This window comes from Monodon monoceros, unplaced genomic scaffold (assembly GCF_005190385.1).
Source record: "Monodon monoceros isolate NGI ecotype Baffin Bay Population unplaced genomic scaffold, NGI_Narwhal_1 Super_Scaffold_22, whole genome shotgun sequence".
Lineage (NCBI taxonomy): Eukaryota > Metazoa > Chordata > Mammalia > Artiodactyla > Monodontidae > Monodon > Monodon monoceros.
The window spans coordinates 20,328,181-20,400,269 of record NW_021703779.1 but is presented as its reverse complement, the minus strand read 5'-3'; the positions used below and the strand labels follow the sequence as shown (position 1 = coordinate 20,400,269).

Sequence of the window (72,089 nt, the reverse complement as noted above, 5' to 3'; positions counted from 1 at the left end):
ATCCCTTTCTGAACCAAGATCCTACAGGTGAAGGTTTCAGTCTGAAAGCAGACTGAAGTGTTGTGTGTGTGTTTTTTTTTAAAATAATTCTTAGATGTATAACATCCTTTTTCATGAGTAGGCTCTTTCTGTATGCTATCTGTTTTGCTAGTGAACTTGCCTTGCTTATGTGAGTACCAGAACCCTGTGCCAATGGAAGAAGACCAGATGTCACCCAGGGACCAGATGGGGGTCTTTCAGGTCTCCTGGAGTCCTATGTGTTTCACTGTGGCTGCTATTGAGATGTTTGGTTAGTGCTTCTCATTCAAGTTGTGCATAAGTATCATCTGAAGGGCTTGTGGAACTTAACTCCAAGACCCCATCCTCAGATTGTGTGGATCTGGAGCAGAGTCTGAAAATTGGCGTTTCCAGCAAGCTCCCAGGTGATACTGTGTTGGTCTGTGGATGCAGTTTCAGTACTGTGGACCCAGTTTGAGTAACACAGCAGTAGGCTGCTTCCATTACATCATTTTCTGTAGTGTGATTATCCTCCCACATTTAGTGACACTCTGTCAGTCAAAATTGATCACCTTTCCTTTTCCCTTAACCTATCTTCCCTAATGTAAAGGAAGAAATGGCCAAGGTGACCCTCCTGTCAGCCTAGAGTGGATTTATCCCTTACTCCAAAGGCCTCATGGCTTGGATGCCTTTCTGGCTAAGGCAGTTTTGGAAAATAAAGAGGCTTCTTTATGCCCAAGCTTAGGAGTCTCTCCTTTTAACATCCTGGGGGCTGGGTGAAAGCTAGACAACCCAGCCACCAGATACTTGCTTGATTTGTTGCTCAAGTCTTGAATCCCTTTGTTGGAAACCAGAGTAGAAAACAAAAACGGAAGTGACAAATGTTAAGCTTGAGTCTCGTAGACTTTTTTTTCCCCTCCCAGCTGGCTTCTTCACCTTGTAGAGCCTGCTGTACACCAGTGACATGTCACTGGTGAGATGGGTTTAAAGGCTACAGAATATTCCATGGTGGGGCAAATATTCTCCCTAAATCTAAGCCATGAATCCTCACAGCAGCTGTTCTAATATCCTTCGGGAAGATTCCTCACTGCCTCTTGGTCCCGAGTAGAGTCCCAAAGCAAAAAACCTGGGTCCTAGACAAACACAGCTTTTTGAATAGCTGTGTGACCTTGGACTGGTTTCCTCACCTTTCTGGCCTCTTTTTTTTCTCCGTACATACTGGGTCTAATCCTAAGCCTGGGAGTTAGACTTCTTGTCTCAGCCAGACAGGTAGGAGATGGGGTGCAGGGTGATCTGTTTGCTGGTGGTTTGTAAATCTCAGGCTTAAGGTCTTGTTTAGCCTCACTGTCTTGGTTAGGGGCTGTTAAGGGCTAAGGGGCCCTTTGTATGGAAGAAGCAGGAAGCCTGAGGCCCAGTCTGCCTAGGACAGTGGGGAGCTAGTTCAAATACCTACAGTGGTGAGCAAGTGATACATAAATAAGGGAAGTGGGGAAGGACCGATGACTCTGGTCATTGGGAGAGCATGTGCTATGTCTAGACAGGACAGCAGTCAGGAGACTGGTGGCCTGTAAGAGTGTAGCCTGGAGCTGCCAGATTTTCAGAAGCCCAAACAGGGAGATTCCTCCCCCATGCCCTAGTGTGACATAAGTATTTTGAAAAGTTGTCAAATGTCTTAAATACCTCTTTAGGTTGAATTTGGCCTGTAAAGGCCCTATTTTGACTTCCAGACTATGGCAAATTGAGCAAGGAAGGAACAATTGAGTTTATTGGCTATTGATAACCATTTACCAGTATGGATTTCGATTGTTTCAGAGGCTTTTGATCCCATTCCCCAGCTTGGCTTTACTTACGTTTTAAGCAACAGATAGTGATTCAACAAGAGATATTTTAATGAACGTTAAAATAGAACTGAGGGTTCTGCTCCAAGCTTTGTGCAGAAATGGATCTAGATATGTATATTCTGTATTGGGTACTCTTTCACTCCGCTTTTTCTGCGAACAGTTATATTAAAATGAAATAGTTTAACCCATGGATACTGATGGCATATGGTATTAATACAAATCTATGACACTAATTTAAGCATAGGAAAGTGAAGAGTGAACACCAGCGGTTGAACAACAATGAGTAAATCTAGTGAATTGCTGTGAGTCTAAATTCTAGCCAGCTGCTACTTTTCTCCAGAGATCATGTTGACTCATTCTTCCAAAACACTTAAAAGGGAGGTAAGGGGTAAAGAGAAAACAAAATACAAACTTCAACTGGATGAAAGATACATTAAAAAGCAAAAGTTGCTCTCTTTACTCCTGTTGCATTGTCTGTGCTGCTCTGGGGCCCGGTAGCCTGAAAAGGGAAGAAGATTAAATATTTTCACATTTGTGTGTAAAGGCTGTTAAATAATATGGAAATCTCCAGAGTACGCAGCAGAGACACGTTAAAGCCCAGTAACTCTTCACAAGTTACTAGCTCAAGATTTGAATACTTCCTTACTTATCCTTAAGGACTCTAACACCCAAAACCCACAAATGTCAGCATAAGTGGGTCATATTATGCATTTATTAAATCAGTGGCCAAGCGATAATACTTTTTACAACTCTAAATGTTTTTAATGATCAGAATATGTTCTTATGGTCTGTATTTTTTTTTCTTTTTTTGTGGGTATAACTCAATTTACAAAGTGTAGAGAAGCTTTAAAAATAAAATCCCCATTAAAAAAAAAAAAAAAAGACTGAATACTTGAGACTGGGAGAGGCCAGGACTCTAAGTTTAGAAAAGTATGTACTTAAAACTCTTCTCTGCCAGGCAGAACCACTAGCTGGCTAAGGCCACCAGGATCTGTATGTTCTGACTGTCTTGATGCCACGTAACTGGGTGCTGGGGGATCTACAGGATTGCCTATCTGATCTTGAAAGACTTCCGTCGCCTTGAGCCAGCCTTGCTAGAGAATACTAGGTAACTACATGTGATAGCTATACCCTTCCCAAAGGCATCCTGAATCAACCCTACGGCATTTTGCAGCATTTACTGTCTTCCTTAGACTTCTGAGCTACTGTATCCCTGTGTTTTGGTATTGAAGTCCACTTATTCCAAAAGCTCAGACATCATCTAAGTAGTTGATACTACTTTCTGAAGAAGGTTTACTTTATCCTGTTCCAAGTCCTCCTCTGTTAGGACCTACGATTCATGTCTTAAAATTATTTTGGTTCTAAGGACTTTTTAAACAAGTCTTCACTAACTAAAATCACCTGTTCCTTGTCATTCTAGAAAGTTCTTTATCTTGCCCTTCAAACAAATCTACGTCTGTCTGTAGCTGGCTGGTCATATACAGTGAATTAGTTAGAGACTGAAATACACCTGCTGCTTGGCTCCTCAGACAAAACCCCCAAAATGCTCCACCTCAAGCTAGTTTCTTCTCCGACCAAACTATGGATTTTGACTCCTTTCATTTACTAAACCTCTTAGGCTTTAACCTCTCTGAGCTCCATGCTTCTTGTTTACCGTAGCCCATCCTCCAGTGGACAGAGCCCAGTGTGAATGGGCCATCTGGTGATAGATTCTTGGAGCTCCAGTATCTGAGCACATACTTGGCCTTACTCTCAGACTCCTGACTATATGTCTACTTTCGACTCCATAGAGTAAGTCCAGTAATAAGTGTTACGTAAGTTTTGTTTGTTCACAGAGCTCTATAGGCCACCAGATGATGGAGAGCAGACATTTGCCTCATACTTTTATTAAAGTCATAGTGGTCCCTCCTGTGGTTCCTCCTCTCAGCTCGTCTGTGAAGACCAAGACTATTCTGGGGCCGGGTGTAAAGAGAAATCCATTATCTTATGGTTTCAAAATAACCATAAACGATTTTCCCCTTAAAATTTGAAGAAGTCTTATGGCTGGGAGATGGAGGACGTGGAAAAGTAGGCCTCCTATGTATCCTGAGTACTAATGGGAATATAACTTAGTAAAACTTACCTAGAAAGAAATCTGGCAGTTATCCTATCTACTCCCTTTCCAGGAGCTTGTCATAAGGAAAATTATGTTAATGCCAGTAAAAGTAGTACATAACTAATTTTATTATAGATAATAAGAAATGAGCAACGAACAAATAGAACAGTTACTCTAGTATTCTATGGAATACTGGGTACTCATTAAGAATCATATTTTGAAAATATTTGGGGAAAATAATGTTATTGCAAAAAAGGAAGATAGAAAAGTAGAGTATGATCCTAGCTTTATAAAAACACATGAGTGGGCTTCCCTGGTAGCGCAGTGGTTGAGAGTCCACCTGCCGATGCAGGGGACACGGGTTCATGCCCCGGTCCGGGAAGATCCCCCATGCCGCAGAGCAGCTGGGCTCGTGAGCCATGGCCGCTGAGCCTGCGCGTCCGGAGCTTGTGCTCCGCAACGGGAGAGGCCACAACAGTGAGAGGCCCGCGTACCGCAAAAGAAAAAAAAAAAACAAAAAACACATGGAGCATTTTTTTCTTTTTCTCACAGGTTGTTATTGGGTAATAGGCTTGGGGTCCTCTGTCTTGTCATCTATGTTGACTACACTTTTTGTTGCTCTTAGAATCAGAAAGTTAAAAAATGTATTGAATGATCTGATGCCTTGAGTGAAGCTGTTACTGTCAGGGCAGGTGAATGAATATAGCCTTGCATTGTTGCTACTCCACAGCCTGGGAGCGATGGTTCAATTATAGCGTCTAAAACCTGGCACATGTGGGTTTGACTTGGCCTGATGTCACCATGAAGGGAAGTGATTACAGAACAGTGGAAGCATAAATGGGAGGTGGCATCGAAGACTCCAGGGGGAGTGTTCTGGTTTTAGAGCTGTACTCAGTATCTAAAGACTGCTTCCTTCATTTCTCTATGCTGTGATCCTTGTGTTTACCTGCTTAATTCATGTTCCATGTTTCTAAGTACTTTTCCGCCCCCATACCAGACTAGATCCTCTGTCTTGACAGGAACTACCTGTTGTGAAATGCCTAGGACTTAGTCTATCATGAATGACTAGCTGTTGTATACCGGTGGTTTGTGGTAGGGTTACAGGACTTCATGTATTAGGAGATGAGGTTACCAAGACTTGAATGATTGGTTTACACCCCATCAAAGCCAGCTGTTGTTCAGGATGAGCCTCCACACTCAGAGGATGATTGAACATCTAAAGAGGTAGTGAAGCAGAAGCACCATTATATGACAAGCTCATTCTTGGAGGTCACTTGCTAATGTATTTAACCTCACATTCCTATAATTTGCTTTATTAATAATCTCGTATTACTAAGGGGATATGTAAATTTCAGTGTTGCTAGATAAAATACAGGATACCTGGTTATATTTACATTTCAGATAAACAACAAACAACTTCAATAAATTTTCGGTAAGAATGTATCAAGTGTGTGCCAGTATAAGTATGCCTCAAATACTGCGTGTGACAGATATATACAAATTATTTATCTGAAATTCAAATGTAACTTATTCACTAGGTAAATCTGCCCTAAACTTTGGGTAACTTATTTTGCTTAAAAAGTAGCAAATGCAAAACTTGAAAGTAGTTCTGATAGTTCAAAGCTTGTTCTCTTCACCTTGTATGCTGTTGCCCTTTTACTCCAGTTGTGTGGATTTGGCCAATGTGGGAGAGGCTGAAGCTTGGCATGTGAGTGTCCAGAGCTCAGCAGATACTGGGTTTATGCCAGCAAGATTACCCTTCAACTAATTAACTCCTAACGGACTCATTCAGGATTGTCTGTGGGCCTTGGAGGGGGGTGTCTGTTCAGGTTGACATCTTGAACCTTATTTAGGTTTCTGTACCCTAGGTTTGTCATTTGCTGTCCCTAACCTTGATTTTTAATTTCATCAAGGTCATTTATATACCATAAAATTTACCCATTTTAAGTGCACAATTCAATGCCTTTTGGTAAAATTGAGTTGCGTGATCGTAACCAGAGCTTTAGAGGTTAGAGAAATGCCTTAAATGACCCTGTTCATAGTTGATTATGAAAAACCAAGGTGATAGTCATATTATGGCCTTTCTGGTCCTTAAAATCTGGCTTTGTTATACCCCATTGGACTGGGGGGTGAGGAGGGTCACAGATAGCAGAGGGAGCTGAGGCATCAGATCTGACGTCCTACAGGCATACTCAGCTGTGTAGGAAGTTGGAGTTTTAGAGACGACATAGAATGTGAACCATATGCTACCAAACTGCAGTAAAAATGGGTTGTGAAATAGTGGAAGCAACGCAAGTGTTGACCCACTGGTGATTAGTTAAATGAGGTAAATTGAGACAATGGCATACTATTCAGCAATGAACTGGAACACGCTACTGATGCGTGCTGAAACATGGATAAACCTCAAACATTATTCTAAGTGAACGAAGCTAGACACAAGAGGCAACATATTATATAATTCTATTTATATGAAATGTCCAGAAAAGGTAAATCTGTAGACAGAAAGTAGACTAGTAGTTGCTTAGGCAAGGAGGTGAGGGAAGTGAAGGGAATAAATGTAAATGGCCAAGAGATTTTATTGAAAGGATGGAAATCTTCTAGAACTGAGTTGTGATTGTTGCTGATACCTCAACGAAGTTATCTCATTGGGGTGGAATATCTCTTAAATCTTGCTCCAAAGTTTGTCTGTTCAAATACAGGTTAGATATGCTTGTAATAAAATCTAGATTTTTTGTGGTAGTGAAATCTTGTAGTAAACTGTAAACTAAGGAGTCATGAAGTGAATCTTACAGGTCTTGTTTGCTACAGTGATTTTTTTTCTCACTGAGGTGACTTAGGGAGCTGGACTTAGGTGGCAAAAACCTAGGGCTGAGTGGCATAAATGGGAGTCTTGGTACAGCCACTGACTGGTTGTGTGGCTGCACAGGTCACTTAACCTCACTTAGTCTCAGCAAAGCAATACAGGCTTTTTGGGGGAGGCTACATGCTTTAATATATATGAAAGCACACTGCAAACTATAAACTTTTACAAGACTGAGCCATCTTTTCTTTTTCTTTGCGGTACGCGGGCCTCTCACTGTTGTGGCCTCTCCCGTTGCGGAGCACAGGCTCGGGACGCGCAGGCTCAGCGGCCATGGTTCATGGGCCCAGCCGCTCCACGGCATGTGGGATCTTCCCGGACCGGGGCACGAACCCGTGTTCCCTGCATCGGCAGGTGGACTCTCAACCACTGCGCCACCAGGGAAGCCCTGACCCATCTTAATATGGCCAAGAGTGAGTTAACCTCATCCAACTGTGGTTAGAACCTTCTTTTTTTATTAAAAGAACTAAATTTGAAGAAAAACATGAGCTGTTGTAACCATTAGAACTCTGATGTTGTAAAGTTAATCCCTCTAAGACTCCATTTTGTTTGGCTCAAGAAAGCAAGTCAACTTGGTTTCAAGGCTTTTGCTGTATTCAGGTGACTGTGATTGTGTTAAGTCTCGCTCTCTTAAAGTGTGACAAACACATCACACACAAAGCACTTACAACTATTTTATGAGATGGGTGTTTTCAGGACATGATTTCATTGACATTTGGCAAGTGTTAATTCTCATGTTCAAGGAGATTGCCTTTAAGATAAGGACATGCATGATGACAGATTGGAAGGATATTGGCCCCAAAGGAATGGATGAGGATTAGCAAAATGCATTTTTCATAAAATAATTTGTATTCATGTAATGACTGCCTTTATAATTTGAAGCATTTATAGGTGAACTTTTTTCTATGACGGAGACAGGTGGAGAGATTTTATAAGTTTTGATAAATGAGAATTTCCTGTTCTCTGCCTGCATCTAAGATTGTTCCTTAGTTTTTGCTAGTTGAATAAAACATGCCTTCTTTAACCATGAAAATCCTCAAGTATTTGACAAAATGTTTTTGCAATTCTGAAACTAATTTTATGTATGGGCCAAAAAACCTGGAATTAGGCCAAATATAAGCCCCAAACTGAGTCACCCAGAGGAGGCCACTGTAAGAACTATCTCGTGTGACTTGTGTAACCAGTGTGGAGGTAATCATAGATCAAATACAGCATAGTTACAAAGAGATGGAAAATAGGTTCTAACCTATCACAGGCTTTTCAAAGCAGAACTGGTATAGGGACTAATAGTTGAAGAAATAGCTGAAGGTCCCTCCAAGTTTTGAGCAGGACTTTAAAAAATATCTACACCCACTGGAATAAAACTTCAAAACGTCTCAGATGAGAAAAGCACAAAAGCTACCAGAGGGGGGAAAGACATTATCTACAAAGAGATAATTGACAACAAACAACAGTAAATCTTTGTATTCCAGTGGAATTTGGAGGAAAAGTATGGTCAGATTTCTTGCCTTGTGGTACAGAGATAGGTAATGTTTAACTTAATATTCGGTAGAAAAACCAATTCAAGTATGTACCTTTTAAAACTTTGTCACCACTTAAAGAGACTATGGCTATTAGCTAGTAACAGGGAGAAAAACATGAAGAAAAAATGGTGTCAGTTAAAGTGAAGGCAGGAAAATAGAAATAAAGGGAAAGCACAGTAAATTAAAATGTGGTAGAATTGAGTTCAAATGTAGTAATCACAAAAATGCAAGTGGACTAAGATCTTCAGTTAAGAGTCTCAGGCTAGAATATAAAAGCCAACTATATGCAGCTTACAAGAGAAGATGTAAAAATAAGGGTAAGCTTTGGGGTTAAGATAAACCAAGAAGGGCTTCCCTGGTGGCGCAGTGGTTGAGAGTCCACCTGCCGATGCAGGGGACGCGGGCTCGTGCCCCGGTCCGGGAGGATCCACATGCCGCGGAGCGGCTGGGCCCGTGAACCATGGCTGCTGAGCCTGCGCATCCGGAGCCTGTGCTCCGCAACGGGAGAGGCCACAGCGGTGAGAGGCCCGCGTACCACACACACACACAAAAAAGATAAACCAGGAAAATATTAACCCGAAGAAAACTGTCTTAGATTAATCAGAAAATACGATTACAGGAACAAAACCACTGAAAGGCACAAAGGAGGACATTTAGAAATGATAGGACTAATTCATGAAATGCAGCAGTCACAAACGTAAGTAGACTTTACAACAGAGCCTCAAAACATGACAGAATTTTGTACCTAACAATATGCATTCTTCACAGTGTACATAGGATGCTTTAAGAAACAGACCATAGACAAGGCTAAAATCTTAAGTCTGAACAAATTCCTAAAACTAATATCCAATAGGCCATTTTTCAGCTCAAAATAAATAAAATAGCAGTTTAACTTCACACATCTGAAAACAGTTAGAAGTGAGGATGGTTTTAACTCCAATAAACATTACTCCTCTAAACGCAAGTATTTAGAAGGGTAGTAAAAGCCCTGTATTTCGTAACTTAAAGAATACAGCCAAAGAAATTTTAAGAGGGAAGTTCAGGGTCTTTATTTTTTTATATAACCTTTTATTTTTTATAAATTTTATTTTTGTCTGCATCGGGTCTTAGTTGCAGCACGTGGGCTCAGCAGTTGTGGCATGCAGGCTTAGTTGCCTCGCGGCATGTGGGATCTTAGTTCCCTGACCAGGGATGGAACCACCATCCCCTGCATTGGAAGGTGGATTCTTAACCGTTGGACCATCAGGGAAGTCTCAGTTCATGGTCTTCTCTTAAATAAGTTTTAAGATACAACTCTAGAAAACTGGTAAAACAAAAACAGTAAAGCCAAAGTGAGGAAGTAAATACAGGAAAAGAATGGAATTTAAAAAATCATTTTAGATGTATACAACCAAAAGCTAAATCTTCAGAAAAAATGATACAGGCAAATCTCAGGCAAGAGTGATCTAGAAAATTAGAAAAAAAATACTTGGAATGAAAAACCGTGGCATAACTCATAGCAACAACAGAAATCTAAATTACTTAGAGAAATTGGTCAATGAACTTAAACCTGGACAATTAGAGATTTCCTAGAAATAGGCATATATACCCTGTGTATGTACATACATGTACACACGTACACACTCTTGACTCAAAAGTAGCAAGCTTCGATAACAAGTCATTAAAACAGATTTAAAATACTTAACTCCCTGAAAACTCAAAGACTAGAGAGTTAAGAGTGAAGTTTTACCAAAATTTAAGAGAACAGACAACTCGTTTCTTCAGGATTTGCTGTAGAATATATTTAAAGGAAAATACATAAAACTCACTTTATATGATTGTAACTAAAGCCAATGGGTCAACCAGAAACCATAGGCCAATATCACTTAGGAACACTGATTTAAAAAAAACTCCAATAGGGGCTTCCCTGGTGGCGCAGTGGTTGAGAATCTGCCTGCTAATGCAGGGGACACGGGTTCGAGCCCTGGTCTGGGAGGATCCCACATGCCGTGGAGCGACGAGGCCCGTGAGCCACAACTACTGAGCCTGCACGTCTGGAGCCTGTGCTCCGCAATGAGAGGCCACGATAGTGAGAGGCCCACGCACCGTGATGAAGAGTGGCCCCCGCTTGCCACAACTAGAGAAAGCCCTCGCACAGAAACGAAGACCCAACACAGCAAAAATAAATAAATAAATAAATAAACTCCTACCCCCAACATCTTAAAAAAAAAAAATTGGATAAATAGCAAAGCTGTAAAATCAAGTGGGAATTTATACCAGGAATGCTAGAATCTTCAACATAGAAGCTATCAGTGAACTCACTACTTAGCAAATTAAAAGAAAACAGGTGTATATATTTATCCCAGTCAATGGCAAAAAAGGATACAAAGTTGAAAAGTCATTAGTGACAAAAATCTCGTAAATAGAAACAAAATGAGCAAACATCATAATTAATGCTGACATTTAAGAAGTATTCCCATTGAGGCTGGGATTGGGACATGATGAGAATGTCTCCATTTTTCCTACTTAATATTGTACTGGAGGTCTTACAATTTAATAAAACAGGGAAAAAAGAAGTATAAGGACTTAAGAGAAGCCCGAACTTTGATTACAGATATTTCTTGGTTTACAGTGGGGTTACATTGTGATAAGTTTATCTTAGGTTGAAAATACTGTTAAGTCAAAAATGCAGTGAATATACCTAACCTACTGAACATCGAAAGTTAGCCTAGCCTACCTCAAACATGCTGAGAACACTTGGATTAACCTACAGTTGAACCATTATAAGTCGGGGACCCTCTGTATTTGCAGGCTGTTAATAAAAAAAAAAAAAACCAAGAGGATAAACCCATACTATAAAACTAATAATAGCTAAGGTAAGTTTCTTGAGATAAGAACAGTATAAAAAATAATAGTGTACTCATATACCAGCAGTAAGCAATGAAAGAAAAAAGATCCTTTTTGGTATAACAAATACAAACCTGGTAGAACTACAAATGCAATAAAATATATAGAAGATCTTTAAGGAAAAATAAACTTTATTGAAGGAGTTAAAAATGTAAATAAATGCAGGTACAAGCAACATTACTCAATTGGAACACTCACTGTTGTTAAAGATGTCAGTTCTCCACAGATTAATCTATGAATTCATTGTAATACCCAAAATCCCACTGAGCTTTTTAATTGAACTCAACCAAACATTCTGAAATCCTTGTAGGATAGTAAATGAACAGAAAAGATGTTTGTGAAAGGAACTTAATAAACATTAGGACATATTGTGTAGCTGTAGTAATTAGCATAGCATACTGTTGGTGCAGGAGGAGACAAATAGATAATAGAATCTAGAAAGAAATGGAAAATTCTATGAGGGAGGTGACGTGGTAAATCAAAGGAGAAGTGATGGGTCATTCAATAGATCACACTGGGAAAATTACTTTCATATGAAAAAATAGATTGCCTCATAAAAATTCATAAAATTCATAAAAATCCAGATGAATTAAATGTTTAAGTTAACCCTTAGAATATTCACAAGCAATTGTAGAATCATATCTTTATGACCACAGAGAGTGGAAGACTTTTAATAGTACAATTTACTAAAAGCACAAAGCATGGAAGAAGAATAATTTCAACTACATCAACGTAAACTTTTGTAAGTCGAGGGACGCTATTACACACAAAATTCACAGGCAGCAGATGGGGAGAAGATACTTTTTAACTTATGTAACAAAGGATTAGTATCCAAAATGCATTAAGAACCACTGTACCTCAATAAAAGGAAGAAAATGTAATAGAAACATGAGCAAACACTGTACAGAGGGAATTCAGAGAAATTCAAGTGTTTAATCCAATATGTAAAAAAAAATTCATCTTCACTATTAACTAAGCAACTGTCCTTTCTTCATCAGAATGACCAAACTATTAAGTGTAAAAATACTGAGGCTATGAGGAAAAGGGTCCTCTGAGGTACACTGCTGGTGAGAGTGTGAATTGGTAGAGCTACCTTGGAAAGGTTTTTGCCAGCATGAGTTACAAGTATAAAATACTTGTACCCTAACGACGTAGAAGTTCCACTTCGAAGTGTATGCTCTATGCCTTCAAACCGGTGCACAAGGAGGGACCAAAGAAGGATGTTAATCTCAGGCCCATTTATACGAATAAAATAGGAAACTCCATAAATCTCTCTGGAGAGAAAAAAAAAATGCACTGTCTTTACAAAATGGAGTAACAAACTGCGGTTAAAGGGTAAAGTAGTAGATCTCTCTGTACAATCAATGTGGTCAGATGCCCAAAAAACATGCTTCACAGTGAACTCATGGTAATAGTTGCTCAGTGAAAGGGAAGTTAATGGATGTGACTGAGGCTGGAGGGCCAAGAGGATTTTGCATTTGTGTGTTTAAACGAGGGTATGTATGAGTATAATTTTGGCATGGTGAAAATACATATGCTTAGGAGAAAATGCAAAGTGAAAACTAGATTGAATTTATAAATTGCTTTTCCTTGCATTGTGTCATTTGAGCTCTACACTGCCCTTTAGAAATAAACATTAATTACCAACTTATATGGGAAGTTAATGTATAACAAAGGAAAGAATATACAATGGGGAAAAAACAGCCTCTTCAGTAAATGGTGTTGAGAAAATTGGACAGCTACATGCAAAAGAATCAAACTGGACTACTTTCTCATATGATAGACAGAAATAAACTCAAAAGAAAGGATGAAGCTTCTAGAAGAAAACATAGGCAGTATGCTATTTGACATTGGTCTTAGCAATATTTTGGGGGGTATGTGGCCTCTGGCAAGGGAAACAAAAGCAAAAATAAACAAGTGGAACTATACCAAACTGAAAAGCTTAAAAAAATTTTTTTAAATTGAAATATAGTTGATTTATTACAATGTGTTAGTTTCCAGTGTACGTCAAAGTGATTTGGTTATACATAGATGTAAAATATATATTTATGTATCTATGTATAATCAAATAAAGAATTCCTTAAAATTATAATGCATTTAAAACAATTTTGACTAGGAAGAAGTTCTCTATAATTGTACATTGAACAAAGAACTTTGAACTGAAAGAAAAAGGGCAGAATTAAGTGAACCTAGAGTTTGGTAATGTTGCATTGGACCATATACCTACATATAATCTCACTTCTTTTGTAAATAAGGGAAATATTTTGACTCCAGAGTTTTCCATAGTCTATTAACATAGCAATTTTTAGACTCAAGAAAATATTTTAAGAGAAAAAAAATATTGGTACATGAGTTTGTTATAAGTGTCCTAATGAAAGATTTTTCATCTATAATATTTGACAGAGACAAGTGGCCAGAAAATGTTTGGAATGAGAAAATAATTCACCAGCTATGAGTTCAATTAAATATAATTTTTATTTCCATTTAAATGACCACTTATGATACATGGAAAAAGTTATATATAATCAGTAACACAAGCCAAGACTTGTCAATGAGTAATACATGACACCTTATACATTTGACAGAAGTATATTTAATGAAAAGAATATGAAATTCATTTGAGTAGAGGTAAGTACTGTATTAGTATCCTGCACAAAGTAATTTAAAAAAAAGTGCTGTCTCATGAATAACGTCACGGAAAATGAGAGAGAAATTGTAAGATATAACCTGGGGTGATAAGTGAAGAATTGAGATGTTTTTGAACAAATGATATGTCTTAGTTATTTACAGGGGATATTTTGAGACCTATAATACATATGGATTATCTGAGAGGGGAAGTTAGTTTTTGCTGAGTAACTCATTTGCTAAGATGTATTAATGAGTTCAAGTAGCTTTTTTGAGTGGCAGCTCTGTTCATGGAGTGGAATTGGAGGGCAAAGGTGAACGATATAGGGTCCCTCAGTCCCACAAAAACCTCAAACCTAGCAGGGGAAATTCTTATAGATGCAAATGGTCATAATTCAATGTGTTAAACATAAATCCCCTGACTTCCTCACTTCAAAGCAAAACAAATAAGTGAAAGCCAACTTGGGAGCATCCATTTTAATTAAAGCCCCAATTCCTTAGTTTGGCATTTCAGACCTTTCTCATATCTCTGTTCCGTTTCTTGCCCAGCACCCCACTCTTTCTCCCACGGCCCCTCCTCCTTTTTGGCCTCCCCCTCAACATGCAGCCTATTCTTTAGCCACGGTAATCCTATCATTCCCTGAACTTAACACTCTTTTCATACATGAATGACTTTGCCTGTTCTCTCCACCCAATTGCCATCCAGTGAGTGCCTATGGTTCTTTGAAGCCTCAACGCAAACCTCATCTTCTCTGAAGCCTTCCCTGACTATGCATCTTGGTTACAGCAATAATCTCCTTAAATTATAATTTTTAGTTTGCTTGTCAAATATCTCCACTAGGTTGTGAATCCACTAGGTTGTGAATCCAGGAGGGTAGAAGTTATATTCATTTTCTATCACTGTTCAGTAGTGTTTGGAATACATTTAGAGTTTACTAAATGCTTGCTGGAAGAATAAATGGCATGAAATAATGGAGTATACAGAGGGGTTAGGATAAATTCTGTCAAGCTTCTTGCCCAAGAGCGTTCAGCCGGTGCTTGTACTCCCTAAAAGTTCTCTCTTGGCTGAGGATCAAGATAATGGATTTGGTGTCACTCTGTGGGAATAGGTGTCAAAAACTGAAGGGTTTAAGATTTTTCCCTGCTTGCAACCTAAGAAGTGAGCCTGCCATAGTTTCATGGATGCCAAAGCAAATATCAGGCTCCGTGGCCAGAGACAAAGGACTTCATTACTCATGGTACAGTTGTCAGTATGAGCTTCATGTTTGTACCAGTTCCCCCAAGTCCAATAGAAGTGACACAGAAGTGGGCCCGGGTAGATGTTGCACACACAGTGGGTTTGCATCCCAGGTTAGGAGCCCTGAACAAACAAAGCACAATTTTTTGAAAGGGAGCTGTTAGCAAACTTGCCCAGCCTTTGCCCCAAAGGGAGATAATACCTTTATTATCCTAGAGAGCAAGGAGGTAGTCGCTATCTCTTACCTTCTAAGGCTGTCTGCTAAATAGTTCTAGGGCTAGGGTGAGGCAAGTGAGGTGCCTATGGCATAACATTAAGGAGATACTCGCTCAAGTGCTGACCCTACACTTGCGCAACCCTGAGAGCGAGTGTTTCTTTGAACTTGGCATCCTAGGTGCTGTGTTAGCCTCACTGGAGTCCTGGTTCTGTGATAGACAAACATGCCTGAAAAGATAGTGTGGAACAAAAGCTGTTAGTGCCTTTGCTCAGAGGACATGCCGGAATGCGAGATCCTCGTGAATTGTTTCCCAGCCATAAGAAATTCCCTAGTTACAAACACATGATGTTTAAATGCCTCTCACCCATGAATCTGTTAACAGGTCCTCTGATGCTAATATATTAGAAATTGAGAAAGTCTTCAGTTTTCAAAGGTATTTTAAGTTCCCATATAACTCAGCCATTCCACTCCCAGACATTTAAGAAAAATGAAAGTATATGTCCACACAAAGACTTGTACATGAATATCCATAGCAATTTTCTTTGCTGCTACTAAAAACTGGTAAAAACCCAAACATCCATCAACAGGTGAATGGATAAGAACATATAATAGTACTCAGCAATATACAGGAATGAGCTATTGATACATTTAAGAACATGGTGAATGAATGTCAAAATGACTGCTGAAGGAAAGAAGTCAAAAAAATCTATCTCCATCTATCTATACTATTTGATTCCAATTATGTAAAAACACAAATGGAAACTAATTTCTAGTGGCTGAAAGCAGATCAGTTAATTACATAAGAAACAGGACACTTTTCGAGGTGATGGAAATGTTCATAGTCTTGATGATTTTATGAGTATTTACACATCAGACATTATCTTTGTACACTTTAAATGTGGGCAGGTTATTGTATGTCAACCATACCTAACGCAAACCCTTTAAAAAATTTATTTATTTATTCTTGGTTACATTGGGTCTTCGTTGCTGTGCGCGGGCTTTCTCTAGTTGCGGCCAGTGGGGGCTACTCTTCGTTGTAGTGTGTGGGCTTCTCATTGTGGTGGCTTCTTTTGTTGCGGAGCACGGGCTCTAGGCACACAGGCTCAGTAGTTGTGGCTCGTGGGCTCTTGCGCGCAGGCTCAGTAGTTGTGGCGCACTGGCTTTGTTGCTCCGAGGCATGTGGAGTCTTCCCGGATCAGGACACGAACTCGTGTCCCCTGCATTGGCAGGCAGATTCTTAACCACTGTGCCGCCAGGGAAGTCTAAGAAAACCCTTTTTAAAAGGATATCTTAGGTTCAGAAGTGGAGGGATAATAGATGTTTGACTTGCCCCTGGGTTCAGAGTAGAGGTATTTTACCTGCTTCCTGATGACTTCTTCCACATTGTCTGAACTTTCTTGATTTGCACCTGGAGTGAAATTCTTCAGAATTGAAAGATTATTTTATGTGAACAAGAGAGGCCAGAGCACAGGGGACCCATAAGGGGCTCTCAGTGGTTCATAGCTGGTGTGAATGAGCAGTTAGAGTGCTTTTCTCCTAATGTGTAACCAAGATCACTGTATGGAAAAAAAGGCTCTGTAGGGTAGGAGATGTAGATCACTTTGGCAATGTAGGAGCATTGAAGACAGAAGTCGGAGTTGCAGTTTAGGATGGCAGTAAAAAGCTGGTGTTCTAGAAAGCAGTAGAGAGGGAGATAGATGCGTTAAGATAGCTCATCAAAATAAGTTGCTGCACGATGTAGGTACCTGACAATTATTTAATTGGTGGATGAATGGACAAACAGGTGAATATTGCTTAGGGCTGGCCTAGGGCAAAGGAAAGATGAGGAGATGCTCTTTGCATATCTAGGTAAGTAGATTGGATATTTTATGGAAAATATATCCTAACTTACAACTGACCAACCAAAACCTACTTGGACACCAGTCTGTTTGTAATTTGGAGACTATGTCCTATATGTAATAATAAATGTACATTGTGCCATGCTATAGGACCTGTACCATTTGAAACCATGGGCATCCATCCATAAGAAATGCTCCCTCTTTTTTTTTTTTAATATTTAATTTATTTGGTTGCACCGGGTCTTGGTTGCGTCTTGCTGGCTCCTTTAGTTGCAGCACGTGGGCTGCCCAGCTGCGGCAGGCAGGCTCCTTAGTTGTGGCATGCATGTGGGATCCAGCTCCCTGACCAGGGATTTAACCCGGGCCCCCTGCTTTGGGAGTGTGGAGTCTAAACCACTGTGCCACAAGGGAAGTCCCCCACTCTACTTATGTGTTAAGAAACAGTCACCTAAGTAATATTGAGAACACAAAAGCTAAGTTGGGTTCTTGCTAGAAAATCAGTGCATAGTGGGTTTCAGAAAAGGGAGGAGTTCACTGTGAGTTGAACTTCATGGAGGAAGTTGAATATGGAATTGGTGTTGAAGGATGGATTGTAATTGGCAAATGTGAAGTGAGATGTATGAGGAGAACAGTCTGGCTTGAGTTGAGGGAGCACATGTGCAAAGGGTGGGTAGGCAGGTGTGGACCAAGTTAGTGAGGCTATAGAAAGTCAGGCAGAAGTTTGGATTTTATCTAGTAGAGAATTGGGAGCCGGTGTAGGATGAATTCACTTGAAAGTAATACAAAAGTGACTTACACAAATAAAGGTTTACTTTGCTTACATGATGACATGCCCATTGATGCTGTCAGGGAACCAGACCTGAACATGTTGGCTTTCTCTTCTCATGCTTGCTACGTCATAGTCATGAGATGGCTGCTATAGGTCCAGGCATCACTTCTACATTCATGTTGGGAAAATGGAAATGGTGATGGCAGCCAGCTCTCATCTCATACCTGTCCCTTTTTAAAGGGATCAAAGGCTTTTCCAAAAGTCTATGTCAGACTTTGTTTTGTTTCACTGGACAGAACTGGGCCTCATGCCTACACTTGGGGGTAAAGGAAGCTGTGGAAGGAAGTATTGGGCTTTTCAGCTTCTCTAATGGAGATGTCAAGCTAGAAAGGAGTTAGTAATGTCTGCTGGGTTAGTTAATAAACACATGCTGCAGAGAAATTGTGGTTCTTGACCAGGAAAATGGAATGTTGAAAGCATACATCCTACTCAAGCTTGTTCTCAGAAAAGTCTTAACTAGAGAAAAGAAAAATTGGAATGATTTAGATTATTCAGAAAATATTTATTCCCTTTTCCCTGCCACCGTGGACATATATTTCTCCATCTCACTGATGTTGGGTTTGGCCGCACGATTGTCTTTGACCAATGGAATGTGAGTGTAAATGACAGTGCACTAGTTCTGAGTGTAAGCCTTAAGAAGCATCTTATGTTTTCACCTTATCTTTATTATGCTTCTGCCACTGCCCTGAAAACAGCATGCCATCCTAGTAGCCCACTGGCCACAGTACAATAAGAGATACATGGAACAGAATCATTCTGGTGAACCTGCAGCTTGAAGTAGAGCTAATCTAGCTGACCCTAGTCCTATGAGAATAAAGATGAATGGCCATGTTCTGTTCCACTGAGATTTTGTGGTCTTCTGTTACACGGAAATGGTGATGGATATTACATCAAAGTCCTTAAATTAGAGTGATCTCTCTACGGCGTTCTGTTGTTCAAAATTCAAAATAATATTTATATAAGGCATTTGTTCTGTGCTCGCACATAAATGACAACTGATACAGTTTTCCCTGGTAGGAAGGGAGACTAAATATCATTATCTCTATTTTATACACTAGAAAGTAGAGTATCAGAGAGCTAAAATGATGTCCTTAAGCTCTCTTGGCCAGTATTTGAGAGACCATTGCTCTTTTTGTCTCGAAGTCCTTCCCCCCCCCCCCTTCTATACCAATTAGTTTGGTCCTACGGCTACAGAGCTGTTTGTCTGGGGTCATAATAGAATTTTTAGGTCTTAGCCTGGGACTACCATGCCTGGAACATTGTAGACATTTAATTAGTATGTTGAATGACTGAATAAGGACTCAAGAAATATATCTGTAGTTAGAGGGTCAAAGCTTTCCTAATCTTTTCAAGTATAAAATGAATAGATGCTTACATGGTCAGACCTTCCCAGTTTTGCTCTGCCAATCAAAATGCATTCTGTTTTATGAGGGTTAAACTCAGCAAGTTGATTTTCACCCATGTCCTTATCACAACTTTAGGGAAGCAAAGAGACTACATTTGTCAGGGTATCAGGAGAAGACAGAGGGAGTATTACTGGCATAGAGAGTATGACATATGTGCCTGGTATACAATTCTTTATATTTTCTATCACACGTATCGCTGTAGCATTCAGGTAGATAGGAACAGTGGGATGCTTGGTAGTTGGGCCCTGGAGAACCTTCTGAGTCATGTACATCGGCCTGTTTATATAACAGGCAGTAGTGAGATGAGAAAGGGAATGAAGACAGGCAAAGTTGGAACAGATAAAAGGAGGGAAAAAAAAGACAAAGTAAAAATCCTCTGAGGCAAGATCTCAGTAGAAATAGGGCAGACACCGTTCAAAACATCATTTTCCCTCAGTTCTACCACTCAACTTCTAATTAAAATAAATCATAGAAAATCATTCACATTAATTAAAATACAAATAACAAAATAATTTTTCTTCAATTTTATTATTTTAATTCTAATTAAAATAAACCAGCAAAATTGGCTGTGTAACTACTATCTTCCCAGTGTACTGAAAGACCCACCAGGTCCAGGTATGGGCAAGGAGGATGAAACAAACGTGGTTGGGATGTATTCCTGGGGCAGTATTGTTACGGGATATAGGAGGTGGTGTGTTTTGAGATTTCTGAGTACAAAGTACAGGTAGCTTCAGTGGCTTCCCATTATCCTTGGGGCGAAGGCTCAATTTTTTGGCATGATACTCAAGATCTTTCACAATCTGACACTTAACTTTTCTAACCTCACTTCTGGGTACTTCCCTTACACTACAACACTCGAACAACAAATTTTGAAATAGTATTTTTGGAAACGAAGTTACTTAATAAGGAAACAGTTATTTAATAACTGTAGTTATTGCAGCTTTGACATAAAAATTTCCCATTTGTAGATACAATTAAGTTTCCCAGCTCATCACTCCTTTCTTGTAATAGAATTATAAAGCAATGCGCCTACTTTGTGGTACTTCCCAATAGAGGAAACAGAGTTTATTTCCCACTGCATTGATGTCAGGCCATGTGTCTTGCTTTGGACAGTGGAATATCAGCTATCAGCTGGTAGATGAGCAAAAGGTTTCAGTGTGCTCAGATAGGTTGGTTTGGTCTCTTGCAATTTTGCTGGAGAGAGAACATGAGAAGAACATTTCACAAGTAGTGTCTGGCCCCAGAATGTTGAAGACACGTGTTACACACATGAACTTGATATGAAGCCTGGAGTCTAAATTGGCTCAGCCAAGCCTGGTAAAGAAATGCACCCTACTCACAAACCCATAGGCAAGAAAAATAGATTTTTGTTACTGTAAGCTCCTGAAATTGAGGTTTGATCATGGTATTATACAATTCTGAACCATAGGAATTTTGCCTAATAATATAGATGGCACATCCAAGCTTGCCTAAATATAATAATAAAATTCTTATGCAGGCCTTTTTAGGGCCTCATTCTCAAGGGACACATTAAGTATCTCCTGTATGTTTAGTACTTTCTTAAATCTAACATCAAGCAATGGGGAAACAGAAAATGGATTTTAGAGAAAAGTATTCATCATATTCTGAGATGCAATGAAGTACTTTTTCTCAGTTAATTATTAACTCCAAATCCTTTATTTATTTATTTTTAACATGTTTATTGGAGTATAATTGCTTTACAGTGGTGTGTTAGTTTCTGCTTTATAACAAAGTGAATCAGCTATACATATATCCCCATATCTCTTCCCTCTTGCGACTCCCACCCTCCCTATCCCACCTCTCCAGGTGGTCACAAAGCCCCGAGCTGATCTCCCTGTGCTATGCGGCTGCTTCCCACTAGCTATCTATTTTACGTTTAGGTAGCGTATATATGTCCATGCCACTCTCTCACTTTGTCCCAGCTTACCCTTCCTCCTCCCCATATCCTCAAGTCCATTCTCTAGTAGGTCTGCGTCTTTATTCCCATCTTGCCCCTAGGTTCTTCTGACCATTTTCTTTTTTAGATTCCATATATATGTGTTAGCATATGCTATTTGTTTGTCTCTTTCTGACTTTACTCTGTATGACAGTCTATCCACCTAACTACAAATACCTCAGTTTTGTTCCTACCTCATGGCTGAGTAATATTCCATTGTGTGTGTGTGTGTGTGTCTATATATATGGTACATCTTTTTTGAATTTTGAGTATTTGTTTTATTTAAAATTTATTTAATAATACATTTACAAAATTTAATTTTTAATGATGTCTGTAACAACTGGCTTAGGAAATTCCTGAAAGTTTAGCAATAAGCACTTGTGAACTCTACCACATCTCTACCCAGGCCCTGCTATTCACTGATTGTATGACTTTGACTAGTAATTTCACTGCTAGAATTTAGGCTAAGGAGATTATCTGTGAATTGGAAAAAACACAAAGATATTTATCTTGGCATAATTAGCATAACAAAAGGCAAGCTAATTGTTTAAAGTGAAATGTGGTTAAGAAAATTTACTGGAATGTTTCCTAGAATTAAAAGCAACGTATGTTGTTGCTTTGATAACAACAGAGAAAAATGCCATATGTTGAAGTGAAAAAAGAAAAAAATGCTGAATATCTAATCTATGTAGAATTACCAAAAATTTTAAAAAGTATAAAAATATGTTAACTAGAAGGAACTATTAGTGGTGAGGACATGGCTGTGTTCTTTATTTTATTTTATTTTTTATTTTTATTATTTTTCTTTTTGTGGTACAGGGGCCTCTCACTGTTGTGGCCTCTCCTGTGGCGGAGCACAGGCTCCGGACGTGCAGGCTCAGTGGCCATGGCTCACAGGCCTAGCCGCTCCGCGGCATGTGGGATCTTCCCGGACCGGGGCACAACCCCGTGTCCCCTGCATCGGCAGGCGGACTATAAACCACTGCGCCACCAGGGAAGCCCTATTTTTATTTTTTATCTATTTTTTTAAACATCTTTATCGGAGTATAATTGCTTTACAATGGTGTTAGTTTCTTCTTTATAACAAAGTGAATCAGTTATACATATGCTCCCATATCTCTTCCCTCTTGCGTCTTGCTCGCTCCCACCCTCCCTATTCCACCCCTCTAGGTGGTTACAAAGCACTGAGCTGATCTCCCTGTGCTATGTGGCTGCTTCCCACTAGCTATCTATTTTACATTTGGTAGTGTATATATGTCCATGCCACACTCTCACTTTGTCACAGCTTGCCATTCCTCCTCCCCACGTGCTCAAGTCCATTCTCTAGTAAGTCTATGCCCGTCTTGCCCCTAGGTTCTTCATGACCTTTTTTTTTTCTTTCTTAGATTCCATATATATATATGTGTTAGCATACGGTATTTGTTTTTCTCTTTCTGACTTACTTCACTCTGTATGACAGACTCCAGGTCCATCCACCTCACTACAAATAACTCAATATGTAGGCTTTTTAAACTAGCTCCTTTTGCTAATCAGTATACATTTAAGTTTCTCTATATCTGTTTGTGGTTTGAAATGTCATTTCTTTTCATGGCTGAATAGCATTCCATCATGTGGACTACCACAGTTTGTGTACCCATTCATCTGCTGAAGGTCATCTTGGTTGATTTCAGTTTCTGGCAGCTATGAATTAGTGTACTATTAACATTTGTTTGAAGGCTTTTGGGTGGACATAAGTTTTCAACTCTTTTGAGTAAATACCTAGGCGTTTAATTGCTAGATCATATGATAAGATTATGTTTAGCTTAAAAGAAACTTCCAGTTTCCAGTGTGTCTCTATCACTTTGCATTCCCTTTAGCACTGAATGAGAGTTCCTGTTCGTCCCCATCCTTGCCAGCATTTGGTATTGTCAGGTGTTTGTTTTTGTTTTAGCCATATTAATAGGTATCTCATTGTTGTTTTAATCCCAAAGTCCCTGAAGACATGTGATGTTGATCATCTTTTCATATGCTTTTTGCCGTCTGTGTATATTTTTGGTGAGACGTCTGTTCAGCTCTTTTAACCACTGTTAAATTGACTTTCATGTTTTCTTATTCTGGAGTTTTTTAAGAGTTCATCGTATATTTTTGATTCACGTTTATTAGCAGATATGTGTCTTACAATTATTTTTTCCCAGTCTGCGGCTTGTCTTTTCATTCTCTTAATAGTACCTTTTACAGAGTAGAAGTTTTTAATTTTAATGAAGTTCAGCTTATCATTTTTCTTTCATGGATTGTGCTTTTGGAGTTGTGTCTAAAATCTCGTTCCCAAACCCAAGATTTTCTCCTATATTACCTTCTGGTTTTTTCGCCACTCTGCATGGCAGGCAGGATCTTAGTTCCCTGACCAGGGATCAAACCCATGCCCCCTGCAGTGGAAGTGCAGTCTTAACCACTGGACTGCGAGGGGAGTCCCTAGATTTTTTTAATTTTGAGTTTTCCATTTAGGTCTGTGATCCATTTTGAGTTAATTATTTTGCAACATGTAAAGTCTGTATCAACATTCTTTTTTGTCGTATGTGGATGTCTAGTTGTCCCAGCAGTGTGAGTTAAAAGACTCCTTTCTCTATTGAATTGCCTTTGCTCCTTTGTTAAAGATCAGTTGACTGTATGAGGGGTCTGTTTCTAGGTTTTCTATTCTGTGCCTTGGTCTATTTGTCTCTTCTTTTGCTAATAGTATGTGGTCTTGATTATTGTAGCTTTAAAGTCCGTTTTGAAATCCAGTAATATCAGTTCTCTGACTTTGATCTTCTTCGGTATTGATTTGAATTGGTTATTATGGATCTTTTCATTTTTAATATAAACTTCAGATTGTTTGTTGCTATCTACAAAATAACTTGCTGCAGTTTTGAGCAGAATTGTACTGAGTATATAAATCAAGTTGGGAGTAACTGACATCTCAACAATCTTGCATCCTCCTATCCATGAACATGGAGTGTTTCTCTATTTATTTAAATCTTCTTTAATTTTTTTCAGTGACATTTGTATTTCTCATATGAATCTTATATTTTTCTAAGAATTATTTATAATCAATCTTTTTTTGGTGGTAATGTAAATGGCATTAGGTTTTTCAATTGCAAGTTCCATTTGTTTATTGGGAAACAATTGACTGTTGAATATTAACCTTTGCTTATTGATACCAGGAGTTTTTTTGTGGTTGATGATTTGAGATTTCCTACATAGACAATTAGGTCATCTGTGAGCAAAAACAGTTTTATTTTTTCCTTTCAAATCTGTATATCTTTTTCTTCCTTCTCTTATCTTATTGCATTGGCTAGGACTTGCAGTCCAGTGTTGAATAGGCATGGTGAGAAGGGATATCTTAGCCTCGTTCCTGATCTTAGCCTCGTTCCTGATCTTAGTGTGAGAGCATCTATCGTCTCAGCATGAAGTAGGATGTTTTACCTGTTGTTGTTTTTATTTTTAGATGTTCTATTCAGTATATGAAGCTGAGCCAATGCCTCTCTACTTCTAGTTTGCTGGGAAATTTTATGATGAATGGGTATTAGATTTTATCAAAATTTTTTTCTTCTATTGATATGGTCATGTGATTATTTTCTTTAGCCTAGTGATATGATGAGTTATCATTACTGATTTTCAAATGTTGCACACCTGAAATAAAGTCCACTGAGTTGTGGTATATAATTCCTTTTATACATTGTTAGATTTGTTTTGCTTATATTTTGTTGGGGAATTTGCATCTATGTTCATGAGAGATATTGGTGGTCAATTCTCCTTTCTTTTAATTTCTTTTTCTGGTTTTGACATTAGAGTGATGCTGGCCTCATAGAATGAATTAGGAAGTGTCCCCTCTGCTTCTGTTTTCTGGAAGAGATTGTAGAGAATTGTTTTCATGTCTTCCTTAAATTTTTGTTAGAATTCATCAGTGGATTCATCTGGGCCTGGTGCTGTCTTTATTGGAAGCTTATTAATTATAGATTAAATTTCTTTCATAGATACAGACCTATTCTGATTATCTGTTTATCCTTGTATAGTTTTGGGAAATTGTATCTTCAAGTAATTTGTCGATTTAACTTTTCAAATTTATACGCATAGAGTTGTTTATAACATTTATTTATTATCCTTTTAATATCCGTGGAATCAGTAGTGATGGCCCTTCCTTCATTTCTGCTATTAGCGATTTAATTGGTGTGTTCTCTCTTTTTATTTTCCTTGAGTAGCCTGGTTAGACTGTTATCTTGTTTTTTCTTTTTTTTCTTTTGGATATGTTCAGACAGCTTCTGGTTTTGTTGTTCTTCTCTATTTTTTTTCCCTTTCTTCAGTGTCATTGATATCTACTTTGATTTATTATTTCTTTTGCCTCTGCTTTTTTTCTCTTCTTTCACCAGTTTACTAAGATAGAAGCTTAAATTATTGATTTTAGATTTTTCTAGTATAGACATTCAATGCTATACATGTCCCTTTAAGTACTGGTTTTGCTATATTGCACAACTTTTGATAAGTTGTAATTTTCTTTTCACTTATTTAAACATATTTTAAAATTTCTGATTAGATTTTCTCTTTGGCCCGTGTGTTATTTAGAAGTATATTGTTTAATCTCCAAATACCCTTGATTTTCTTGCTATTTTTTATCAATTTCTAGTTTATTTCCATTGCAGAAGGAGATTATTCTTTGTATCATTTATATTCTTTTAAATTTGATGATGTGTGTTTTATGGCATAGAATGTGATCTATCTTGGTGTATGTTCCATGTGGACTTGAAAACAATGTGCTTTATGCTTCTGTTAAATATTCTATGAATGTCATTTATATCTAGTTAATTGATGTTGCTTTTCAGTTCAACTGCACCTTACTGATTTTCTGCCTAGTGGAATTGTCAATTATGAAAAGAGATGTGTTGACATCTCCTTCTATAAGAGTAGATTTGTCTCATCAGTGTTTGCCTCGTGTATCTTAACAGAATTTTTTGGTGCATACACATTAAGGGTTGCCATGATTTCTTTGAGAATTGGCCACTTAATCATTAAGTAATGCCCATCTTTATTCCTGACTTTCTCGTTCTGAATACTGCTTTGTCTGAAATAAATATAGCTAGAGCAGGTGTTTTTTTTTTCCCCACTCATATTAGCATGATAGTCTTCTCCATCCGTTTACTTTTTTTTTGAATTTTATTTTTTTTATACAGCAGGTTCTTATTAGGTAACTCTTGTACATATTGGTGTATATCTGTCTATCCCAATCTCCCCATTCATGCCACCCCCACTTTGCCCCCCTTGGTGTCCGTACATTTGTTCTCTACATCTGTGTCTCTATTTTTGCCTTGCAGACTGGTTTCATCTGTACCATTTTTCTAGATTCCACATGTATGCATTAATATACGATATTTGTTTTTCTCTTTCTTACTTACTTCACTCTGCATGATAGACTCTAGGTCCATCCACGTCTCTACAAATGACCCAGTTTCGTTCCTTTTTATGGCTAATACTCCATTGTATATATGTACCACATCTGGTTTATCCATTCATCTGTTGATGGGTGCTTAGGTTGCTTCCATGACAAGCTATTGTATCCATCTCTCTACTTTTAATCATTTCATGTCTTTATATTTAAAGTGGGTTTCTTATAAACAGCATAGGGTTAGGTCTTCTTTGTTTTCATTCTTATCAATCTCTACCTTTTAATTGTTATATTTAGACCATTCACATTAAAAGTGATTATTGATACAGTTGGATTAACATTGACCATATTTGTAGCTGTTTTCTACTCCTTGAGGTTACTCTTTGTTTCCTTTTTAATCCCCTGATCTTTTTCTGCCTTCTCTAGTTTTAATTCAAGATTTAATGTTATTCCATTTTCTCTCCTCTTTAGCATGTCAGTTATACTTTTAAAAAATTTCCAGTGGTTTCTGTAGCGTTTGCGTTATACATTTCCAACGTATTCCAATCCTCTTTCAAATAACCCTATCCTGCTTCACGGTTAGTGCAAGTATCTCGTAACAGTGCAAATATACCATTTCTGCCATTTATTTCTCTTATCCATAATGTATAATCACTGGATGCATTGCTGTCATATTATTATTTTGAAGAAATAGTTATCGTTTTTGATGAGTTGAAAATAATAAAAATAAAAGGCTTTAGTTTATCTTCATTTACTCCTTGTGTTACTCCCTTTCTTTATGTCGGCCAAAGCTTCTGACCTATATCATTTTCCTTTTCCCAGAAGAACTTCTTTTAACATTCCTTGCAAAGTGGATCTGTGTGACAAATTTCCATCAGTTTTTGTCTGTCAGAGAAAGTCTTTATTTCTCATTACCGTTGAAGGATTTTCTCCCCCTGGCCACAGAATTCTAGGTTGGTGGTAGTGTTTTTGTTGTTGTTGTTGGGTTTTTTCATTTCAATGCTTAAATTTAACTGTACCCTGTTCTTGATAGCATCGTTTGTGAAGAGAAATCTTGGTAATTGTTACCCTTGTTCCTCTATAGTAAGTTCTTTTTTTCTCTAGCTCGTCTCAAGAATTCTCTTTTTGTTTGGTTTTCTGCAGTTTGAGTATGATATGCCTAGGTGTAGATTTTTTTTTCCTATTTATCCTGCTTGGTGTTCTCCGAGCTTCCTAGGTCTGTGGTTTAGTGTCTGTCATTAATTTGGGGAAATTCTCAGTCATTATTACTTTGAAAATTCTGCTGCTTTCTCTCTTTCTTCTCAGATTATTCCCACTATGCATATGTTACACCTCTTGTCATTGTTCCACAATCCTTGGTTAGTCATTTCTTTTTTAAAAATTATTTTGTTTTCTCTTTGCTTTTTAGTTTGAGGGTTTTCTATCAATGTATATCTTTAATTTCACTGAGTCTTTCCTTGGCCATGTGCAGTCTACTGGTGAGCCTGTCAGTGGTATTCTGCATGTCAGTTACGATGTTTTTGATTTCTCACATTTCCTTTTGATGCTTTCCTACAGTTTCCGTCTCTCTACGTACATTACCTACTATGCTTGCACGTTGTTCACTTTTTCCATTAGAGGCCTAGCGCATGAATCATAAGTATTCTAAAATCCTAGTCTGATATTCCAGATTATCTCCTATACCTGAGTGTGGTTAATTTACTTGCGTTGTTTAATCAGACTCTGCTTTGCTGCCTTTTAGCATATCTTATAATTTTTCGTTGAAGGCTGGACTTAATGTATTGGAAAATAGGAATCGATTTAAAGGGCCTTTAGCATGAGAGTTTGTGTTTATCTGCATAAGAGTTATGTCGTGTTTACTGTTTGCTCTTACTCTAGGCGCCTGAGATTTCAGTTTCCTTGAGTGTTCTTGTTGTCTTTGGTTTTCCCTAGGAACACCTTCATAAGTAGTCTAAGCCTTGCAGTTTTCAGCAGTAATCCTCTGGTATTATATTGGAACCTTGTTGATGCAGTGATAAGTTGTCTGGGAAGTGTTCTATAATCCTGTGATTAGCTGTCCATGTTTTAGTGGCTCTGTGCCCCTGGGCTATTGCCTTTACAAATGCTACTCAGCTTTTATCTCCCCTGTTATGTGACATAGGAGGTCTGGAGGGGGCTGGAGTTAGGATCTTCCCTTCATCCAAGGTAGTTGGTGTAGGAAAGTACACAGAACAGAAACATCTGGGCCTGTGTTTCAAAATGGTTACTTTTTCCTAGGTGTATATCAAAAGGGTTTATGTCCCCCTCATGCCAGAAGCATGAGGACATTTTTCTTGGATCTTCACCGTGAGAACCTGTTAGGACCCCAGAAGGTAAAACTCACAGAAGTGTGCGGGCTCCCCTAAGACTAGGCTCCTAGGAGTTTTGGGCTCTGAAGCTTGTCACACATAGCTTCCAGTGTTGCATCAAGTACAATGCATATTTTTCTACTCCTTCCTGGATCCAGGACTTTCTGCTTCCAGTGAGTTGTGATTCCGTGTATTTGCCTGCTTCTTCAGTTTTGAAGCATTGGTTTTCCCTGTAACTTCAATTCTCTGATGGATCTAAGAAGAGTTGTTGATTTCCAGTTTGTTCAGCTTTTTGTCATTGTGAGGATGGGAGTGATGACTTCCAAGATGTTCACGGGGCAGAGCAGGAAAATTCTTGTCAAATAGTAGAGATGGTACCATATATCCGTCTGTTGTTTCTTATTTTACTGGGAATTCTGGTAACATTCCACGTTTAAGTATGCTTAATACGTATAGATTTTACAGAAGAGAAATTCCCTACTAATGTGAGTTTGCGAAAAGTTATTACCATGGACTGGTGGAAAATTTTTATCAAAGGCCCTTTCTTTACCCCTGCATATAATTAAATTGTGATTTATACTAAGAAATATATATTTGGTCTTTGTCCCCAGAGCTGCTAAAACTGTTGGGGTTTCCTAAGTGAAAAGAGCAAGAAAGGTGAAAGGAGTGTTTCATGTTGCTGGTAACAAGCCCCTTTCAACCACACCTGAGTTGATGTTAATGAGGTGACTTTTGGAAAGCCCCTAAGGGTGGGGGGCTGCCTTGGGGACCCACCATGTGATCAGGGGCTAGGAACTTTCAGTCCTGCCCTGTGACCTCTGAGGGAAGAAGGGCTGGAGATTGACTTAATTACCAGTGGCCAATGATTTAATTAGTTATGCCTGTGTAATGAAGCCTGCATACAAATCCTAACCAAAATGGTCTGGAGAGCTTCCAGTTTGCGAACGCACGTAGGTGCTACGAGGGTGATGCAGCTGGAGAGGGCATGAGGGCTCCACACCCCTTCCCCACACCTCACTTCTAAGTATCTCTTCCATTTGGCTGTTAGGGAGTCACATCCTTTTATAATAATCCAGTAATCTAGTAAGTACACTGTTTCCTTGAGTTCTTTGAGCCATTTTAGAAAATTACCAAACCCAGGGAGGGGGTTGTGGGAGCCCCCCAGTCAGTCAGTCAGAATTATGGGAGACCTGGGTTTGGATTAAGTGTGGGGCAATCCTGTGGGAATGAGCCCTTACCTTGTGGGATCTGATGGTAACTGCAGGTACATATTGTCAGAATTGAATTGAACTGTAGGATACTCAGCTGGTGGTAGAGAATTGGTTTGTGTGAGCAAAACAAAATAAAAAACCCATACATTTGGTGTCAACAGCCTTGAGAATAGAAGTGTAGAGACAAATATTCTTTCCCTTTCAGGTAATTATCGATATGTATGTTCCTATTACCATTTTCTTAATTGTTTTGGGTTTGTTATTGTAGGTATTTTTCTTGTCTTGTGTCTCTTGCCTAGAGAAGTTCCTTTAGCAGTTGTTGTAAAGCTGGTTTGGTGGTGCTGAACTCTCTCAGCTTTTGCTCGTCTGTAAAGCTTTTAATTTTTCCATCAAATCTGAATGAGATCCTTGCTGGGCAGAGTAATCTTGGTTGCATGTTTTTCTCCTTCATCACTTTAAATATGTCCTGCAAGTCCCTTCTGGCTTGCAGAGTTTCTGCTGAAAGATCAGCTGTTAACCTTATGGGGATTCCCTTGTGTGTTATTTGTTGTTTTTCCCTTGCTGCTTTTAGTATGTTTTCTTTGTATTTAATTTTTGACAGTTTGATTAATATGTGTCTTGGCGTATTTATCCTTGGATTTATCCTGTATGGGACTCTCTGTGCTTCCTGGACTTGATTGACTATTTCCTTTCACATATTAGGGAAGTTTTCAACTATAATCTCTTCAAATATTTTCTCAGTCCCTTTCTTTTTCTCTTCTTCTTCTGGAACCCCTATAATTCGAATGTTGGTGCGTTTAATGTTGTCCCAGAGGTCTCTGAGACTGTCCTCAGTTCTTCTCATTCTTTTTTCTTTATTCTGCTCTGCAGTTGTTATTTCCACTATTTTATCTTCCAGGTCACTTATCCATTCTTCTGCCTCAGTTATTCTGCTATTGATCCCATCTAGAGTATTTTAAATTTCATTTATTGTGTTGTTCATCGTTGTTTGTTTTATCTTTAGTTCTTCTAGGTCCTTGTTAAATGTTTCTTGCATTTTGTCTTTTCTATTTCCAAGATTTTGGATCATCTTTACTATCATTCTGAATTCGTTTTCAGGTAGACTGCCTATTTCCTCTTTGTTAGGTCTGGTGGGTTTTTATCTTGCTCCTTCATCTGCTGTGTGTTTTTCTGTCTTCTCATTTTGCTTATCTTACTGTGTTTGGGGTCTCCTTTTTGCAGGCTGCAGGTTCGTAGTTCCCATTGTTTTTTGGTGTGTGTCCACAGTGGCTAAGGTTGGTTCAGTGGGTTGTATAGGCTTCCTGGTGGAGGGGACTAGTGCCTGTGTTCTGGTGGATGAGGCTGGATCTTGTCTTTCTGGTGGGCAGGTCCACGTCTGGTGGTGTGATTTGGGGTGTGTATGGACTTATATGATTTTAGGCAGCCTCCCTGCTCATGGGTGGGGTTGTGTTCCTTCCTTGCTAGTTGTTTGGCATAGGGTGTCCAGCACTGTAACTTGCTGGTCATTGACTGAAGCTGGGTCTTGGTGTTGAGATGGAGATCTCTGGGAGATTTTCACCGTTTGATATTACATAGAGCTGGGAGGTCTCTGGTGGATAAAGTAAAATATAATAAAGTTATTAAAATAAAAAATATTAAGAAAAAAATTTAAACAACAAAAAACCAAAACGGATAGCACCCTCAGACAAATGGTGGGAGCAAAGCTATGCAGACAAAATCTCACACAGAAGCATACACATAACACACTCACAAAAAGAGGAAAAGGGGAAAAAAATCATAAATCTTGCTCTCAAAGTCCACCTCCTCAATTTGGATTGATTCGTTGTCTCTTCAGGTATTCCACAGATGCAGGGTACATCAAGTTGATTGTGGAGATTTAATCCGCTGCTCCTGAGGCTGCTGGGAGAGATCTCCCTCTCTCTTCTTTGTTCTCACAGCTCCCGGGGCTCTGCTTTGGATTTGGCCCCGCCTCTGCATGTAGGTCGCCAGAGGGCGTCTGTTCTTCGCTCAGAGAGGACGGGTTTAAAGGAGCAGCTGCTTCGGGGGCTCTGGCTCACTCAGGCCGGGGGGTGGGGAGGGAGGGGCATGGAGTGTGGGGCGAGCCTGCGGCGGTAGAGGCCGGCGTGACGTTGCACCAGCGTGTGGCGCACCGTGCATTCTCCCGGGGGAGTTGTCCATGGATCTCGGGACCCTGGCAGTGGCGGGCTGCACAGGCTCCCCGGAAGGGGGGTGTGGATAGGACCTGTGCTCGCACACAGGCTACTTGGTGGCGGCAGCAGCAGCCTTAGCGTCTCATGCCTGTCTCTGGGGTCCGCGCTTTAGCCGCGGCTCGCGCCCGTCTCTGGAGCTCCTTTAAGCAGCGCTCTTAATCCCCTCTCCTCGCGCACCAGAAAACAAAGAGGGAAGAAAAAGTGTCTTGCCTCTTCGGCAGGTCCAGACTTTTCCCCGGACTCCCTGCCGGCTAGCTGTGGCGCACTAACCCCTTGCAGGCTGTGTTCACGCCACCAGCCCCAGTTCTCTCCCTGCGCTCTGACTGAAGCCCGAGCCTCAGCTCCCAGCCCTGCCCGCCCTGGCGGGTGAGCACACGAGCTTCTTGGGCTGGTGAGTGCCGGTCAGCACCGATCCTCTGTGCGGGAATCTCTCCGCTTTGCCCTCCGCACCCCTGTTGCTGGGCTCTCCCCCGCGGCTCCGAAGCTTCCCCCTCCGCCACCCACAGTCTCTGCCCGCAAAGGGGCTTCTAGTGTGTGGAAACCTTGCCTCCTTCACAGCTCCCTCCCACTGGTGCAGGTCCCATCCCTATCCTTTTGTCTCTCTTTATTCTTTTTTTTTTACCCTACCCAGATACGTGGGGAGTTTCTTGCCTTTTGGGAGGTCTGAGGTCTTCTGCCAGCGTTCAGTAGGTGTTCTGTAGGAGTTGTTCCACGTGTAGATGTATTTCTGGTGTATCTGCGGGGAGGAAGGTGATCTCCGCGTCTTACTCCTCCGCCATCTTCCCAATCCCTTATCTCTGCTTACAAAACCTCTTACCCTTCAAATAGTTACTTCTCATTCATACCTCTCCATAGCCCCAGGCAACCGTCAGTCTGATTTCTGTCTCTATGAATTTGCTTATCCAGGACAATTGATATAAATGGTGTCATATAATATGTGACCTTTTGTTTCTGACTCCTTTCATTTATCATTTATCATAATGTCTCCAAGGTTCATCCATGGTCTCTCAGTTATCTGTACTTCATTCCTTTTTATGACTGAATACTATTCCATTGTAAGAATATACCACATTTTGTTTGTCCGTTCATTCAGTGATGGGAATTTTGGGTTCGCATTTTTTGACTTTTATGAATAATGCTTCTTTGAATAGTTGGGTACAAAGATTTGTTTGAATACAGTTTTTAAGTTATTTTGGTTATATACCTAGGAATGGAATTGCTGGGTCATACGGTAATTCTTTGTTTAAATTTGAGGAACTACCAAACTGTTTTCCAAAGAGACTGAACCACTTGCCATCCTTACCAGCAATGTATGAGGGATCCAATTTCTTCATATCCTCGCAGACACTTGTTATCTTCCATTTTTATAACCATAGTGAAATGGTATCCCACTGTGTCTTTTTTGTATACATTTCCCTAGTGAGTAATGATATTGAGCATCTTTTCATGTACAGTTTGGCCACTGGTGTATCCTCTTTGTAGAAATGTCTATTCAGGTCCTCATCTCCAACTTATGAGGGAGGCTTTGGATATTGACCTCCTAGGTAAGCTCACTCATTGGTGTATTTATTCAGAGGCCAGTCTCAACACACCATTAACAGATTCCAGAGTTGGACTTGAGGGCACACTGGGGAAGTCTCAGGAGAAAGGAACTCTAACGTGGGAAAGTGCTGGAGCTGGACACACGTGCTGGGACCAGGGCAGTGAGCTTTCAGGGAACCCTGGCGCGGGGGGCAGGAGGACTCTAGATAAATGAAGCCCACAGACAATCCCCAAATTACGGTTTATTCTTGTGTTAACCTTCCTTCATCAGGACTGTTTATAGTCCTTTGGCTACAGGGTTTTTTGTTTGCTTGCTTGCTTTTTATTTTTTAAATTGCCTGAAATACAGTTTGAAGTAGTGAGGAGACAAGTGAATTAAAGGATACTAGGTCTGCCTCCGGCCGGGAAGAGTGGAACAGTGTGGCCTCTGGACGAATTCAGACCAAGGGTCTATTCCCAGCTCTGTCACAAGTCTTGTGAACTTGAGAAAATTGCAAGTTCATCATGTGCAAAGTGAGTCTGATAAGCCCTACCTTGTAGAGCTGTCGTAATATACGTGGTGTTTGTAAAGCACTTGCAACGATGGTCTTTCAAGAATGGCATCTATTACTGCGATAACTATGACCCCAGACCGTAATACCAACTCTTTGGGATTTTTTTCTTTAATCTCATGAGATGTCAGAAAATACGATACGCAGCACCTTTGGAACGAACAAAACTGCTTAGACAGTAAAACTATGTAAATCTTCCCCATTTGTAAATATGTCATTTGAGTGTAGAGGGATCTCTCCCAGCTGGATGCTACTCAGAGGTTCTAGAATTTGCGTCAAGGACCAACAGCTTCCCTCCCAGGTGTCTTTTCATCCAAACCACCCCTATTTTCATTATAATTTCACCACCACCAAAACTGTAGCCTTCATTTGGAGTTCCCCAGATTACACTTAAGGTAAGTAGTAGAACATCCCTTTAATGGAGTGGCCTCTGGCCCTTTGACCCCAGTGCAAAGAGTGCTATCACAGTGGCTTCTTGACATCTCACTTCAAGGAAGTATCATCCTTGTTTCTCAGAAACTCCCTGGAGGCGATGGGACTAAAACACCTAGTTTGTGCACTGTGTTCACCTGCACTGGGACAGGAACACGGAAGCCGTTTTATTCCTGCCCCGGGTGGAGATTCTCTCTGTTTTACCCACAGTCCCAAAGTAAAAATTCAGGGTAAGCTTCCATTCCAGTCTTGAGTCTGTCAACTCTGAGGCCCACCATCTAAGGATCCCACCCTCCCCCACCACAATTCACTCAGCCTCATTTAGCCCACCATCCCGCCTAACTTAAAATCACCTCCTCAAGGGAACTGCAGTGTCCCAAAGCTCCAGACTTCCTTGCTTCAGAGCATTTACACTTGACTGCTGTCATCTGGAACCTCCTCTCTTTCTCACCCCTTGTTTTAACTTGCCATTTATTTAGGTCTCAGAGTGTGTCTCACCATCTTCTTGATATGGCAGCAGCTCCTAGGCTCTGAAGTTCTCTGGACAGTGGCTCAGTCTTCTTTTTCTTACCATCCCCAGTTCTGCCACAGAGCCTTATTACAAAGAGTAGATGCTCAATCAATGGTTGGGAATAAGAGTGGCAACGATAAGGATGTCTGCTTTACTGTTGTTTAATTTCTCTCACAATCTTGAATAATCTAAGAAAACATCTCTCAGTTTTACAAAAAGAAGCACTTAAAGTATAAAACAAACCAAAAATGTACCACCGTTTACGCTTTTTCTTTTCTTTTTTTTTACTTGATCCACATGATTTTACTGCCGAGTCTATTCACAGTTCCATGGAAATCCCTCTTCCATTGCTGTGTTTTCTTGCTCTAGGTCATAAAAAGGAATGGAAGGTTTCTAAATTGGTTTTACGAAATATCAAAACTTTAATTTGTACCTGGTAAAAGTAATGAATATGCGATCCATACTGTCACCAGCAGAATGGCGATTTCCTGGACTCTTGCCCTCCCAAAGAGGAAGAATTCAGTCGAGAGGCGTAGAGCATTTTTAAGTAGCAAGAGTTCAGTTAAGCAGAGCAAAGGTACGCTCCCGAGAAAGCAGGAGAGCGGGCTGTCTGGAAACCAGAAGCAGCCCCGCAATGGGGTAGGGCTGTGTTTTGTAGAGTGGTGGTCCCTCCCTGTGTCCTGTGTTATTTGACTGACAAGTCTATTGACAGCTTTAGGCTATATAACTTTCCTGCTAGTATGCAGGCACTTACCCATAAGCACCCAAGCAGAACCCATGGGGTGGGGCGGGGAAGCAAAAGCCGCAATGCTAAGTTATTACAAATGAGGCGTAATGAACCCTGGGTTACCTTGAGTCACCTTGTAGGTCTTGGTGCGCCTGCGTCAACCTGTGCTGGCGGTTTTGTCTTGCTTGGTCCTGGTATGGCTGGAAACCTAGCAGTGGTCCTTGACCACGAGAGGCAGGATCTCTGGGCATGCTGCAACCACCAGTGTCCAGGTAGGGGAGGGAAAGGCGAACCGTCCAGGATGGGGCAGGCCCGCTCGTGTGTGACTCGCTATCTTCATCTTGGCTCTGGGCACCCTCTTCAGATCCTGGGCATGAAACCCCTGCAACACGAGAGCTCGTGGCTGGGGCTCCCTGAGGCTCCTGGTGAGTGCCAGCAGCAGGGGAGCTCGGGGGAGTACCCCGAGAAACAGAAGCGGGGGAGGAGGGCGACTCTTGTATCTCTTTTGCCGCCGCCACCGCCGCCTCAGTGGCCTGGGCACCCTTGAGACTCCGAGTCTCCCCCCGGGCCTGGTGGCGTTTCTCGCGGGCACGGCGCTTGCTCTTCCGGCCCCGAGGCATGATGACACAGGTCAGGGCCAGCAGGCGGGAGTGTGGGCAGGAAGGCAGGCAACGAGGGCACCTGGGGGAGGGACAAGGAGATGCTGTGAGCACCTTCAGCGGGGAGATTCCTCCCTGGCTTTAACCAAGGCCGCCTCTGCGGGGTCCTTGAGGGCACTGTCCGAGGACCCACAGGGCTCCTGTTCGCCTGCTCAGCCTGTCCCCTGAGACCCCTGTGGCGGACGGTAGAGTGAGCCTTGGGCTACAGGCTGCCAGCCTACCTGAGTGTCACTGGGGTGACAGAAGGGGCTGCCAGTGGGACCTTCCGTGTTCTAGGGCGGGGAGTCTGCTCGGTTCATCTTCAGGATCTTTAGGTGGACGGCAGCCAGGACCTGGGCTTCCTCCCCTCTGTTGCTCTGCCGTTGACACCTCAGTGGTCCCGGGGACCCATGAGGAGGAAGTGAGTGGTGGCCCAGCTCACCGGCCTGACGGGGGGAACACAGTACTGACAGCTGTGTGGAGTCCTTTCTATCCTGGGATCACTGGGTCCTCAGTCCCTATTCAGTGCTCTCAGCTGGCTTCACGTAGGGCCTGGGACCCACCCTTCTGCCCTCTGATGGCTTTACGTTCAGGCTAAGGGTCTCACCTCCCTTAGAGCTGATGTAAAGGAGCCTCGGCCCGACTGCCCTGTCCTGAGCCTTCAAGTGCTGAAAGCACGGTCAAGTCTAGACTCTTTGTCGTCCCCACAGCTCAGCGGGTGGGGCATGTTCCCCTTAGTCGTCACTCAGGGTTCTCAGTTTGACTCCTGGGAAGGCCTGTGGCTCCTGTCTCTTTACCTGAGGACATGTGCTCATAGGAAGGCCCACCGCTCTCTGAGAGCCAACAGAAGAAAGCGAGGGTAGCCTGATGTCCCACGTCTACCTGTGGTCTCTGAAGGCAGGAAGCTGGGGCCGGCAGATCCAGGCCTTATTATGCTTGGCCGCGCGGGTCTTCACTCAGGCCCTTCCTCAGTTTGACTCCTGGGAAGACCTATAATTTCTCCCCCTCTTCACCTATTACTGTCCCCACTTCTCTGTCACCCTGGGAGGAGTTAAGGGTTGCCTCTGCTCGGCCTGACATATCTCCAGGCGTCTCCCAGGACTGACAGCAGGGGAGAGATGATGTGCTGCCCCCATTGTTATGGTTTTCATGCTCCAGCCTTAGGTCCTCACCCCAACTCCTAGCACAACCTGGAAATGTCCCCTGTGCTGAGTCAGCCAGCCTCGGAGCAAAGTCCTCACCACCCTGAGTCCCCAGAAGTAGAAGTCAGAGTAGGCCACGTGCAGCCACAGCTATTTCTGAGGGGCTTCTGAGGACTAACACAGAGGGCAAGATTCCCCGGGCTCCGCTCTTCTGGGGTTTGTGACCTCAATAGTCCTCACTCTGTCAGGATCTGGGACTCTTCCCTCTACCGACCTGAGTCCTCCAGAGCCGGAGGCAAGTGGGTGACACATCGAACTACCCCTGCCTGGGGCTTCCCCGGGCCTAAAGGGTGGTGGGGCTATGCGTTTGTTCCTGTCTCTTTTCGGTTGGGCGTTCCCCTTGGTCCTCACTCAGAGTCCTTACGCTGGCTCTTCCCGTGACCTAGAGAGGCCTGTGCTCTCATACTATAGCCTTTACTTCCCTGAGACCACCTAGGAGGATGTGAGGGTTGCCTCACGTGGGCATGACTGCCTGTGGTCACTCATGGCCGACAGTAAGTGAGGGATTCTGTGGCATCCCCGCTTTTATGATTTGGGTGGTTCCCTCAGTCCTCATGGTCCTCTGCTCGACTCTTGGCATGACCTGGAATTCCTCCCTGTGCTCCCCTGAGGCTGGCCCCTGGGACCAAGTGCCTCCTCTACCTGAGACGCTCTAAAAGGAAAGGCGTGGGGCGCATCATGCCAACATTCCTGGATTTGCCAAGGGGAGGTATCCAGTGGCAGGGCTCTGCTCTAGGTGGAGTCCCTTTATCCTCATTTAGAGTCACTAGATTTCCAGTCTCTACTGAGTGAGGCTGTTCCCCACAGACCAAGGCCCTCGCCTCCCCGAGACCACCCCCAGCGGAAAGAGGGGGCAGGTCAGCCAGAAAGCTTTGTCCTGGGCCTCCTGGGGCTGACCTCAGGGGCGGGACTCTGCATTCTCCTCTGTTCTGGAGTGAGTGGTCCTCTTGCTCCTCATTCAGGGTCCTCATCGTGATGCCTGACCAGACCCAGGACTCCACCCTCCACTCCCCTGAAGCTGTGCTCCTCAGAACAAAGGCATTACCTTCTTGGGAATTCTGAATTGGAAGTCAGGATGAACCAGATCTGTCCAAAGCTGTTGGGGTCTTCTGAGGAGCAGGACTTTACAAGGCCCCACTCTTCTGGAGTCAGTGGCCCCTCAGTCCTAACTCAGGTTTCTTACCTTGACTTCAGGTAGCATATGGGACTCCACCCTCCCTACTGTCTGCCAGCCTCAGGCCAAGGCTTTCACCTTCCTGAGACACCAGAAGGGGAGATAAGAGAACTATTCCCCGGCTACCCCCGCCGGGGGCCTCTGTGTGGTCCCCTTTGTTATGGGGAGTCCACTCATCGGCACCCAGTGTCCTCACCCTGAAGCAAATTAAGGCCTGTTAGGATCTCCTGCTTGGGCAGAATTGGAGATGCTGCCACAAGACCAAGGAACTCACCTCCCTGAGAACCTCTCCACCCTTGCCCCGGAGGAAAAGAAGGGGTACCTTCAGACAGACAGCTCTGCGCATGGCCACACAAGGGAGAAAGCAGGGTAGACTTTGTGGGGCCCCCTTCTGTTCTAAGGTCCTCACCTTGAGTAACTATCAGAGGCTGGGACTCCTCCCTCCACTGACCTGAGGACACAGCTCTTAAACCAAGGCTTTTATGTCCCTGAGAAACTTGAAGAGTAAGTGAGGAGATGCTGATCTTTTCAGGGTATCTGACATTGCATATGTAGAAGACCCCATTGTCACCGAAAATTTTTCTTTTTATTCATACCATTCACTTATTCAGCGTTACTGTTACTGTATTCCAAAACAGTGCTTTGGGAACAGGGCCCCTTTTATCCCATGAGATACATTTTGGAGTGGTGAGAAGAAAAATGAATTAAAAGACATAAGGTCTGGCTTAGGCTGGGAGGAGTGGAAGAGTGTAGGCTCTAGACTATTCCAGACCAGGGGACTAGACCCAGCAAGGTCACTTAATCAGTCTTGTGAACTTGAGACATTTGCAAGTTAGTCACCTGTAAAGGGAGTCTGCTAAATCCTATCCTGCGTGAATGTTGGAATGTTATGTACTACATGTAAAGCAGTGGCATACTCATTAAGAAATATTGGGTTTTTGATGTATGGCAGTTATGATATTATTATGAACCCCCAAAATACCACCCTCCCATCAGAGTTTATTTTTAATCCAGTAGGTAGCAGAGAATATGCAGTCCACTAGGGCAAAAGAAACAAATACTCACAAATGAGCTAAATCAAACTTTTATTTCTACGTAAAGAAAGTTTAAACAAAATAAGGCAAACCACGAGTTAAATGGCTTTTACTCTCTGTTTTCTCCATTTTTTCTTCCTAAATACTTTCTGTGGTCGCCTTTCACATTTCCATGACAATGTCTATTGCAGTGCCATGTTTTCTACTTCTGGATCATACAGAAAATATAGATGGTTCGTGAATTCCTTTTACATATACCAAAACTGTAACTTTAGAACTTTTTAAACAGCAATAAGTATGCAAGCAGTGGTCATTCACGAATTCCTATTCTTAAGAAAACACACTATCTATTACAAGAAAAAAACATTGGAAAAAAGCTAAATCAATCAATAATATATAGAAGTTACTAGTCTAAAACAGGAAGATAAATAAGATCTATACTTTGTTTCCTCCACCCATACTACTCTGCACTATTTAGGAGCCTGACTGCTCTCTTCCAAAACAAAGTGAGCAAACTGCCCGCGGCCTCCCTCCCTACATGTGGGAGGAGCTGCGGGCCTGGGCCCTGGAAGGGGCTCTGCCCTCAGCAACAGCTGCAGCCCTGGCCGCGGCTCTCACTGCTGCTCTCTCTTCCTCATCTTTCAGAGCCTCCTCGTAGAGATCTGGTAAGGCACTGGGGACGGTACCGATGATCTTGGCCAAAAACTCCAGCACTTTCATCTTGCTGGTTTCAGTGTGGGCTCTCGGGCCCCACAGGAACTCATAGCGCGGAGGATCGCTGTCGGGCACCTGGCGGTACGTCAGGTACTTCTGCTGCACGAAATCTTTGCTGATGAGCTTCCCAGGATCCCCGAAGATCAAGTGCCTTCTCCCAGCATGGTAACCCAACGCATTGAGGAATTTCCAGAGCTCCTCTTCGGTGGCACGGTTGCCCTTCGTGAAGATCGCGCCCAGGACAGTCATCAGGAGACCGGACGTGGGCATCTTGAACTCATCACTCGGACTTCCGTCGCTGGGGAGGGCCATCTTGCTGATGAGGGCGTAGGAGTGATTGCTGGGGTCGACTTCCTTCAGCTCGAGGCCAAAGACCGCCTCCATGATACCAGAGGCTCTGCTGAGGATCTGAGGGAAGTGCTTCTTGTACTTCTTGTTGAGAGTCTTCAGCAGTGCTGCCTGCAGGATGGGCTCCTTCGTTATGTACTTCTCCAGCAGGAACTCCACGAACATTGTGGACTTCCTGCTCAGAGGATCTCTGCAACTCCTGCGAGTGGAAGGTGCTGCCTGGGAGGTACCTGCACTTTTCTCATCTTGGCTCTGGGCACCCTCTTCAGATCCTGGGCATGAAACCCCTGCATCACGAGAGGTAGTGGCTGGGGCTCCCTGAGGCTCCTGGTGAGTGCCTGCAGCAGGGGAGCTCGGGGAAGTATCCCGAGAAACAGAAGCGGGGGAGGAGGGCGACTCTTCTATCTCTTCTGCTGCCGCCGCCGCCACCGCCTCCTCAGTGGCCTGGGCACCCTTGAGACTCTGAGTCTCCCTCTGGGCCTGGTGGCGTCTCTTGCGGGCATGGCGCTTGTTCCTCCGGCGTCGAGGCATGATGACACAGGTCAGGGCCAGCAGGCAGGAGTGTGCGCAGGAAGGCAGGCAACGAAGGCACCTGGGGGAGGGAAAAGGAGATGCTGTGAGCACCTTCAGTGGGGAGATTCCTGTCTGGTTTTAACCAAGGCCGCCTCTGCAGGGTCCTTGAGGGCACTGCCCCAGGACCCACAGGGCTCCTGTTCTCCTGCTCAGCCTGTCCCCTGAGACCCCTGTGGCGGACGGTAGAGTGAGCCTTGGGGCACAGCCAGCCAGCCCTGCCTGGGCGGTACTGGGGTGACAGTGGGGGCTGGCAGGGGAGGTAGGTCCCCACGGTTCCCATTCAGAGTCGGGATGATAGTTGTTGGCAAGACTCCCCCACCCCCCCACCCCATCCCCTCTGCTGCTCTGAAGTTGACACCACCATCTTCCATGACACCCAGGAGGAGGAAAGGAGGGAGCGTTCGGCCCACCACCGAAGGGTCCTGGGACCCTCCCTTCTGCTGCCTGGTGGCTGCCCCTTCAGAACAAAGCTCTACCCTCCCTCGGACCTGGCAGAGGAAATTTCGGGCAGTCTCAGCCTGACAGTCCTTTCTTGGGAGTCTAAGGGCTGACAGGAGGGGAGGAAATTACGGGTAGTCTCAGCCTCACAGTCCTTTCTTGGGAGTCTAAGGGTTGACAGGAGGGAACGGGCCATATTCTCTCTTGCCCCTTCTCTTCGGGGTGGGTGACTCCCTTACTCCTCACTCGGGGTCCTCCCTGGACGGCCGGTGCAGCCTGGAGCTCCTCTTGCCCCGAGGGCCATCTGCTCGCACCAGCGCCGGCACCTCCTTGAGTCTCATTCGGAGGCAGTGAGGGTGACCACGCGGCTGCACGTGGCAGAGTTTTATCAAGCCTGCAGCGTGCGGCAGACAGGTCGAGGCCCTGTGGTTGGCGGCCCCACTGGCCCTCACTCAAGGGCTTGGGCTGACTCTTGGGAGTGCTTAGGGACGCGCCTTCTGCTGGCCTGCACCTGTCCTCTCAGACAGCAGCCCTCCCTCCGTGTGTGGGCAGAAGGAAGCGGCTGACAACAGGGGAGGGCTTCTGAGGTGCCCTTGCGACGAGGAGGACGGTTCTTGCCCTGACTCCTCCCGTGCCCTGGAAATCCTCCCTCTGCTGACCTGCGGCCAGCCCCTCAGGACAAGGCCCCCTCCTCCCTGTGTCTCCCGCGTTTGTCCGTCTGTCCGCGTTCGCAATGAGGGAGCCCCTCAGTCTTTAGACCTGCCCGGAGGCTCCCAGGCCGACATCAGGGGCAGGGTCCGTGTGGCCGCCATTCTGGGGTGTGGAGCCCCGCGGTCCCCACGAGGCTCCCGTCCTTCACTCCACAGGGCCTGGGGCGCTCCCTCTACTGAGCTGAGCCAGGGTCCAGCAGCCTCAGAGCGAGGCCTTCCTTGCCCGAGACCCCGCGGGGGAAGCGGATGGACTTTGGGCCTAACAGCCAGGCCCGAGCCTCTGGGGCCGAGAGCAGGGGCGGGGTGGGCGGGGCCTGTGTGGCCGCTTCTTTTCGGAGGGAATGGGGATTGGGGGTGTCGGGGGCGTGTCCCCGCACTTCTAACTGGGGTCACCTCACACCTTGACACCTGACGAGACGTGGCTCTCCTCCCGTGGCTCTCCTCCCGTGGCTCACCCTCGGTGGCTGGCAGCTCTCAAAAATGGCGCGCCCCCACAGTGCGGTCAGGAGGATGTGACATCCGGTCATGCGCATCTGGGCTCCAGGCGGACAGCAGGGGCGGAGCCGGGGCGGGACAGGGCGGGGCGGGGGGGGGGGGGTGGTTCTGGGGGAGCTTCCTGTAGGCCTGGCACGAGGGCCTTTCATTGACTCTTGGCGGGTCCTGGGACGTTTCCCTCTGCTGAGCTGAGTCAGCAGGCGTCACACCTTGGCTCTCATTTCTGTCGGCACCCCCAGCCGGAAGTATCTGGGGCCCTGAGCCTCACAGCCATGCCTGGGTCCCCCGAGACTGACAGTGAGGGCTCTTTGGGGCCCCCTCTTCTATGGCGGATGCTGCTCTCAATCCTCTCTCAGTGTCTTCTCTTGACTCCCTGTAGGTGCTGGGCTACCTCCCGTCTGCTGACCTGAGGCCAGGGCCTCACATCAAAGACATCAACTCCCTGAGACGGCTGGTGTGAAGTGCAGGCACGTCTCATCTGGACACTTCTGCCTGGAGCCTCCCAGAGATGGCTGCTGCAGGTAAGATGAGCTGAGGGGAAAGGAGGCGAGACTCTCTTCTGTGGTTTGGAGCCCGTCAGGTCTCACTCAAGGTCCTCACGTTGACTGCTGGCAGGGCCTGGGATTCCTTCCTTCTCTGGTATGAATCCATCCCTGTCCCCAGCCATGCCCCACAGAATCCCAGAGGAGTTAGTGAAGGGGTGCCTTAGCCTGACACTTCTCACTGTGGTCTCTCTTTGTTGACATCAGGGGCATTGCCCAAAAGTTCAGAAATGAATTCCTGTCCTTTTGTACAACTACTGTGTTACTTGCTTTTGTCTTTTAGTCCGTGTGCGATAGTCTATTAAGATGATCACTTAAAAAGGCCAGTTGTCATGCACTAAGAAAGTTTCAGATGGTTATTTCACAGCCTGTGGACCATACTGCCACATCCAGCCCAATCTTTGGTGTCCCGTGCTCCTGGCATGCGGGCTCTGAAACGCTGCCTCAGATTCCTTCAGTGAAGCAGTAGAGATTCATGGTCCCAGAGCACAGTGGAAGAATCAAGGGCTCAACGTTATAGGCTTTTCTCTAATCAATCCTGTCATCTGCCTCTCTTGCAGGCTATAGACCTGTCTCGAATTCAGGGCATCCCCCTACCTGCCCACACTCAGGTTCTAGTTCAGTGGAGACTTATTGTCCCTCAGGGATTATTTAGTTTTGTGTTTTTGTGTTTGTTAATGTTTTTTCTTTGTTCCTTCTGTAATGTTTCTGTGGTTGATTTTGGGTACAGGAAAGAGTAGCCCATGTTTGATTGTCATCACCTGCTATGGATGAGGTACTACATCTGTAAATAAATAAAGGAAAATCGACATTCTTACAATATCTGTGCCTCACGAATACACATAACATACTATTCTGGTTGAGACTTCTTTTTCCTAAGTCAATCAGGAAATTCTTATTGTTGCCTCCATGTAGATTATATACATTTTTGTATCGTTTCTTTCTAGGTATGTTTTTTATATTGTTGCTTTTGTCTGTGGTGTATTATGTTTTTTCTTTTTTTTGTTTTTTTTTAAACAACTTTATTGGATTATAATTGTTTTACAATAGTGTGTTAGTTTCTGCTTCATAACAAAGTGAATCAGTTATACATATACATATGTTCCCATATCTTCTCCCTCTTGCATCCTCCCTATCCCACCCCTCTAGGTGGTCACAAAGCATCGAGCTGATCTCCCTGTGCTTTGCGGCTGCTTCTCACTAGCTATCTATTTTATGTTTAGTACTGTATATATGTCCATGCCACTCTTGCGCTTTGTCCGAGTTTACCCTTCCCACTCCTCGTATCCTCAAGTCCATTCTCCAGTAGGTCTGCATTTTTATTCCCGTCTTGCCCTTAGGTTCTTCATGACCATTGTTTTTTTTTTTTTTTTTTTTTTTAGTTTCCATTTTTTTTTTTTTCTTTATGTTTTTTTTTTTTTTTTTTTTTTTTTTTGATTCCATATATATGTGTTAGCATACGGTATTTGTATTTCTCTTTCTGACTTACTTCACTGTGTATGACAGTCTCTAGGTCCATCCAGCTTGCTACACATACCTCAGTTCCATTCCTTTTTATGACTGAGTAATATTCCATTGTATATATGTGCCACATCTTCTTTATCCATTCATCTGTTGATGGACGCTTAGGTTGCTTCCATGTCCTGGCTATTGTAAATAGAGCTGCAGTGAATATTTTGGTACGTGACTCTTTCTGAATTACGGTTTTCTCAGGGTATATGCCCAGTAGTGGGATTGCTACTATCCCAACTATCATATGATATTTCTATTTTTAGGCTTTTAAGGAACGTCCATTTTGTTCTCCATAGTGGCTGTATCAATTTATATTCCCACCAACAGTACAAGAGGGTTCCCTTTTCTTCACACCCTCTCCAGCATTTACTGTTTGTAGATTTTTTGATGATGGCCATTCTGACCAGTGTGAGATGATATTGCATTGTAGTTTCAACTTGCATTTCTCTAATGATTAATGATGTTGAGCGTTCTTTCATGTGTCTGTTGGCAATCTATATGTCTTCTTTGGAGCCATGTCTGTTTAGGTCTTCTGCCCATGTTTGGATTGGTTTGTTTGTTTTTTTCATTTTGAGCTGCATGAGTTGCTTGTATGTTTTGGAGATTAATCCTTTGTCAGTTGCTTAATTTTCAAATATTTTCTCCCATTCTGAGGGCTGTCTTTTCATCTTGTTTATGGTTTCCTTTGCTGTGCAAAAGCTTTTAAGTTTCATTAGATCCCGTTTGTTTATTTTTGTTTTTATTTCCATTTCTCTAGGAGGTGGGTCAAAAAGGGTTTTGCTGTGATTTATGTCATACAGCGTTCTGCCTATGTTTTCCTCTAAGTTTGATGGTGTCTGGCCTTACATTTAGGTCTTTAATCCATTTTGAGTTTATTTTTGTGTATGGTGTTAGGGAGTGTTCTAATTTCATTCTTGTACATGTAGCTGTCCAGTTTTCCCAGCACCAATTGTTGAAGAGGCTGTCTTTTCTCCACTGTATATTCTTGCCTCCTTTATCAAAGATAAGGTGACCATATGTGTGTGGGTTTATCTCTGGACTTTCTATTTTGGTTCATTGATCAATATTTGTGTTTCTGTGCCAGTACCATACTGTCTTGTTCACTGTAGCTTTGTTGTATAGTCTAACGTCAGGGAGCCTGATTCCTCCAGCTCCGTTTTTCTTTCTCAAGATTACTTTGGCTCTTCGGGGTCTTTTGTGTTTCCATACAAATTGCGGAATTTTTTGTTCTAGTTCTGTGAAAAATGCCAGTGGTAGTTTGATAGGGATTGCACTGAATCTGTAGATTACTTTGGGTAGTAGAGTCATTTTCACAATGTTGATTCTTCCGGTCCCAGAACATGGTATATCTCTCCATCTATTTGTATAATCTTTCATTTCTTTCATCAGTGTCTTATAATTTTCTGCCTACAGGTCTTTTGTCTCCATAGGTAGGTTTATTCCTAGATATTTCATTCTTTTTGTTGCAATCGTCAATGGGAGTGTTTTCTTCAGTTTCAGATTTTTCATTATTAGTGTATAGGAACGCAAGAGATTTATGTGCATTAATTTTGTATCCTGCTACTTTACCAAATTCATTGATTAGCTTTAGTAGTTTTCTGGTAGCATCTTCAAGGTTCTCTATGTTGAGTATCATGTCATCTGTAAACCGTGACAGCTTTACTTCTTCTTTTCCTGTTTGAATTCCTTTTTCTTCTCTGATTGCTCTGGTTAAAACTTCGAAAAGTATGTTGAATAAGAGTGGTGCAAGTGGGCAATGCTGTCTTGTTTCTGATCTTAATGGAAATGGTTTCAGTTTTTCACCATCGAGGACGATGTTGGCTGTGGGTTTGTTATATATGGCCTTTATTATGTTGAGCAAAGTTCCCTCTATGCCTACTTTCTGGAGGGTTTTTATCATCAGTGGGTGTTGAACTTTGTCGAAAACTTTCTCTGCCTTTATTGAGATGATCGTATGGTGTTTCTCCTTCAGTTTGTTAATATGGTGTATCACGTTGATTGATTTGCATATATTGAAGATCCTTGTATTCCTGGGATAAACCACACTGGATCATGGTGTATGTTCCTTTTAATGTGCTGTTGGATTCTGTTTGCTAGTATTTTGTTGAGAATTTTTGCATCTATATTCATCAGTAATATTGGCCTGTAGTTTTCTTTCTTTTTGACATCTTTGTCTGGTTTTGGTATCAGAGTGATGGTGGCCTCGTAGAATGAGTTTGGGAGTGTTCCTCCCTCTGTCATATTTTGGAAGAGTTTGAGAAGGATAGGTGTTAGCTCTTCTCGAAATGTTTGATAGAATTCGCTGTGAAGCCATCCGGCCCTTTGATGTTGTTTGTTGGAAGATTTTTAATCGCAGTTTAAATTTCAGTGCTTGTGATAGGCCTGTTCATGTTTTCGATTTCTTCCTGGTTCAGTCTCGCAAAGTTGTGCATTTCTAAGAATTTGTCCATTTCTTCCAGGTTGTCCATCTTATTGGCATAGAGTTGCTTGTAGTCATCTCTCATGATCGTTTGTATTTCTGCATTGTCAGGTGTTACCCTTTTTCATTTCTAATTTTATTGATTTGAGTCTTCTCACTTTTTTCTTGATAAGTCTGGCTAATGGTTTGTCAATTTTGTTTGTCTTAAAGAAGCTGCTTTTAAATTTATTGATCTTTGCTATCATTTCTTTGATTTCTTTTTATTTACTTCTGATCTTTATGATTTCTTCTCTTCTGCTAACTTTGGGCTTTTTTGTTTTCTTTCTCTAATTGCTTTACGTGTAAGGTTAGGTTGTTTATTTGAGATTTCTCTTGTTTCTTGAGGTAGGATTTTATTGCTGCAAACTTTCCTCTTAGAACTGCTTTTGCTGCATCCCATAGGTTTTGGGTCATCAGGTTTCATTGTCATTTGTGTCTAGGTATTTTTTGATTTCCTCTTTGATTTCTTCAGTGATCTGTTGATTAAGTAGTGTGTTGTTTATCTTCCATGTTTTTGTATTTCTTACAGATTTTTTCCTGTAATTGATATATAGTCTCATAGCGTTGTGGTCGGAAAGATACTTGATACGATTTCAATTTTCTTAAATTTACCAAGGCTTGATTTGTGACCCAAGATGTGATCTGTCCTGGAGAATGTTCTAGGAGCACTTGAGAAGACTGTGTATTCTGTTGTTTGTGGATGGAATGTCCTATAAATATCAGTTAAATCCATCTTGTTTAAGGTATTTAAAGTTTGTGTTTCCTTATTTTCATTTTGGATGATCTGTCCATTGGTGAAAGTGGGGTGTTAAAGTCCCCTACTGTGATTGTGTTACTGTCATTTTCCCCTTTTATGGCTGTTAGTTTTTGCCTTATGTATTGAGGTGCTCCTGTGTTGGGTGCATAAATATGTACAATTGTTATGTCTTCTTCTTTGATTGATTCCTTGATCATTATGTAGTGTCCTTCTTTGTCTCTTGTAATAGTCTTTGTTTTAAAGTCTATTGTGTCTGATATGAGGATTGCTACTCCAGCTTTCTTTTGATTTCCATTTGCATGGAATATCTTTTTCCATCCCCTCACTTTCAGTCTGTGTGTCCCTTGGTCTGAAGTGGGTCTTTTGTAGACAGCATATAAACGGGTCTTGTTTTTGTATCCATTCAGCCAATTTGTGTATTTGGTTGGAGCATTTAGTCCATTTACATTTAAGGTAATTCTCAGTATGTATGTTCCTATTCCCATTTTCTTAATTGTTTTGGGTTTATTATTGTAGGTGTTTTCCTTCTGTTGTGTTTCCTGCCTAGAGAAGTTCCTTTAGCATTTGTTGTAAAGCTGGTTTGGTAGTGCTGAATTCTCTTAGCTTTTGCTTGTTTGTAAAGATTTTAATTTCTCCATGAAATCTGAATGAGATTCTTGCTGGGTAAGAAGAAGTAATCTTGGTTGTAGGTTTTTCTCCTTCATCACTTTAAGTATGTCCTGCCACTCCCTTCTGGCTTGCAGAGTTTCTGTTGAAAGATAAGCTGTTAACCTTATGGGGATTCCCTTGTGTGTTATTTGTTGTTTTTCCCTTGCTGCTTTTAATATTTGTTCTTTATTTAATTTTTGATCCTTTGATTAATATCTCTTTTGGTGTATTTCTTCTTGGATTTATCCTGTATGGGTCTCTGTGCTTCCTGGACTTGATTAACTCTTTCCTTTCCCATATTATGGAAGTTTTCAATTATAATCTGTTGAAATATTTTCTCAGTCGATTTCTTTTCCTCTTTTTCTTCTGGGACCAGTATAATTCGAATGTTTGTGTGTTTAATGGTGTCCTAGAGGTCTCTGAGATTGTCTTCAATTCTTTTCATTCTTCTTTCTTTCTTTTTTTTTTTTTTTTTTTTTTTGCGGTACGCGGGCCTCTCACTGCTGTGGCCTCTCCTGTTGCGGAGCACAGGCCCCGGATGCACAGGCCCAGTGGCCATGGCTCTTGGGCCCAGCCACTCCGCGGCATGCGGGATCTTCCCGGACTGGGCCACGGACCCGTGTCCCATGCATCGGCAGGGGGACTCCGAACCACTGCGCCGCCAGGGAAGCCCTCATTCTTCTTTCTTTATTCTGCTCTGCAGTAGTTATTCTCAGTCTTTTATCTTCCAGGTCACTTATCCGTTCTTCTGCCTCAGTTATTCTGTTATTGATCCCTTCTAGAGAGTTTTTAATTTCATTTATTGTGTTGTTCATCACTGTTTGTTTGCTCTTTAATTCTTCCAGGTCCTTGTCAAACGTTTCTTGTATTTTCTCCATTCTATTTCCAAGATTTTGGATCATCTTTACTATCATTATTCTGAGTTCTTTTTCAGGCAGACTGCCTATTTCCTCTCCATTTGTTAGGTTTGATTGGTTTTTGCCTTGCTCCTTCATCTGCTGTGTGTTTCTCTGTCTTCTCATTTTGCTTAATTTACTGTGTTTGGGGTCTCCTTTTTGCAGGCTGCAGGTTCGTAGTTCCCGTTGTTTTTGGTGTATGTCCCCAGTGGCTAAGGTTGGTTCAGTGGGTTGTGTAGGCTTCCTGGTGGAGGGGACTAGTGCCTGTGTTCTGGTGGATGAGGCTGAATCTTGTCTTTCTGGTGGGCAGGTCCACGTCTGGTGGTGTGTTATGGGGTGTCTGTGGCCTTATTATGATTTTAGGCAGCCGCTGTGGTAATGGATGGGATTGTGTTCCTGTCTTGCTAGTTGTTTGCCATGAGGTGTCCAGCACTGTAGCTTACTGGTCGTTGAGTGGAACTGGGTCTTGGCGTTGAGATGGAGATCTCTGGGAGATATTTGTCATTTTATATGACGTGGAGCTGGGAGGTCTCTTGTAGACCAGTGTCCTGAACTTGGCTCTCCCACCTCAGTGGTATAGCCCTGATGCCTGTTTGGAGCACCAAGAGCCAGTCCTGCACACGCCTCAGAATAAAAGGGAGGGAAAAAAAGAAAGAAAGAAGATAAAATAAGTATTAACAAAAAATTTTTTTAAGTAACAAAAAGAAAAATAGAGAGAACCCTAGGACAAATGGTAAAAGCACAGCTGTACAGACAAAATCACACACAGAAGCATACACATACACACTCACAAAAAAATAGAAAAACGGAAAAAAACTTGATATCGTTGCTCCCAAAGTCCCTCTCCTCAATTTGGGATGATTCGTTGTCTATTCAGTTATTCCACAGATGCAGGGTACATCAAGTTGATTGTGGAGATTTAATCCGCTGCTCCTGAGGCTGCTGGGAGAAATTTCCCTTTCTCTTCTTTGTTCGCACAGCTCCCAGGGTTCAGTTTTGGATTTGGCCCCAACTCTGCCTGTAGGTCGCCTGAGGCCGTGTGTTCTTCGCGCAGACGGGTTAAAGGAGCAGCTGCTTCGGGGGCTCTGGCTCACTCAGGCCGGGGGGAGGGAGGCATACGGTTGCGGGGTGAGCCTGCAGCAGCAGAGCCCGATGTGCACCCTGCATTCTCCCCGGGGAAGTTGTCCCTGGATCACGAGACTCTGGCAGTGGCGGTCTGCACAGTCTCCCGGGAGGGGAGGTGTGGAGAGTGACCTGTGGTCGCACACAGGCTTCTTGGTTGCTGCAGCAGCAGCCTTAGCGTCTCATGCCCGTCTCTGGGGTCCGCAGTGATAGCTGCAGCTCGCGCCCATCTCGAGCTCCTTTAAGCAGTGCTCTGAATCCCCTCTCGTGCACCAGGAAACAAAGAGGGAAGAAAGTCTCTTGCCTGTTTGGCAGCTCCATACTTTTTCCCGGACTCTGTCCTGGCTAGCCGTGGCGCACTAACCCCTTCAGGCTGTGTTCACGCAGCCAACCCCAGTCCTCTCCCTGGCTTCCGACCTCCGAAGCCCGAGCCTCAGCTCCTACCTCCCACCTGCCCCGGCGGGTGAGCAGACAAGCCTCTCGGGCTGGTGAGTGCTGGTCGGCATGGATCCTCTGTGCAGGAATCTCTCTTCTCTGCCCCCCGCACCCCTGTTGCTGTGCTCTCCTCCGCGGCTCCGAAGCTTTCCCCCTCCGCCACCCGCAGTCTCCGCCCGCGAAGGGGCTTCCTAGTGTGTGGAAAGCTTTCCTCCTTCACAGCTCCCTCCCACTGGTGCAGGTCCTGACCCTATTCTTTTGTCGCTGTTTTTTCTTTTTTCTTTTGCCCTACCCAGGTACGTGGGGATTTTCTTGCCGTTTGGGAGGTCTGAGGTCTTCTGCCAGTGTTCAGTAGGTGTTCTCTAGGAGTTTTTCCACATGTACATGTATTTCTGATGTATTTGTGGGGAGGAAGGTGATCTCTGCGTCTTACTCTTCCACCATCTTGAAGCTCCTCAGTCTATGTTTTGTTTTATCAATCTCCAGATGTAGCAGTCTTATAACTAGTTCATCAGCATCCCCAGAATCGAGTAAGTTAATTATCAAATCAAACAGAAAATGGATTAATCATAGGGAATGTTACAAAAAGAATGGTTCTTGAAGCCTATGAGTCCTATAGCTCAGTCTTGGCTACTTAACAGCTTTCGCCTAAAATTGGCTGAGCCTTAGTTTTCCCACTTGTAAGATAGTGATAATGCCTACATCATGGGATTACTGGATGGATTAAATGGCATCCACAGGTTGACTGCTCTTCATTTTCAACTTCAGAGAAATCCCATAAACACTAAATTATAGTCTCTACTCTGTAAAATATGGCCTCTTATCTTTTCCTTGGCTTAAATTTGTTTATGGTCCATAGTGTATTTTGGGAATGTTCTTGAAAGTGTCGCAGTTGGCTTTTTGTAGTCAGCTTTGAATTTGCTCTCCACAAAGTGAAGAAGCAGAAAAGTCAGATGGTAATGACAAAATGCACTTACCTGGCCCTGTAATGCAGTTAACCCATAAATCCAAGGACCTCATTTAAGAAAAGGCACTGTATTTGAGTCTGTGTGCCTTCTCCTTAGCCAGTGGCAAGTTTCCTTAGCCTTTATTAAGGGCAAAAAAAGAAAACCTATTCGCCAGGGAAAAAGAAAAAGAAATATTTGGGGTTAAAAGTCTACCTGACTAGCCCTGTAACATCCTTAAAGTCATACTTTCAGTGGCAAGAAAATTCCTCATTTAGTTTTCTTTACTAACCTACCCTTTTCCCCCAAAATAAAAGCAATATCTTATTTTTAGAGAGCAAAATTTAAATCTAAAGTATTTCATTGTTCAAATAGTTATGAAAAGGCTGCTAAATCTATCATTGTAAATCTCATTCATGTGAATTGAAGGAAATAAAACAAAGCACCCACCCTTCTTTTAAACAAATAAGGCATCATAACTAGCACAGTTTCTGGAATCTAACAGATCCCCAACAAATAAATCAGGCCCACGTAATTGTAGCAGTTGTTCAGGCTAAAACTTTTCTATATTCAAATACATCCATAGTTCTAAGTTATAAAATTTGAGCTTTTAGAGCCTATTAATGGAGGTCTAAGGGCAATATGGGTTGGTCAGTTGGTTGGACTTCTGAGACCAGATCCACTTTAATGTATCATTTATGTCAACTTTTCATTGTCTGCCTGATTTTGTTGCTTACTCTTAAAGAACGGCCTGCCCTCTTTTCTCTTTTCCACCTTGAAGACTCCCTAATGCCACTCCTCAGGTGAATTTGGGGAGTCCTTCCCCAATGCCTCCATAACCACTTATACACTCTCCACTGTGGTACCCCAGTACTGTATTGTAAGTACTTAGTTCTCTCTCGCTGTCTCTCTCCCAGCGCGGCACACACACACACTTGTCTAGAATGTCCTCCAAAAAGGTCATAAGCTTTGTCCATCAGTGTTTCCACAGCACTTTACACGTGGTAGGCACACAGTAGCTGTTCAGTGTTTGAACTGAGTTTGCTGAATGGATGGATGGAAGAATGAACAAATTTTAAGGGGTTTGAAGCTTCATTGCTTTTCAGTGGAGTCCTCTGATGTCCTCTGAACTATTTTGCTGGTATCTGGAAACCATTAATAACTAGGGAAGAAGGAAAGGGGTTCAAGGAGTGAGAGTCAGCCGTCTTACCACCCGTCACAACATTAGAAGAGACCTTGTAAACCCAACAGTTAGCTTCCCCATCCTCTACCACCTACCCAAGGAAGGTGTAAGACAGAGTAGGGTTCCAGCTGCTGAGGAGAGATACTAGTGATTTCTACCATGCCATGGGGGCCACATATGAGTTGTACAAGGCTCAGAATACAAAATTGGAAATGCTTTAGATTCTCCGAAGGTATTTTTTCCTTCTTTCAAGTTATTGTCAATCAAAAAAGTGCATTCCAAGGTCATAATAAAATGATGCAGGGATTGTTCATGCCACTGTTCCCTGATTACTGCAGTCAATCAAAAATCCATTTTATGTTATTGCAACATGATGGTGCTTGGTTTATTCAGCTGCATACCTAAGAGGGTCTTTGATTAAGCACATGGTCTGGGATTGAGCGAATATTGTCTTACGTACTTTGTACACAGACCTCCCCTTTGCAGATGACCCTCTAATCCCCCCCAACCCCCAGAAGCACTTCTCACTTGAAAGAAAATTTAACCCAGCTTTATAGGAAAAGAAACACTTTCATCCTACTTGCTTATATTATCTATTTTCAGCTATGTTTTTCTTTGTACAGTACACTTTCCAGAAGGTGAATGCAGGTGCTCTTCCACATATATTTTCGAGGTATGTTTTTGCTCCAATGACAATTCACTTGTTACTTACACGGTAAGCTCGGGAGTGTGGCGTTGGTCACAGCTGCTACCCTCTGTTCTTGCAGTTGGCAGTGCACATTCACCAGAGATCACCTACCCTGTTGACCCTCAAGCCCACAGTTGGAGAAAACTGCTTTTATTGTTAAAGCTATTCAGCTGCAATTAAGAGGGCACCTGAGAATTTGTGAACTCTTCAGTCCATTAGTTGGTGCAGCATTAGTGTCTGCGAGTAAAGGTTGCTTGTATCTTTTTAATTACTTAAATTCAATTTAACCTCCAACAGGATTGGCTGGGTCCTTTCCAAGTTGTATGTAGTTCTAGAATCTTAATGACCTTACTTTGGAGAATGCCCTGGGTTTTATTTTGGTGGCTAGCAACACCTATCATGTTCAAAAATTTGCATTTACTGTACTTATTTTGGGATCATTCTATCTTCTATTTTTCCCCTATGAACTTCTGACACTGATTTACAACATTATGCATGAGAAAGCGTTTAATGTACTGGGGATAGCATGAAAGTCCTTGATTAACAGGGTATGTACCTGTATCAGTTATCTGTTGCCACAGTAATGCTGCATAATAAAGTTTTTGGTGACATACAGCAACATAAATTTATTTAGCTGATCCAGGCAGGGCTTGCTCCTGTGTCTCTAGTCAGGTGACATTTAACCAAGGCAGCTTTCTTGATACTGGCTGGGCTTGCTCAGACGTATCTTGGTATGCTAGCTATTAGCTGATCTAAGATGGCCTTGGCTGGAAAGACAGGAGCACTTCAGCTCTGCTCTACGTGTCTTTCATTTTCCAGCAGGCTGGCCCAAGAATGTTCTTGAAGCAATGGCAAAGGACAGGAGCAAGCAAGCCTACTTGCACAAGCACTTGTCGAGTATCTGCTTGCATCATGTTTGCTTATATCCTATTGGCGAATGCAAGTCGAAGTGAGTAGGAGTAGGTGGATACTGGAAACTTACGGAGCAAAGGGCACAGAAATTGGGTGGAGTGAAGAACGAGATCCAGTTTCTGCAATCAGTCTGTTGTAGAATCTTCCATTCTCAGCCTGTCTGAAGCCTGTTGTTACTTGCCATGGATCATGCATGCTTCCCTCCTTGCCTTGCCCTCACAGATTTAAACAGCTTGCTCTCTTTTTTGATCATGGGCTCCTTTTCCTTGTTGCCTTCACCCAATTGCCTTCTCTCTGTTTTCCTTTTCCTAGCTTCCTTTCTCTTCAGTCTTCACCTCCTTTTCCTGTTTTCCATCCCCCTACCTTCTCTCCTTCCTTCCTACAGAGAATCTAAAAACATACCTAAAATTCATATGCACATAGATAATTGTTTGAAAGGAGTACTTTTCTTTTGGTGCCTGGAGCTTTCATTACTGATTAACTCCTTAGAAAAGGAAATGCTGAAACCTCTATTTCTCCAGAAACTTAACAGTGTGGGTGGGCCTGGTGTGGGCAGGAAGAGATAGTCAGACTTAAGTTGTCCTGAAAGGGAGAGAGGAAAAAAAAACCTCCATGAACCAAACACAGAAGCAAAGCCTAAATAGGTTTCCCAACATTTTTTTGAAGTTTTCTCCCAAATTTACCAACTGGAAATTTGAACTGGGCTTTTCTTTTTAATTAAGGGTTTAGAATAGACGGTGGATGCAGGTGGTATTTTGGTTGGTAGTATGTGGTGATAATTATTGTTGCCATAGCTACCCGAAAAATGTTCAACAGAATATCACTTCATGTTGCAACTTCAAATAAAAGCTGTAAAAGTTCTATGCTTCTCACATAGATTTAAAGGAAAAAGAGTCTGTTATATTCAGGCTGGAATCTGTTTCTTAGTCTGTTCCCGAAAATAGGGCTCAGTGTTCAAAACAGGTCAATTCAGGGGTAAGTAAGTTTTCTTAATAGGTTTAAACTGAGTTCAGCTACCTCCTTCCACAGACTTGGCTTACATTACACTAATGGATAACAACTTAGCAAACTGAGATATGTTAAAGCGATTTATTATGGTAAATATTTAATGAAGTTCTAGGCTTCTGATTCTTATCAGGGAAAAGAGCTCTGCCTTTATATAAAGCTCATACAATGTGCCAATCCTTGATTACGAAAAAAACAAAAAACTAAAAGCAAAAATCTGTAAAAGCTTGGGCTTCCCTGGTGGCACAGTGGTTGAGAGTCCACCTGCCGATGCAGGGGATACGGGTTCGTGCCCCAGTCTGGGAATATCCCACATGCCGCGGAGCGGCTGGGCCTGTGAGCCATGGCCGCTGAGCCTGCTCTTCCGGAGCCTGTGCTCCGCAACGGGAGAGGCCACAACAGTGAGAGGCCCGCGTACCACAAAAAAAAAAAAAAAAAAAAAAAAAAAAAAATCTGTAAAAGCTTTACATACAATAATATGTACTTCAAGAAGCCTCAAAGGCATTTTAACAAATTCTGCTTCCATTAATCTGCCTTGGGATAAACTGGGCTGGGTTCCATGTGGTTAATTCGATGTGAAATGGCAATTCCACTTCTCAAAACGTATTATGTTTAAGACAGTGAGGAGTTTGATATGATTCCTCAGCCCTCTAACCCAAGCTTAGTTTTCTGTAAATTAGAACTAGATTTCATTTCTAACTACCAGTCTGTGTCATTGGATCATTTCCCTATCAGTTAGACCCTTTGGGCTGAAATTTCTTCGTTTGTGTAAGTGAGGCTGTAATACCCACCTCCCAGAATTGTGGTGAGGTTTGAAGGTCAGCAGAGATGACAGTGATCAATAAGTTAAGTGCCATGCAAACATAAGGTCTTACCATAAATATTCTAGTAAGCATTGGGAAAACTCAGCTTTCCCCCAAATAACTTTGGTCAGTGGTGTGAATCCTTGGTGTGGGCAGAACTCTTGGACAACAATTAAAGATAGGGAGTGAGATCTGATTTGTTTTTCATCTTCATGGCATGGATTTCAAGGCCTTCACAGGTAGGTGTAGTCTCTAACAAGATTTAATTTTTACATTTTCTAAATGAGCTCAAAACTCAAGGGACAGGAAGAATTGCAGTTGCTTGACTGAGAATCTGAACCTGCACCATCTAAGAGGTTTTCTGTTGTTTTAATTTTTTCATTGAGGTATAATTGACACACAACATTATTAGTTTCAGTTATACAACATAGTGATTTGATCTTTATATATTGCGAAATGATCACCAGAAGAAGCCAAGTTAACATCCATCATATACATAGTTACAAGTTTTTTCTTGTGATGAGGACTTCAAGATCTATTCACTTAGCAACTTTCAAGTACACAATACAGTATTAACTATAGTCACTGTGCTGTACATCATGTCCCTAGGATTTATTTTGTAACTGGAAGTTTGTACCTTTTGACCTCCTTCACTGGTTTTGCCCACCCCCCACCCCTTGCCTCAGGCAACCACCAATCTGTTAGAGAACAGATCTATGAGTTTTTTGGGGTTTTTTGTTTGTTTGTTTGTTTGTTTACAATTTCACATAAGTGAGATCATTTGGTGTTTGTCTTTTTCTGTCTGATATATTTCATTTAGCAAAGTGCTCTCAAGGTCCATCCATGTTGTTGAAAATGCCAAGACTTCCTTCTTTTTTATGACTAATTAATATTCCATGATATATATATATAAACAATTTCTTTATCCATCTGTCCATTGATGGGCACTTAGGTTGCTTGCACGTCTTGGGTATTGTAAATAACGCCACAATGAATGTAGGGGTGCACACATGTTTTTGAGTTAGTGTGTTTTGTTTCCTTTGAGTAAAAAACTTAAAAGCAAAATTGCTGGATCATATGGTTGTTTTGTTTTCACTTTTTTTTTTTTTAAGAAACCTCCATACTGTTTTCCTTAGTGGCTGCATCAGTTTACATTCTCCCTAACAATGCACCAGGATTGCCTTTTTCCTATCCTTACCAACATTTATTTCTTGTCTTTCTGACGATAGCTATTCTAACAGGTGTGAGGGGATCACTGTGGTTTTGATTTGCATTTGCCTGGTGATTAGTGATATTGAGCATCTTTTCATGTGCCTGTTGACCATCTGTATGTTGTCTGTAGAAAAGTAAGTATTGAGATCTTCTACCCATTTTTTAATCAGATTTTTCTTTTGCTATTGAGTTGTGTGAGTTCTTTATATATAAAGGATATTGACCCCTTATCAGATACATGATTTACAAATTTTTTTTCCCATTTGGAAGGCTGCCTTTTCATTTTGTTGGTTTCCTTTGCTGTGCAGAGCTTTTTAGTTTGATCCAGACCAATGTGAAGGAGCTTCCTGCCTATGTTTACTTCTATGAGTTTTATGGTTTCAGGTCTTATGTGTAGGTCTTTAATAATCCATTTTGACTTCATTTTTGTTGATGGTGTAAGATAAGGGTCCCATTTCATTCTTTTGCGTGTGGCTGTCCAATTTTCCCAACACCATTTATTAAAGAGACTGTCTTTTCCCCCATTGTATGTTCTTTGCTCCTTTGTTGTAAATTAAATGACCGTGTATGTGTGGGTTTATTTCAGTTCTTGATTCTGTTCAATTTCTCTATGGGTCTGTTTTTATGCCAAAACCATGTTGTTTTGATTACTGTAGCTTTGTGATATTTGAAAGCAGGGAGTGCGATGCCTCCAGCTTTGTTTTTCTTCCTCAAGATTGCCTCGGCTATTAGGGGTCTTATGTGGTCCCATAAAATTTTAGGATGGTTTATTCTGTGAAAAATACCTTTAGAATTTTGATAGGGATTGCATTGAATCTGTAGATGGCTCTGGGTAGTACGGACATTTTAACAATATTAAGTCTTCTAGTCCATGAGCATGGAATATTATTCCATTTATTTGTGTCTTTATTTCTTTACTCAATGTCTTACAGTTTTCAATGTACAGGTCTTTTACCCCCTTGGTTAAATTTATTCCTAGATATTTTATTCTTTTGTTGCCATTGTAAACAGGATTGTTTTCTTAATTACTCTTTCTGAGAGTTCATTTTTAGTGTATAGAAATGCAGCAGATTTTTGTATATTGATTTTGTATCCTGCAGCTTTACCGAATCCATTTATTGCTAACAGTTTTTTTGGTGGAATCTTTAGGCTTTTCTATATATAATATCATGTCATCTCTAAATAGTGATAGTTTTACTTCTTTCTGATTTTGTTGCTTTTTGAGGAGTTTTTAAGTGAGACTGGACAGTGTTTCCACTATCCTTTTGAAACTATAACATCTTTTCAGTTCACCTCATTTCTCACATTAACTTTGAAAAGGGGCTGCATGGCGTGTATTTATTTACCTTGAAAGTAAAGGGAGCTCAAAGTAATCTTGTTTTGAGGAGTTCTTAGAATTTTTGACATCCCTTGAGAGCCCAAGGCATCACCAAAACAGGAATTGAGGTCACTTGTTTAGAGACTACAACAAGACTTGCTGGTTAGTGACCAGCAGGTTTCAGGGTGATTGGCTGTGTGTACTAATGGATGACTGGGCTGCTCGTGCTGCCAATTCCCAGGCCCTGTTCAAGTGGAACAATCAGAGCTGGTCCATCTGATGCACACATATGCTTACATTACTCCCTGGAGAAAAGGATTTCAGTTCCGATGGGTTGGGTACAAAAATCTCTTCATCATGTGAAATGGCTTTATTTACAGTTACATTATTAGTACTACTACTACTAGAAGTCTTACGTTAAATCAAAAAATAATTCCTCGTGCAATTATGAATTAGATTCATGAAAGTGTTACAGAAATGGATGCACTTCCAATTTCTCTTTTGATGTCAAGGTGATGTAGCATAGCTTGAGACATTTTAAAAGGCATCGGTACCCTATATATATACTTTTATTTTCATTGTAAAGATAATTTCTTTAAAAACAAACTAACATTAGGCATTAGTACGTGTTTTGATATTATTTAACTAAGAAACTTTTGTTTAAAATTCATTACAATGTTGTTTTTTCTTTTAATAACATCTTTATTGGAGTATAATTGCTTTACAATGTTGTGTTAGTTTCTGCCATATAACAAAGTGACTCAGCTATATGTATACATATATCCCCATACCCCTCCCTCTTGCATCTCCCTCGCACTCTCCCTGTCCCACCCCTCTAGGTGGTCACAAAGCACCGAGCTGATCTCCCTGTGCTACGCAGCAGCTTCCCACTAGCTATCTGTTTTACGTTTGGTAGTGTATATATGTCCATGCCACTCTCTCACTTCGTCGCAGCTTAACTTTCCCCTCCGTGTGTCCTCAAGTCCATTCTCTATATCTGCATCTTTATTCCTGTCCTGCCCCTAGGCTCTTCAGAACGATTTTTTTTTAGATTCCATATATATGTGTTAGCATATGGTATTTGTTTTTCTCTTTCTGACTTACTTCACTCTGTATGACAGACTCTAGGTCCATCCACCTCACGACAGATACCTCAATTTCATTTCCTTTTATGGCTGAGTAATATTCCATTGTATAATGGCCACATCTTCTTTATCCATTCATCTGTCGATGGACACTTGGGTTGCTTCCACGTCCTGGGTATTGTAAATTGAGCTGCAATGAACTTTGTGGTACATAACACTTACTGAACTATGGTTTTCTCAGGGTATATACCCAGTAGTGAGAAGGCTGGGTCATATGGTAGTTCTATTTTTAATTTTTTAAGGAACCTCCATACTGGTCTCCATAGTGGCTGTATCAATTTATATTACTACCAACAGTGTAAGAGGGTTCCCTTTTCTCCACACCCTCTCCGTCATTTATTGTTTGTAGATTTTTTGATCACGGCCATTATGACTGGTGTGAGGTGATACCTCATTGTAGTTTTGATTTGCATTTCTGTAATGATTAATGATGTTGAGCATTCTTTCATGTATTTGTTGGCAATCTGTATATCTTCTTTAGAGAAATGTCTCTTTAGGTCTTCTGCCCATTTTTGGATTGGGTTGTTTTTTTGATATTGAGCTGCATGAGCTGCTTGTAAATTTTGGAGATTAATCCTTTGTCAGTTGCTTCGTTTGCAAATATGTTCTCCCATTCTGAGGGTTGTGTTTTGGTCTTGTTTATGGTTTCCTTTGCTGTGCAAAAGCTTTTAAGTTTCATTAGGTCCCATTTGTTTATTTATTTGTTTATATATTTTTTTTTTTTTTGCGGTACGGGAGCCTCTCACTGTTGTGGCCTCTCCCGTTGAGGAGCACAGGCTCTGGACGCACAGGCTCAGTGGCCATGGCTCACGGGTCTAGCCACTCCGCGGCATGTGGGATCTTCCCGGACTGGGGCACGAACCTGTGTCCCCTGCCTCGGCAGGCAGACTCTCAACTACTGCGCCACCAGGGAAGCCCGTATTTTTTTTTAAATTTCCATTTCTCTAGGAGATGGGTCAAAAAGGATCTTGCTGTGATTTTTATCATATAGTGTTCTGCCTATGTTTTCCTCTGAAAGTTTGATAGTGTCTAGTCTTACATTTAGGTCTTTAATCCATTCTGAGTTTATTTTTGTGTATGGTGTTAGGGAGTGTTCTAATTTCATTCTTTTACATGTAGGCATTAGTCCAGTTTTCCCAGTACCACTTATTGAAGAGGCTGTCTTTTCTCCATTGTATATTCTTGCCTCCTTTATCAAAAAGAAGGTGACTATATGTGTATTGGTTTATGTCTGGGCTTTCTATCCTGTTCCATTGATGTATATTTCTGTTTTTGTGCCAGTACCACACTGTCTTGATTACTGTAGCTTTGTAGTATGGTCTGAAGTCAGGGAGCCTGCTTGCTCCAGCTCCGTTTTTCTTTCTCAAGATTGCTTTGGCTATTCAGAGTCTTTTGTGTTTCCATACAAATTGTGAAATTTTTTGTTCTAGTTCTGTGAAAAATGCCATTGGTAGTTTGATAGGGATTGCACTGAATCTGTAGATTGCTTTGGATAGTATCATCATTTTCACAATGTTGGTTCTTCCAATCCAGGAACATGGTCTATCTCTCCATGTGTTTGTTTCATCTTTAATTTCTTTCATCAGTGTCTTATAGTTTTCTGCATACAGGTCTTTTGTCTCCCTAGGTAGGTTTATTCCTAGGTATTTTATTCTTTTTGTTGCAATGGTAAATGGGAGTGGTTCCTTAATTTCTCTTTCAGATATTTCATCATTAGTGTATAGGAATGCGAGAGATTTCTGTGCATTTATTTTGCATCCTGCTACTTTACCACATTCATTGATTAGCTCCAGTATTTTTCTGGTAGCATGTTTAGGATTCTCTATGTATAGTATCATGTCATCTGCAAACAGTGACAGTTTTATGTCTTTTCTGATTTGGATTCCAGTTATTCTTTTTCTTCTTTGATTGCTGTGGCTAAAAATTCCTTGAGAATGATGTTGGCTGTGCCTTTGTCATATATGGCCTTTATTATGTTGAGGTAGGTTCCCTCTGTGCCCACTTTCTAGAGAGTTTTTTAAAATCATAAATGGGTGCTGAATTTTGTCAAAAGCTTTTGCTCCATCTTTTGAGATTATCATATGGTTTTTATCCTTCAATTTGTGAATCTGGTGTACCACCTCGATTGATTTGCGTATACTGAAGAATCCTTGCATCCCTGGGATAAACCCCACTTGATCATGGTGTACGATCCTTTTAATGTGCGGTTGGGTTCTGTTTGCTAGTATTTTGTTGAGGATTTTTGCATCTGTGTTCATCAGTGATATTGGCCTGTAGTTTTCTTTTTTTTGTGACATCTTTGGTTTTGGTGTCGGGGCGATGGTGACCTCGTAGAATGAGTTTGGGAGTGTTCCTCCCTCTGCTATATTTTGGAAGAGTTTGAGAAGGATAGGTGTTAGCTCTTCTCTGAATATTTGATAGAATTCACCTTTGAAGTCATCTGGTCCTGGACTTTTGTTTGTTGAAAGATTTTTAATCACAGTTTCAATTTCAGTGCTTTTGATTCATTTGTTTATATTTTCTGTTTCTTCCTGGTTCAGTCTTGGAAGGTTGTGCTTTTCTAAGAATTTGTCCATTTCTTCCTGGTTGTCCATTTTATTGGCATAGAGTTGCTTGTAGTAATCTCTCATGATCCTTTGTATTTCTGCAGTGTCAGTTGTTACTTCTCCTTTTTCACTTGTAATTCTATTGTTTTGAGTCCTCTCCCTTTTTTTCTTGATGACTCTGGCTAATGGTTTATCAATTTTGTTTATCTTCTCACAGAACCAGCTTTTAGTTTTATTGATCTTTGCTGTTGTTTCCTTCATTTCTTGTTCATTTATTTCTGATCTGATCTTTATGATTTCTTTCTTTCTGTTAACTTTGGGGTGTTTTTTTGTTCTTCTTTAATTTCTTTAGGTGTAAGGTTAGGTTGTTTGAGATTTTTCTTGTTTCTTGAGGAAGGGCTGTATTGCTATAAACTTCCCTGTTAGAACTGCTTTTGCTGCATCCCATAGGTTTTGGGTTGTCGTGTTTTCATTGTCATTTGTTTCTAGGTATTTTTGGATTTCCTCTTTGATTTCTTCAGTGATCTCTTGGTTATTTAGTAGTGTATTGTTTAGCCTGCATGTGTTTGTATTTTTTAGTTTTTTTCCTGTAATTGATATCTAGTCTTATAGCGGTGTGTTCGCTAAAGATACTTGATATGATTTCAGTTTTTCTAAATTTACCAAGGGTTGATTTGTGACCCAAGATATGATCTGTCCTGGAGAATGTTCCATCAGCATTTGAGAAGAAAGTGTTTTTTTGGATGGAATGTCCTATAAATATCAGTTAAGTCCATCTTGTTTAATGTGTCATTTAAAGCTTGTGTTTCCTTATTTATTTTCATTTTGGATGATCTGTCCATTGGTGAAACTGGGGTGTTAATGTCCCTTACTATAATTGTGTTACTGTCAATTTCCCCTTTTATGGCTGTTAGCATTTGCCTTATGTATTGAGGTGCTCCTATGTTGGGTGCAGAAATATTTACAATTGTTATATCTTCTTGGATTGATCCGTTGATCCTTATGTAGTGTCCTTCTTTGTCTTTTGTAGTAGTCTTTAAAGTCTGTTTTTTCTGATATGAGAATTGCTCCTCCAGCTTTCTTTTGATTTCCATTTGCATGGAATATCTTTTTCCATCCCCTCACTTTCAGTCTGTATGTGTCCCTAGGTCTGAAGTGGGTCTCTTACAGACAGCATATATATGGGTCTTGTTTTTGTATCCATTCAGCCAGTCTCTGTCTTTTGGATTGACCATTTAAGGTAATTATTGATATGTATGTTCCTATTACCATTTTTTAATTGTTTTGGGTTTATTATTGTAGGTCTTTTCCTTCTGTTGTGTTTCCTGCATAGAGAAGTTCCTTTAGCATTTGTTGTAAAGCTGGTTTGGTGGTGCTGAATTCTCCTAGCTTTTGCTTGTCTGTAAAGGTTTTAGTTTCTCCGTCAAATCTCAATGAGATCTTTGCTGGGTACAGTAATCTTGGTTGTAGGTTTTTCTCCTTCATCACTTTAAATATGTCCTGCCACTCCCTTCTGGCTTGCAGAGTTTCTGTTGAAAGATAAGCTGTTAACCTTATGGGGATTCCCTTGTGTGTTATTTGTTGTTTTTCCCTTGCTACTTTTAATATTGGTTCTTTGTTTTTAATTTGATACTTTGATTAATATCTGTCTTGGTGTGTTTCTCCTTGGATTTATCCTGTATGGGACTCTCTGTGCTTCCTGGACTTGATTAACTATTTCCTTTCCCATATTAGGGAAGTTTTCAACTCTAATCTCCTCAAATATTTTCTCAGTCTCTTTCTTTTTTTCTTCTTCTTCTGGCACCCCTATAATTCAAATGTTGGTGAGTTTAATGTTGTCCCAGAGGTCTCTGAGACTGTACTCAATTCTTTTCATTCTTTTCTCTTTATTCTGCTCTGCAGTAGTCATTTCTACTTTTTTATCTTCCAGGTCACTTATCCGTTCTTCTGCCTCAGTTATTTTGCTATTGATCCGTTCTAGAGAATTTTTAATTTCATTTTTGGTGTTGTTCATCACTGTTTGTTTGCTCTTTAGTTCTTCTAGGTCCTTGTTAAACGTTTCATGTATTTTCTCCATTCTGTTTCCAAGATTTTGGATCATCTTTACTATCATTATTCTGAATTCGTTTTCAGGTAGACTGCCTGTTTCCTCTTCATTTGTTAGCTCTGGTGGGTTTTTGCCTTGCTCCTTCATCTGCTGTGTTTCTCTGTCTTCTCATTTTTCTTATGTTACTGTGTTTGGGGTCTCCTTTTTGCAGGCTGCAGGTTCATTGTTCCTGTTGTTTTTGATGTCTGCGCCCAGTGGCTAAGATTGTTTCAGTGGGTTCTGTAGGCTTCCTGGTGGAGGGGACTGGTGCCTGTGTTCTGGCGAATGAGGCTGGATCTTGTCTTTCTGGTGGGCAGGGCTGTGTCTGGTGGTGTGTTTTGGGGTGTTTTTGATTTTATGATTTTAGGCAGCCTCTCTGCTAATGGGTGGAGCTGTGTTCCTGTCTTGCTAGTTGTTTGGCATGGGTTGTCCAGCACTGGAGCTTGCTGGCTGTTGTGTGGAGCTGGGTTTTAGCATTGAGATGGAGATCTCTGGGAGAGCTCTTGCTGTTTGATGTAACGTGGGGCTGGGAAGTCTCTGGTGGTCCCGTGTCCTGAACTCAGCTCTCCCACCTCAGAGGCTCAGGCTTGAGCACCAAGTCCCTGTCAGCTACACAGCCAGGTACGTGGGGGAGTTTCTTTCCTTTTCTTTCCTTTTGGGAAATCTGAGGTCTTCTGCTAGCGTTCAGTAGATGTTCTGTATGAGTTGTTCCACATATAGATGTATTTTTGATATATTTGTGTGGAGGAAGCTGATTTCCATGTCTTACCCCTCTGCCATCTTGAAGGTCCTCTATGATGTTTAAGGTATATAAAGCAGAGTTGTGTTCTTCCATATGGTAGCTATTAGCAACATGTGGCTTACTTAACGTCACTTAAAAATTCACTTTCTCAGTCATACTAGCCGTATTTCAAGTACTCGGTAGCCACATGTGACCAATGGCTACTGGGTTAAATAGTGCGTAATCAAAACATTTCTGCCATCACAGAAAGTTCTGTTGGATAGTGCTTGTATAGAGAGTGATGCGAGTATGTTTCTCCATTAAGCAAGATGTGAGTTAGCCTAGGAAAAATGTCAAGAGCCTTTAGAATTTTATGTCCTTAGAGAGGAATATAAAATATTCCATTTACTTGCTTCAAAATTAAGAATATGAGTCATAAAATTTTATTGAATAGCTACAACAAATCGTAAAATCTGAAACTCATTTCCTATTATAATAATGTGCAGAGGGAGAGAAATCAGGGAGAGTAACAGGGACAGAAGCAAACTCAGTCATTTAGATACACATGCGCACACTAGGACAGATGGGGGAGGAGAAGGAGCCCTGGTATAGAAATGGGGAAAGAAAGGTGTGGAGGACAGGGAGAGGGGAAGGAGAGGAATCAGAGGCAAAGCCACAGATTTCACTTTTGACTAAAGGGTGTGTTGCCAGGAGGTCACAGATCAGAGCCCAGTGTTGCTGAGAGTTTGCATCTTATATCTTCCGCCCTGTGACTTACTTTTTGATGGGTCCCCGCTCTCAGCATTTGGAATGCTCTCAAGAAGGCTCCTGGGAGTAGCTGTTTGCAACCTGGACTGCAGAGTCCTAGAGCGATGGTTCCCAGGGCCATGGCAGCAGCAGCAGCAACACTGAGAACTTGTTAGAGATGCAAATTATCAGGCCCCACCCAGCCACTCAGTGAATCGTGAGCTGTGGCTGTGGCTCCCAGCCCTCTCTTGTAAGAAGCTCTCCAGAGATTTTCATTCATATTCATGCTTAGGCGTGAGATCGTCTTTTGCCAGTTACAGATGAGAATGGGAGGGTCTGTAAACTCCTTTAATTTTTTTCTGGAGAGATTCCTCACTTTGATCAAGTGCTCAAAAAAATCTGATCCTGCTTCCCACTGGAAGCTAAAATCATTCCCTTATGTTCTACACTATGAGGATCAGAACTCTGTGCCCAAGTAAAATTATAATGGGACATGAACAGCCCATTACCTGAGAAGTCAGATGAAATCAAGCTGAGAACCACCTCAAGTTGGGGTCTAACTTATTTTCCTCCTCTTTTAGGAATTTAACCTGATTTCCATTCTCTAAAAACTGATTTTAGAGCCTGGTGATAAAGAAGTTTGTGTCAAGGCGTGCAGGTGCCTGATGTAGGGATTAGATTAGGGCAACCTTCGAAGAAGGAAAACTCTTCCTTTGCCTCCATTCCCTACCTCAGGGACACACAGAGCCATTCAAAGGATCCAAATCAGAAATCCAGCCTTCCCCACCTGACATATTGTATTACTTGCCTTGGGCGGATGGGGATTTTCTAGGTGTAATTAGTTAACATCTATTAAGCAAGGCCATTTATTAAGTACTGCACCCTGTGGGACTTTAATACACTGTAATTGATGACAGCAGAGGCAGCATCTTTCTAGTTGGTGCTGTCTCAGGGTAGCCTGGTATTCTGTTGACTCCATGGTGGCCTGAAGCTTATGGGAGCTTTTGTGCTTGAGGATATAATGCCTAATAGTGACCTCTCAGAGTTTTCAATTTGGAGAGTGACTGCGTGCACTCTGGTGGTTCACGCAGCTATTGTAATGGTGACTTATCCAGTTCAAATTAATCCCAGCCCTGTGGGACTCCAGATCTTCAAAGGAGTACTTAATCAGCATGTATGTGTCTGTGTGTGTGTATGTATGTATGTATATGGTATATTAGAATTGGCTACATGTAAGGACTGGGTTCTGTATGTGACCAAGTATAGAGGGAGATTACCAAGCAGAAGAAATGATGTCCTTTTTTTTTTTTTTTTTTTGCAATTCATGTAACTTTGTAATAGCTAACACCTATCTAGAACCATTCTAGTAGGTAGTATTTATTGGCTATTCAGTGTGCCAAGCATTATGCTCAGTATTAGACAATTTCTTAGTAAATCCTCCTCCACCCCCCAAATTAGATACACTGTTGTTCTCAGTTTATTGATGCTGATACTTGGCTTAGAGAAGTTCAGTAACTCTACTGCTATCACACAGTGTATTTTTCAGTATAGGCCAAGAGCTGTAACAAACGACCCCAGTATGTCTGTGGCCTTAAGGTTTATTTCTTGCTCATATCCAGTCCCATGCAGGCTAGTAGGGATGGGAGGACTGAGGGAAATGGAGTTATGTTCCATGCAGCTCTTCAGGCTTCTTTCCCTTTTGTCTCCACCCTCCTCTGGGTCTTGGAAGGTTTTGATGGGCCAGACCTGGAAAGGGACACATCACTTCTATTCCAGAACTTGGTCACAGCGCCACAGTAGACTATGATGGAGGCTGAGGAAAGCAGTCTAGATGTGGGGCTTGGGAAGGAGAGGAGAGCAAGGATATTTTTGAATACTAGCAGCTTGTAAGCAGCAGAGTTGGGACCCAAACTCGCAGTTATCTAATTCGAAAGCCCTCTTCATTGTGAAGTCAAAACTGACATTTTGCCCTGATTCTCTTATAAATAAGCATGTGCAACATGCTTAGCAGTTATGGGGAAAAACCACTTTGTTCCCTGCAATAAGCCAAAAATAAGATTACCTGTCTAGTTCTGATCCCCCAATGAATGACATCTTGCACGTTACCTGTAAGACTGGACTAATCTGGCTAGAACTTTAGCCTTGACTTTAGTAACACTGATGTCTGAAGAAATGGTACAACCTTTGTGGATATGATAATCACATGAGAAAGTTGCTATTTTTCTACCATGAACAGACTAATGGCAATCTTTTCTCTTTAACACACACACACACAACACATACACACCCCTTCAAACTATTCCTTCTGAAGTCTGACTTGTATTTTATTGCAAGTAAAATTTGATTTTCTAAATGCTTTTCTTTTTTTTTTGATAACACATCAGTTCTGACTTTCAAATTTATTTTTTCTCTTGATTAAATTTCCCAAGTATTTCACTTCATGCAGTAGTTGTGTTTCTAAGAAGTTCTGTGTGAAACAAGTCATTTTCAAGTTGAACCAATTTGTAAATCAGTGGAGGAGCTTGCTGTTTAAAGAAAAGCTCTTCAGATTTTCTTTGGCTTAGTGAATGGCATTGGCACTTTAATCAAGTCAACAGTTCCTACATAATGTGCACATCGTTATGAATAGCAGGATTTCAAATTCAAATGCTTTCATGGGTCATACATTTAACAAGTATGTAAAGTGGCTACATATAAGGCAATAGGGAGTGGTAAGGACTAGGGGTAAGTGGAAAATAGATGCCCCACCTAAAGGTGTGCAAAGTCAAAATTACTAAAATTGCCGTTCCAGTGAGGAGAAAATGTGTATATGGGCTGCACTGAGCTAATACACTTAGACGTAATGTAGCATAATTTTCATCCATTTTGTTAGGCCAAAATATGTATTTGATAAGATGTAATAACCTCAACTGTCAATAGAGTAACCAAAGACCAAATTACTGTTGAAGAATGCACTTCAGGTAACTCAAATTTTTCACTGCTCTGTGTATGCACGTATCTGCAAATAACCGTGGATACCACAAGTATTGATTTTAGGGTTACAGATACACTGTAGCAGGTAGGCAAATGTGTAAATATGGAATCCATGAATAATAAGGATTGAGCATATTTCCAAAATAAAACACTAATAATGATAATAGTTACCACTTATTGAGGGCTTACATTGTACCAAGCACATTCATTAAATCACTTAATTCTTTTTTTTTTTTTTTGGCCACACCACACGGCATGTGGGATTTTAGTTCCCCCACCAGGGATCGAACCTGTGCCCCTTGCAGTGGAAGCACGGAGCCCTAACCACTGGACTGTCAGGGAAGTCTTCCCAAATATGTATCTGATAAGATGTAATAACCTCAACTATCAGTAGAATAACCAAAGACCAAATTACTGTTGAAGAAAAACTTCCAGTTAGCGATTTTCTACCCTTTTATAATCAATATCTAGTTTATGGTGACTATCCGTACTTCCTTCTTCAAAAAGTATCCCCTTTTCCCAACACTTATTTGAAAACAAAACAAAACAAAACAGGTAACGTATTTAAAACATGGGGCCTGGAACAGGTTAATCGTTAATTAAACAGGTTAATCGTAAATCGTTACTTTTTCTCAGGAACAAATCCATTCTTGTAATGTTGATACTTCCATGCATGTTGGGTGAAGTAGTCAGTCTCCTGTGATGAGAACATAGTTGAGCTACATGTAATTGCCAATATTCAAACACTTTTCTTTAACTTGGAAAACCGGCGATTTCATGTGGTTTATGTAAAGAAGATTCCAGTATTCACAGAAAACTTTGAAAATAAACATTCTTCTCTCTGCCCAGGAGTTACTGGCTTATATTTCATTAGCCTAAATTTAAGAAAGAGAGACTGGCTGTTGAGCAAACAGACGGACAAGTTGGAAAGGGTGTATTGCTGGTCTCATCTCCTACACTTGAATGTTGTTAACTGCAGGGACAACATGATCATGGTTGAGAACCAGGTCACCCAGGCCTGGGTACACAGCCTGAAGTAATTGCCTTGGCAAATGTTTACTTTGTCTCAATGTTAGAGGTCAGACAGCCTCACTTTGCCTTTAAATGGGAAAGTATACAATATTCCTTTCATCATTATGCCACAGGGTTATGAAAACATTCTTTGAGACTTAGAGGACACAAACTACTCTCCATTAGATAAGTCTTTCACCACACCAGTGAACTTCTAATCAATGGAGAGGTGGAGATAACGGTGTCACACAGTCTAGCATAGTGGTGGACCATATACAGTGCAGAGAATGGAAAATTAAATAAATTCAAGCTTTGTTACATTCTTTGAAATTCAGTGGATAGGAAAAGCAAACTATTACCAGTTGGAATAAATTAAGAGCTTTAATAGTACCCACCTTAAAACATGTGTGATTGTGAGTTCTGGAGAACACATGACCCCATTTGGGGAACTCCTGGCCGCCATCACTGACCTCTTTTGAGAAGACATGAATCTGAGTGGGTAGTGGAACAGGTCACTGCTCTAGAAAAAAAATTAAAGCAGAGTGTACATACATGTACACCATGACTTCACAGCTCTAAGTGGATATCAATCAGGCCTACTTGACTTTTTGGCAAATCCAGTAAGGAGAGCTAAACCAGTGACCCCTAGAGTGCTGAATGTGACACATCGTGGAAACTCAGATTTTGAGAGAACTGTTGAGTATGTTGTTGGTTATGGGTCTCTGTGGGAAGGAATACTAATGGTATTCCATAACCTTTCAGTTGGATATTTCCATTCTGGGTTAGGCAATGCAGGAGCCTTCTCACTCAAGGTTGACCAGATCTAAAGGCCTTCCATGACCAAGAAGAAATGGTATGCCCAGGAACTGGCTAAGTCTGTTC

General features: G+C 41.6%; 1 protein-coding gene across 1 annotated transcript; it reads right to left on the bottom strand.

Annotated features, from left to right (window-relative positions):
* Window positions 1-40,799: 40,799 nt before the first annotated feature.
* On the bottom strand, window positions 40,800-41,858 carry LOC114905580 (melanoma-associated antigen B4-like). The gene has a single exon (XM_029239884.1). It carries the CDS (start codon window positions 41,856-41,858, stop codon window positions 40,800-40,802), a length of 1,059 nt encoding a protein of 352 aa, XP_029095717.1.
* Between the last annotated feature and the right edge of the window lie 30,231 nt (window positions 41,859-72,089).

Bases quoted from the DNA above. Each gene is read 5' to 3' on its own strand.
- LOC114905580 (XM_029239884.1), bottom strand. From the start codon at position 41,858: ATGCCTCGACGCCGGAGGAACAAGCGCCATGCCCGCAAGAGACGCCAC.